The sequence below is a fragment of the Patagioenas fasciata genome, unplaced genomic scaffold, assembly GCF_037038585.1.
Source record: "Patagioenas fasciata isolate bPatFas1 unplaced genomic scaffold, bPatFas1.hap1 Unplaced_5, whole genome shotgun sequence".
NCBI lineage: Eukaryota > Metazoa > Chordata > Aves > Columbiformes > Columbidae > Patagioenas > Patagioenas fasciata.
Window position 1 is genome coordinate 199,230 of NW_027288767.1, and position 70,947 is coordinate 270,176.

General features: G+C 59.8%; 2 protein-coding genes across 2 annotated transcripts; one reads left to right on the forward strand and one right to left on the reverse strand.

Moving 5' to 3' along the window:
- The first annotated feature begins 18,954 nt into the window (after window positions 1-18,954).
- Window positions 18,955-24,858, forward strand: LOC139826868 (uncharacterized). The gene is made up of 4 exons (XM_071803261.1): window positions 18,955-18,960; window positions 19,033-19,302; window positions 23,815-23,879; window positions 24,013-24,858. Exons 1-4 carry the CDS (start codon window positions 18,955-18,957, stop codon window positions 24,320-24,322), a joined length of 651 nt encoding a protein of 216 aa, XP_071659362.1. The 3' UTR covers window positions 24,323-24,858.
- On the reverse strand, window positions 24,859-34,434 carry LOC136115924 (uncharacterized). Its single transcript, XM_071803262.1, has 12 exons — window positions 34,352-34,434; window positions 33,867-33,996; window positions 32,543-33,448; window positions 32,324-32,466; window positions 30,928-31,046; window positions 30,702-30,721; window positions 30,523-30,658; window positions 28,701-28,776; window positions 28,456-28,544; window positions 28,133-28,264; window positions 27,631-27,752; window positions 24,859-27,477 (listed from the first exon to the last, which is right to left on the reverse strand). Exons 3-12 carry the CDS (start codon window positions 32,701-32,703, stop codon window positions 25,377-25,379), a joined length of 3,099 nt encoding a protein of 1,032 aa, XP_071659363.1. The 5' UTR covers window positions 32,704-33,448; window positions 33,867-33,996; window positions 34,352-34,434; the 3' UTR covers window positions 24,859-25,376.
- Window positions 34,435-70,947: the final 36,513 nt, after the last annotated feature.

A 70,947-nucleotide genomic window follows, 5' to 3' on the forward strand; every position in this document is an offset into this window, starting at 1 on the left:
ACCCGGCCGCCAAAGGACTTGCTTCTCAAGGCCCAAGATGGTATTTCGGGCTGTAGCAGGAGGTACGGCAGATGTTTCCAACCATCCAGTGGTTGCTTCCACCACTGTAAGTACATAACGCTTACCTTGACGTGTTTGTGGAAGTGTAATATAATCAATCTGCCAACCTTCCCCCAACACCCTGCAATCCCAAACCCTGCACCCCCAATTCTGGCGCTAAACCCTGCACCCCCAAAACCCTGCACCACTGAACCTTGCACCCCAAAACCCTGCTCCCCCAATCCTCCCCCCAAATACTCTGCACCCCAAAACCCTATACCCAAAACCCTGCACCCCACAAGTTGCACCCTGAAATCCCTGCACCCCCAAATCCTCCAAGCCCCAAGTCCTGCACCCCCAGGTGCTGAACACCTGAACCCCTCACCCCAGACCCCTCACCCCAAAACCCTGCACCCCAGTACCCCAGACCACCAAATCTTGCACCTCCAAATCCTGCCCCCTTTAGCCCTGCACTTCAAACCCTGCACCCCAAATCCTGCAACCAAACCCTGTACCCCAAATCCTGCAACCAGCCCTTGTACCCCTAAATCCTTGACCTCCACATCCCGAATCCCCAAAAGCAGCAACCCCAAAACCCTGCACCCCCAATCTCTGCACCTCCAAATAATTTTCTTTCAAATCCCACACCCAAAGCTCGTACACCCCAAGATTTTGCACCCCCACACACTGCACCCCAGATCCTGCACCCCCGAATCCTCCAGCCCCATGTCCCAAACCCCGAAACCCTGCAGCCTCAAATCTTGCATCCCCAAAACCCCAGCACCCCAAACTGTTCTCCCCCAAATCCTGCAAACCACAAATCCTGCACCTCCTGCACCCCAAAATTCAACACCTCCAAATCTTAAACCCTTAAACCCTGCATCCCCCAAATCCTTCCCCCCAACACAGAGCACCCCAAACCCTGCACCCCCAGTTCCTGCAGCCCCTAACTCTGCACCCCAAACGCTGCACCCTCAGATCCTGTGTCCCCCTAAATCTTCCACCTCCAAACCCTGCACCCCAACATCCGGCTGCCTTAAACCCTGAACCCCCATGTCCTGCACAGCCAAGCCCTACACCCCAAGATCCTTTCCTCCCGAACTCTGTACCCCTAGGTCCTGAACCTCAAAATCCTTCCACCCCCCCACCCCGCACCCTCAAACCCTGCACCAACATCCCTGCACCTGCAAATCCTTCCCCCCAACACCCTGCACCCCAAAATTCTACACCTCCAAATCCTAAACCCTTAAACCTGACCCTCCAAATCCTTCCCCCCAACACAGTGCCCCCCAAACCCTGCACCCCAGATCCTGCAGCCCCTAACTCTGCACCCCAAACGCTGCACCCTCAGATCCTGCGTCCCCCAACCCTGCACCCCAAGTCCTTTACCCCAAAATTCCCAAACCTGCAAACACAAATCCTGCACCCCCGGGTCCTGAACATGCGAACCCTGCACCCCAAAGCCTCAGCCTGAAGCCCTGCGCCCCCAAATCCTGCAGTACACAACCCTTCACCCCAAACCTCTTCAACCCAAGATACTGAAACCCTAAGCCCTGCCCCCCCAAACCTACATCCCCAAATCCTGCACCCCCAGGTCCTGAACACCCAAAATCTGCACCCCCAAATCCCTGAACTCCAAAAACCTGCACCCCCAATTCTGCCTCCCCAAGACCTCAACCCCCAAACCCTGCACCACTAAACCCTGCACCCCCAAACCCTGTACCCCAAATCCTGCCCCCCACAAGTTGCACCCTAAAAACCTGCACCCCAAATCCTGTCCTACCCAACCCTTCACCCCAAACCCCTTCACCCCAAGATCCTGCTGACCTAAACCCTGCACCCCAAAATCATCCCTCCCAACCCTGCCCCCCAAACCCTGTCCCCCTAAAGCCTGACCCCGAAACCCTGCTCCCCAAAACCCTGCTACCCCCAATCTTGCACCCCCAGATCCTGCTGCTCCAAACCCTGCACCCCCAAATCCTCCAGCCCCACGTACCGAACTCCCAAACCCTGCATCCCACAACCCTGCACCCCACAACCCCTTCACCCCCAAATCCTGCACCCCCAACCCTACCCCCTAAACTTTCCACCCCCAAATCCTGCCCTACCAAGCCCTCCACCCCAAACCCCTGCACCCCAAGATCCTGCACCCTGAAATCCCTGCACCCCCAAATCCTCCAACCCTCAGGTCCTGCACCCCCAGGTGCTGAACACCTGAACCCCTCACCCCAGACCCCTCACCCCAAATCCCTGCACCCCAAATCCTGCCTCTAAACGCTGAACTACAAGGTTCTGTACCCCAACAGCCTGCTCACCCAGATCCTGCACCCCAGAACCCTGCACCCCCATATTCTGATCCCTACAGCCTGCACCCCCAGCTCCTGCACCCCCAAAACCTGTACCCCTAAATCCTGCACCCTTCAACCCTGCAGCCCACAACGCTGCACCCCCAACCTCTGCAGCCCCAGTTCCTTAACGTGTGAAACCTGCACCCCCAAGTCCTGCACCTCAAAACCTTACACCCGGAATCCTGCCCCCCAAACCATGCACCCCAAAATCAAGGCCCCTCAAACTTGCACTCAAAAGTCCGCACCAAGAAACCCTCCCCGCCCAGTTCCTAAAGACATGGAACCTGCACCCCCAAATCCCGCACCCCAAAACCCTGCAGCCCAGTACCCCAGACCACCAAATCTTGCACCTCCAAATCCTGCCCCCTTTAGCCCTGCACTTCAAACCCTGCACCCCAAATCCTGCAACCAACCCTGTACCCCAAATCCTGCAACCAGCCCTTGTACCCCTAAATCCTTGACCTCCACATCCCGAATCTCCAAACGCAGCAACCCCAAAACCCTACACCCCCAATCCCTGCACCCCCAAATCATTGTCCTTCAAATCCCACACCCAACGCTCGTACACCCCAAGATCTTGCACCCCCACACACTGCACCCCAAATCCTGCACCCCCAAATCCTCCAGCCCCATGTCCCAAACCCCCAAACCCTGCACCCTCAAGTCTTGCACCCTAATTCTGCCTCCCCAAGACCTGCACCCCCAAACCCTGCACCACTAAACCCTGCACCCCCAAACCCTGTACCCCAAATCCTGACCCCCACAAGTTGCACCCTAAAAACCTGCACCCCAAATCCTGTCCTACCCAACCCTTCACACCAAACCCCTTCACCCCAAGATCCTGCTGACCTAAACCCTGCACCCCAAAATCATCCCTACCAACCCTGCCCCCCAAACCCTGTCCCCCTAAAGCCTGACCCCAAAACCCTGCTCCCCAAAACCCTGCTACCCCCAATCTTGCACCCCCAGATCCTGCTGCTCCAAACCCTGCACCCCCAAATCCTCCAGCCCCACGTACCGAACTCCCAAACCCTGCATCCCACAACCCTGCACCCCACAACCCCTTCACCCCCAAATCCTGCACCCCCAACCCTACCCCCTAAACTTTCCACCCCCAAATCCTGCCCTACCAAGCCCTCCACCCCAAACCCCTGCACCCCAAGATCCTGCACCCTAAACTCTGCACCCCCATATCCTCCTTCCCCAAACCCTGCACCCCAAAACACTGCACTCCAAACCACTGCACCCCTAAACCCTGAACCCCCAAATCCTGCACCCCTGGAACCTGCAACCCCAGACCCTGTAGCCCCAAATCAGGCCCCCCAAAATCCTGCTGCCCCAGCCTTGCACCCCCAAATCCTGCACCACCTAATCCTCCAACCCCCTAACACAACCCCCTAACCCCTTTGTCCCCAGGGCCCATTGTGACATCCCAGGACCCCCCATTGTCCCCAGGGCCCATTGTGACACCATGGGGAACCCCCTTGTCACTGGGGACCCATTGTGACACCATGGGGAGCTCCCCTTCTCCTCAGGGCCCATTGTGCCATCCTGGGGACCCCCATTATCCCCAGAGCTCACTGTGGCACCATGGGGACACCCTTTGTCACTGTGGCCCATTGTGACATCCAAGGACCTCCCATTGTCCCCAGGGCCCATTGCTACATCCTGGGGACCCCCTTGTCCCCAGGACCCATTGTGACACCATGGGGAGCCGCCCTTGTCCTCAGGGCCCATTGTGAACATCCTGGGGACCCTCCATTGTCCCCAGGGCCCATTCTGACATCCTGGGGAGCCCCTTTGTCCCCAGGGCCCATTGTGACGTCCCAGAACCCCCCATTGTCCCCAGGGCTCATTGTGACATCCTGGGGACCCCCTTGTCCCCAGGACCCATCGTGGCACCGTGGGGACCCCCCTTGTCACTGGGGACCCATTGTGACACCATGGGGACCTCCCGTTGTCCTCAGGGCCCATTGAGAAATCCTGGGGACCCCCTTTATCACTGGGGACCCATTGTGACAGCCCAGGACCCCCCATTGTCCCAAGGGCCCACTGTGACATCCTGGGGATCCCCCTTTATCCTCAGGGCCCATTGTGACACCCTGGGGACCCCATTAGCCCCCAGGGCCCATTGTGACATCCGGAGGACCTCCCTTTGTCCCCAGGGCTCATTGTGGCACTATGGGGACGCCCTTTGTCACTGGGGCACATTGTGATATCCTGGGACCCCACTTTGTCCCCAGGGCCCATTGTGACATCCTGGGCACCCCCTTGTCCCCAGGACCCATTTTGACATCCCAGGATCCCTTAATGTCCCCAGGACCCATTGTGAAACCATGGGGACCCTCTTGTCACTGGGGCCCATTGTGACACCATAGGGAACCCCCCCCTTGTCCTCAGGGCCCATCGTGACATCCTGGGGACATCTCTTGTCCCCAGGGCCCATTGTGACATCCTGGGGACCCCTCCTTCTCCCCAGGGCCCATTGTGACGTCCCAGGACCCCCCATTGTCCCCAGGGCCCATTGTGACACCATGGGGACCCCCGCCTTGTACTCAGGAGCCATTGTGACATCCTGGGCACCCCACATTGTCCCCAGGGCCCATTGTGACATACTGGGGACCCTCCTTTGTCCCCAGGGCCCATTGTGACTCCGTGGGGACTCCGCTTGTCCCCAGGGCCCATTGTCACATTCAGGGGACCCCTTTTTATCCCCTGGGCCAATTGTGACGTCCCAGGACACCCCGTTGTCCCCAGGGCCCATTGTGACATCCCAGGACCCCACTTTGTCCCCAGGGCCCGTTGTGGCACTGTGGGGATCCCCCTTGTCCCCAGGGCCCATTGTGACATCCCGGGGACCCCCTTAGTCCCCAGGGCCCATTATGACAGGGTGGGGACTCCACTTGTCCCCAGGGCCCATTGTGACAGCATGGGGTCCCCCCCTTGTCCCCAGGGCCCATAGCAGCTCCATAGGAACCCTACTTGTCACTGGGGACCCATTGTGACACCGTGGGGGTCCCCCCTTTGTCCCCAGTGTCCATTGTGACATCCCAGGACCCCCCTTTGTCTCTAGGGCCCATTGTGGCACCATGGGGACCCCCCATTGTCCCCAGGGTCCATTGTGACATCCTGGGGACCCCCTTTGAACCCAGGGCCCATCGCGACACCATGGGGCCCCCCTTGTCACTGGGGATCCATTTTGACACCATGGGGACCCCCCCTTTTCCTCAAGGTCCATTGTGACATCCTGGGCACCCCTCATTGTCCCCAGGGCCCACTTTGATATCCTGGGGACCCCCTTGTCCCCATGGGCTATCATGGCACCGTGGGGAACCCACCCTGTCCCCAGGGCCCATTGTGACACCGTGGGGACCCCCTTTGTCTCTAGGGCCCATTGGACGTCCCAGGACTCCCCGTTGTCCCCAGGGCCCACTGTGACATCTTGGGACCCCCCTTTGTCACTGGGGCCCATTCTGACACCATGGGGACCCCCTTTGTACCCAGGGCCCATTGTGACATCCTGGGGACCCCCCCTTGTCCCCAGGGTCCATTGTGACATCCCAAGACCCCCCTTGTCCCCAGTGCCCATTATGACATCCCAGGACCCCACTTTTTCCCCAGGGCCCATTGTGCCACCATGGGGACCCCCTTTGTCACTGGTGCCCATTGTGACATCCCAGGAACGCCCTTGTCCTCAGAGCCCATCGTGACATCCCAAAACCCCCCATTGTCTCCAGGGCCCATTGTGACACCATGGGGACGCCACTTGTTCCCAGGACCCATTGTGGCATTCTAGGGACTCCGTTTGTCCCCATGGCCCATGGTGAAACTGTCAGGATACCCCAGGTCCCCAGGGCCCACTGTGACCTCCTGGGGAGACCCCATTGTTCCCAAGGCCCATTGTGGCACCATGGGGACCCCCTTTGTCACTGGTGCCCATTGTGACATCCCAGGACCCCCCTTGTACTCAGAGCCCATCGTGACATCCCAAAACCCCCCATTGTCTCCAGGGCCCATTGTGACATTCAGGGGACACGCCTTTGTCCGCAGGGCCCATTGTGACACCGTCGAAATACCCCATGTCCCCAGGGCCCATTGTGACATCCTGGGGACCCCCCTTGTCCCCAGAGCCCATTGTGACATCCTGGGGAGCCCCCTTTGTCCCCAGGGGCCATTGTGACATCCCAGGACCCCCCATTGTCCCCAGGGCCCATTGTGACATCCTGGGGACCCACTTTGTCCCCAGGGCCCATTGTGGCACCATGTGGACCCCCTTTGTCTCCAGGGCCCCTTGTGACATCACAGGATGCCTCTCTGTCCCCAGGGCCCATTGTGACACTGTGGGGACCTCCCTTGTCCCCAGGGCCCATTGTGACATTCAGGGGACACCCCTTGTCCCCAGGGCCCATCGTGGTACCATGGGGACCCCCTTTGTCACTGGGGCCCACTGTGGCATCCCAGGACCCCACTTTGTCCCCAGGGCCCATTGTGACACCATGTGGACGCCCTTGTCCCCAGGGCCCATCATGGCACTGTGGGGACCCTCCTTGTCCCCAGGGCCCATTGGGACATCCTGGGGACCCCCGTTGTCCCCAGGGCCCATTGTGGCACCATGGGGACCCTCTTTGTCACTGGGGCCCATTGTGACATCCCAGGACCCCCCGTGGTCCCCAGGGCCCATTGTGACATCCTGGGGACCCCTTTGTCCCAAGACCCCATTGTGACATCCTGTGGACCCCCCCATTGTCCCAAGGGCCCATTGTGACACCATAGGGATCCCCTTTGTCCCCAGGGCCCATTGCGATGTCCCAGGACCCCCCGTTGTCCCCAGGGCCCATTGTGACATTTTGGGGACCCCCCCTTGTCGCCAGAGCCCACTGTGACATCCTGGGGACCCCGTTTTTTCCCAGGACCCACTGTGGCACCATGGGGACCTCCTTTGTCCCCAGGGCTCATTGTGACACCGTGGGGACTCCCTTTGTCCACAGGACCCATTGTGACATCCTGGGGACCCCCTTGTCCCCAGGGCCCATCGTTGCACCGAGGGGATCCCCTCTTTGTCCCCAGGGACAATTGTGACACTGTGGGGACCCCCTTTGTCCCCAGGGCCCATTGTGACATCCTGGGGATCCTATTGTCCCCAGGTCCCGTCCTGGCACTGTGGGGACCCCCTTTGTCCCCAGGGCCCACTGTGACATTCAAGGGAACCCCCTTGTCCCCAGGGCCCATTGTGACCTTCAAGGGAGCCCCCATCGTCCCCAGGGCCCGTTATGACGTCCCAGGACGCCACTTTGTCCCCAGGGCCCATTGTAGACACCATGGGGACCACATTTGTCCCCAGAACCCATTGTGACATCCCAGGACCCCCTTTGTCCCCAGGGCTCATTGTGACATCCTGGGCACCCCGTTTGTCTCCAGGGCCCGTTGTGACACCATGGGGACCCCACTTGTTCCCAGGACCCATTGTGGCATTCTGGGGACTCCCTTTGTCCCCATGACCCATGGTGACACCATGGGGACCCGATTTGTCACTGGGGCCCATTGTGACATCCCAGGACCGCCCAATTGTCCCCAGGGCCCACTGAGACATCCTGGGGACCCCCGCTTTCTCCCCAGATCGCATTGTCACATGCTTGGGACCCTCATTATCCGCAGAACTCATTGTGGCTCCATGGGGACACCCTTTGTCACTGGGGCCCACTGTGACATCCCAGGACCCCCCATTGTCCCCAGGGCCCATTGTGACATCCTGGGGTCCCCCTTTTGTCCCCTGGGCCCATTGTGACACTGTGGGGACCTCCTTTGTTCCCAGGGCCAATTATCACATCCTGGCGACCCCCTTTGTCCCCAGGACCCATTGTGACATCCTGGGAACCCCCTCGTCTCCAGTGCCCACTGTGACATCCCAGGACTCCACTTTGTCCCCAGGTCCAACTGTGACACCGTAGGGACCCTCTTTGTCCCCAGGACCCATTGTGACAGAGTGGGGAACCCCGTTGTCCCCAGGGTCCATTGTGACTTCCCAAGATCCCCCTTGTCCCCAGTGCCCATTATGACATCCCAGGACCCCACTTTGTCCCCAGGGCCCATTGTGACACCATGGGGACCCCGCCTTGTCCCCAGGGCCCATAGTGGCACCATGGGGACCCCCCTTGTTACTGGGGAACCATTGTGACACCATGGGCCCCCCGCTTTGTCCCCAGTGCCTATTGTGACATCCCAGGACCCATCTTTGTCCCCAGGGCCCATTGTGGCACCATGGGGACCACCTTTGTCCCCAGGGCCCATTGTGACATCCCAGGACCTCCCATTGTCCCCAGGGCCAATTGTGACATCCTGGGGACCCCCCTTTGTCCCCAGATCCCATTGTGACATGCTGGGGACCCCCATTATCTCCAGAGCTCATTGTGGCACCATGGGGACACCCTGTGTCACTGGGGCCCACTGTGACATCCCAGTGTCCCCCTTGTCCCCAGGGCCCATTGTGACACTGTGGGGACCCCCCTTGTCCCCAGGGCCCATTGTGACATCCTGGGGACCCCCCCTTGTCCACAGGGCCCATTGTGACATTTTGGGACTCCACTTTGTCCCCAGTGCTCATTGTGAAATTCTGGGGACCCCCCTTGTCCTCAGGGCCCATTGTGACAGCCGAGGACCTTACTTTGTCCCCAGGGTCCTTTGTGTCATCCGGAGGACCCCCTCGTCTCCAGTGCCCATTGTGACATCCCAGGACTCCACTTTGTCCCCAGGTCCAACTGTGACACCGTAGGGACTCTCTTTGTCCCCAGGGCACATTGTGACAGAGTGTGGAACCCCCTTGTCCACAGGGCCTATTGTGACATCCTGGGGACCCTCTTTGACCCCAGTGCCCATTGTGACATCCTGGGGACCCCCTTGTCCCCAGGGCCCATCGTGGCACCATGGGGATCCTCCTTGTCCCCAGTGCCCATTGTGACACCGTGGGGACCCCCCCTTTGTCCCCAGGGCCCATTGTGACAGGGTTGGACACCCCTTCTCCCCAGAGCCCATTGTGATATCCTGGGGAGCCCCCTTTGTCCCCAGGGCCCATTGTGTCATCCCAGGACACCCCATTGTCCCCAGAGCCCATTGTGACATCCTGGGGACCCCCTGTTTGTCTCCAGTGCCCATTGTGACGTCCTTGGGACCCCCCTTGTCCCCAGGGCCTATTGTGACATCCTGGGGACCCCCCCTTATCTCCAGGGCCCATTGTGACATCCCAGGACCCCCTATTTTTCCCAGGGCCCATTGTGAAATCCTGGGGACCCCTTCTTTGTCCCCAGGGCCCATTGTGACACCCTGCGGACCCCCTTGTCCCCAGGGTCCATCGTGGCACCGTTGGGACCCCCCCTTTGTCTCCATTCCCCGTTGTGACATCTTTGGGACCCCTCTTGTCACCAGAGCCCATTGTGACATCCTGGGGACCCCCTCTGTCTCCAGGGTTCATTGTGACACCGTAGGGACCCCACTTGTCGTCAGAGCCCATTGTGATATTCAGGAGACCCGTCTTTGTTCCCAGGGCCTATTGTGACATCCTGGGGACCCCTCTTTGTCCCCAGGGACCATTGTAACATCCCAGAACCCCCCCTTGTCCCCAGGGCCAATTGTGACATCCCAGGACCTCCCATTGTCCCCAGGGCCATTGTGACATTTCAGGACGCCACTTTGTCCCCAGTGCTCATTGTGAAATTTTGGGGACCCCCCTTGTACTCAGGGCCCATTGTGACAGCCGAGGACCTTATCTTGTCCCCAGGGCCCATAGTGGCACCGTGGAGATCCCTCTTGTCACTTGAGCCCATTGTGACACCATGGGGACCCCTGCTTTGTCCCCAGAGCACATTGTGACATCCCAGGACCCCCCATTTTCCCCAGAGCCCATTGTGACATCCTGGGGACCCCTCTTTGTCCCCAGGGCCCATTGAGATGTCCTAGGACCCCCCTTTGTCCCCAGGGCCCATTGTAAGACCATGGAGACCCCATTTGTCACTGGGGCCCATTTTGACATGCCAGGACCCCGCTTTGTTCCCAGAGCCCGTTGTGATATCCTGGGGACCCCTTTTGTCCCAAGGGCCCATTGTGGCACCATGGGGACCCCTTTGTCCCCAGGGCCCATTGTGACGTCTCAGGATCCCCCGTTATCCCCTGGGCCCATTGTGACATTCTGAGGACCCCAAATGTCCCCAGGGCCCATTGTGACATTCTGGGGACCCCCTTTGTCCCCAGGGCCCATTGTGGCACCATGGGGATCCCCTTTGTCACTGGGCCCCATTGTGACATCCCAGGACCCCAATTTGTCTCCAGGGCCCATTGTGACATCCTGGGGACTCCGTTGTCCCCAGGGCCCATCATGGCACCGAGGGGACTTCCCCCTTTGTCCACTGGGACCATTTTGACACCGTGGGGACCCCCTTTGTCCCCAGGGCCCATTGTGACATCCTGGGGACCACCCTTTGTTCCCAGGGCCGACTGTGACATTCAAGGGACCCCCCCTTGTCTCCAGGGCCCATTGTGACGTCCCAGGACCCCCCATTGTCCCCAGGGCCCATTGTGACATCCTGGGGACCTCTTTTGTCCCCTGGGCCCATTGTGACACTGTGGGGACCTCCTTTGTCCCCAGAGCCCATTGTGACATCCTCGGGACAACCTTTGTCCCCAAGGCCCATCGTGACAGGGTGGGGACCCCCTTTGTCCCAAGGGCTCATTGTGATGTCCCAGGATCCCCATTGTCCCCAGAGCCCATTGTGGTGTCCTGGGGACCCCCTTTGTCACTGGGGCTCATTGTGACATCCCAGGACCCCGCCTGGTCCCAAGGGCCCATGGTGTCATCCTGGGCACCCCCTTTGTCCCAAGACCCAATTGTGACATCCTGGGGACCACCCATTGTCCCAAGGGCCCATTGTGACACCATGGGGATCCCCTTGTCCCCAGGGCCCATTGTGATATCCCAGGACACCCCTTTGTCCCCAGGGCCCATTGTGACATCCTGGGGACCACCCTTTGTCTCCAGGGCCCACTGTGACATTCAAGGGCCCCCCCCTTGTCCCCAGGGCCCATTGTGATGTCCCAGGACCCCTCATTGTCCCCAGGGCCCATTGTGACATCCTGGGCACCCCCTTTGTCCCCAGGACTCACTGTGGCACCATGGGGACCCCCTTTGTCACTAGGGCCCATTGTGGTACCATGGGGACCCCCTTTGTCACTGGGGCCCATTGTGACATCCCAGGACCCCCTGTTGTCCCCAGGGCCCATTGTGACATCCTGGAAACCCCCCTTGTCCCCATGGCCCATCGTGGCACCAAGGGGACACCCGCTTTGTCCCCAGGGACCATTGTGACACCGTGGGGACCCCCTCTGTCCCCAGGGCCCATTGTGACATCCTGGGGACCCTCTTGTCCCTAAGGCCCGTCGTGGCACCGTGGGGACCCCCTTTGTCCCCAGGGCCCATTGTGACATCCCAGGACCCCACTTTGTCCCCAGGGCCCACTGTGACATTCAAGGGAATCCCCCTTGTCCCCAGGGCCCATTGTGACGTCCCAGGAACCCTCATTGTCTGCAGGGCCCATTGTGACATTCTGGGCACCCCCTTTGTACCCAGGACTCACTCTGGCACCATAGGGACCCCCTTTGTCACTGGGGCCCATTGTGACATCCCAGGACCCCGCCTGGTCCCAAGGGCCCATGGCGTCATCCTGGGCACCCCCTTTGTCCCAAGACCCAATTGTGACATCCTGGGGACCACCCATTGTCCCAAGGGCCCATTGTGACACCATGGGGATCCCCTTGTCCCCAGGGCCCATTGTGATATCCCAGGACGCCCCTTTGACCCCAGGGCCCATTGTGACATCCTGGGGACCCCCTTTGTCCCCAGAGCCCATTGTGACATTCTGGGCACCCCAAATGTCCCCAGGGCCCATTGTGACATTCTGGGGAGCCCCTTTGTCCCCAGGGCCCAATGTGGCACCATGAGGACCCCCTTTGTCACTGGGGCTCATTGTGACATCCCAGGACCCCAATTTGTCCCCAGGGCCCATTCTGACATCCCGGGGACCCCCCTTGTCCCCATGGCCCATCGTGGCACCGAGGGGACCCCGCCTTTGTCCCCAGGGACCATTGTGACATCTTAGGGACCCTATTGTTCCTGGGGCCCATTGTGACGTCCCAGGAACCCTCGTTGTCTGCAGGGCCCATTGTGACATTCTGGGCACCCCCTTTGTCCCCAGGACTCACTGTGGCACCATAGGGACCCCCTTTGTCACTGGGGCCCATTGTGACATCCCAGGACTCCACTTTGTCCCGAGGGCCCATTGTAGACACCATGGGGACCACATTTGTCCCTGGGGCCCATTGTGACATCCCAGGACCCCCCATTGTTCCCAGGGTCCATTGTGACATTTTGGGGACCCCGTTTGTCTCCAGGGCCCGTTGTGACACCATGGGGACCCCCCCTATGTTCCCAGTGCCCATTGTGACATTCTGGGGACCCCCTTTGTCCCCAGGGCCCATTGTGACACCATGGGGACCCCACTTGTTCCCAGGACCCATTGTGGCATTCTGGGGACTCCCTTTGTCCCCATGGCCCATGGTGACACCATGGGGACCCCATTTGTCACTGGGGCCCATTGTGACATCCCAGGACCCCCCATTGTCCCCAGGGCCCATTGTGACATTCAGGGGACACCCCTTTGTCCCGAGGGCCCATTGTGACACCGTCAGGTTACTCATGTCCCCAGGGCCCGTTGTGACCTCCTGGGGAGACCCCATTGTCCCCAAGGCCCATTGTGGCACCATGGGGACCCCCTTTGTCACTGGTGCCCATTGTGGCATCCCAGGAACCCCCTTGTCCTCAGAGCCCATCGTGACATCCCAAAACCCCCCATTGTCTCCAGGGCCCATTGTGACATCCTGGGGACCCCCCTTTGTCCCCAGGGCCCATTGCGACACCATGCGGACGCCACTTGTTCCCAGGACCCATTGTGGCATTCTAGGGACTCCGTTTGTCCCCATGGCCCATGGTGAAACCGTCAGGATACCCCAGGTCCCCAGGGCCCATTGTGACCTCCTGGGGAGACCCCATTGTTCCCAAGGCCCATTGTGGCACCATGGGGACCTCCTTTGTCCCCAGGGCCCATTGTGACATCCCAGGACCCCACTTAGTCCCCAGGGCCCATTGTGGCACCATGTGGACCCCCTTTGTCTCCAGGGCCCCTTGTGACATCACAGGACGCCTCTTTGTCCCCAGGGCCCATTGTGACACTGTGGGGACCTCCCTTGTCCCCAGGGCCCATTGTGACATTCAGGGGACACCCCTTGTCCGCAGGGCCCATCGTGGCACCATGGGGACCCCCTTTGTCACTGGGGCCCACTGTGGCATCCCAGGACCCCACTTTGTCCCCAGGACCCATTGTGACACCATGTGGACACCCTTGTCCGCAGGGCCCATCGTGGCACTGTGGGGACCCTCCTTGTCCCCAGGGACCATTGTGACATCCTGGGGACCCCCTTTGTCCCCAGGGTCCATTGTGGCACCATGGGGACCCTCTTTGTCACTGGGGCCCATTGTGACATTCCAGGACCCCCCGTGGTCCCCAGGGCCCATTGTGACATCCTGGGGACCCTCTTTGTCCCAAGACCCCATTGTGACATCCTGTGGACCCCCCCATTGTCCCAAGGGCCCATTGTGACACCATAGGGATCCCCTTTGTCCCCAGGGCCCATTGCGACATCCCAGGACCCCCCGTTGTCCCCAGGGCCCATTGTGACATTTTGGGGACCCCCCCTTGTCGCCAGGGCCCATTGCGACATCTTGGGGACCCCGTTTTTTCCCAGGACCCACTGTGGCACCATGGGGACCTCCTTTGTCCCCAGGGCCCATTGTGATATCCGAGGGACCCCCTTGTCCCCAGGGCCCATAGTGTCACCTTGGGGACCACTCTTGTCACTTGGGCCCATTGTGACACCATGGGGACCCACTATGTGCCCAGGGCCCATTGTGACATTCTAGGACTCCCCATTTTCCCCAGAGCCCATTGTGACATCCTGGGGATCCCCCTTTGTCCCCTGGGTCCATTGTAATGTCCCAGGACCCCCTTGTCCCCAGTGTTCATTGTGAAATCCTGGGGATTCCCTTTGTCCCGAGGGCCCATTGTGGCACCATGGGACCGCCTTTGTCACTGGGGACCATTGTGACATTCCAGGATTCCACTTTGTCCCCAGGGCCCGTTCTGACACCGTGGGGACCCCCATTGTCCCCAGGGCCCATTGTGACATCCTGGGGATCACCCTTTGTCCCAAGGGCCCATTGTGACGGGGTGGGGACCTTTTTTGTCTCCAGGGCCCATTGTGACATCTTGGGTACCCCCTTGTCCCCAGTGTCCATTGTGACATCCTGGGGACCCCCAATTGTCCCAGGGCCCATTGTGACATTCCAGGACCCCCCTTGTCTCCAGGGCTCATTGTGACATCACAGGACGCCCCTTTGTCCCCAGGGCCCGTTGTGACACAGTGGGGACCCCCCTGTCCCCAGGGCCCATTGTGCCATCCTGGGGACTCTCTTTGTCCCCAGGGCCCATTGTGATATCCTGGCGACCCCCGCTTTGTCCCCAGGGCCCATTGTGAACATCCTGGGGACCCCCTTTGTCCCCAGGGCCCATTGTGACATCCCTGGACCCCCCATTGTCCCCAGGGCGCATTGTGACATTCAGGGGACCCCCCTTTGGCCCCCGGGGCCCATTGTGATATCGTGGGGACCGTCTTTGTCCCCAGGGCCCATTGTGACACCATCAAGACCCCTCTTTGTCCCCAGGGCCTATTGTGACATACTGGGGACCCCCCCTTGTCTCCAGGGCCCATTGTGACGTCCGAGGACCCCCCCTTGTCCCCAGGGTCCATTGTGACACCGTGGGGACCCCGCTTGTCCTCAGGGCCCATTGTGACATTCAGGGGACCTCTCTTTGTCCCCAGGGCCTATTGTGACATCCTGGGGAACCCCCTTGTCTCCAGTCCCATTGTGATGTCCCAGGACCCCCCATTTTCCTTAGGGCCCATTGTGAAATCCGGGGGAACCCCCCCTTTCTCCTCAGGGCCCATTGTGACGTCCTGGGGACCCCCCTTTGTCCCCAGGGCCCATTGTGACGTTCAGGGGAACCACCTCTGTCCCCAGGGCCTATTGTGACATCCTGGGACACCCCCTTTGTCCCCAGGGCTCATTGTGACGTCCCAGGACCCCCCATTGTTCCCAGGGCCCATTATGAAATCCTGGGGACCCCCCCTTTGTCCCCAGGGCCCATCGTGGCACCATGGGGATCCCACCTTTGTCCCCAGGGCCCATTGTGACAGGGTGGGACCCCCCTTGTTCCCAGGGCCCATTGTGACATCCTGAGGATCCCCCATTGTCCCCAGGGCCCATTGTGACATTCTTAGGATGCCCTTTGTCCCCAGGGCCCATTGTGATATCCCAGGACCCCCCCTTGTCCCCAGGGCCCATTGTGACATCCTGGGGACCCCCTTTGTCTGCAGAGCCCATTGTGACATCCTGGGGAGCCCCCTTTGTCCCCAGGGCCCATTGTTATGTCCAAGGACCCCCCGTTGTCCCCAGGGCCCATTGTGACATCCTGAGGATGCCCTTTGTCCCCAGAGCCTATTGTGACATCCTGGGGACCCCTCTTTGTCCCCAGGGCCCATTGTGACAGGGTGGGACCCCCCTTGTCCCCAGAGCCCATTGTGACATCCTGGGGACCCCTTTGTCACCAGAGCCCATTGTGATATCCTAGGGACCCCCGCTTTGTCCCCAGGGCCCATTGTGACATTCAGGGGACCCCCCTTTATCCCCAGGGCCCATTGTGACATCCTTGGGACCTCATTTGTCCGCAAGGCCCATTGTTGTACCATGGGGACCCCCTTTGTCCCCACGGCCCATTGTGACAGCGATGACAGCGGTGTCAGTGATCAGGACACGGAACCACGGGCGCAGCTCCATGCGGTGCTTTATTCCAGCGCTGGGAAACCCGGGGTTCGCACCCAGAGCTTCCAACAGCTGATTCAGACTCCACCTTATTTATACAAGTTGGTCACATACATATTCCTTATGACCCCTGACAACCATGAGCACATCCCACACCTATTCTAACACAAACTGTCTGTCTAAGAGATGTTAAGCAACAGTCGCATGTTTATCAGTTATTTCTAAGGTACCAACTTGAAAAGAATATATCATAAATGTATGTCAACCTTAAGAATAAGGCTTGGTTGCAGCTACCTGCTTTAGAAGAATATATCATAAATGTATGTCAACCTTAAGAATAAAGCTTGGTTACAGCTACCTGCTTTAGAAGAATATATCATAAATGTATGTCAACCTTAAGAATAAGGCTTGGTTACAGCTACCTGCTTTAGAAGAATATATCATAACTGTATGTCAACCTTAAGAATAAGGCTTGGTTACAGCTACCTTTAAAAGAATATATCGTAAATCTACGTCAACTTTAAGAATAAGGTTTGGTTACTGTCTTAAAGTTAATCCAACCGTAACAGATCAGTGATACCCAGGGATCCAACCGTAACAGATCAGTGACACCCAGGGATCCAACCGTAACAGATCAGTGATACCCAGGGATCCAACCGTAACAGATCAGTGATACCCAGGGATCCAACTGTAACAGATCAGTGACACCCAGGGATCCAACCGTAACAGATCAGTGACACCCAGGGATCCAACCGTAACAGATCAGTGATACCCAGGGATCCAACTGTAACAGATCAGTGACACCCAGGGATCCAACCGTAACAGATCAGTGATACCCAGGGATCCAACCGTAACAGATCAGTGACACCCAGGGATCCAACCGTAACAGATCAGTGACACCCAGGGATCCAACCGTAACAGATCAGTGATACCCAGGGATCCAACCGTAACAGATCAGTGATACCCAGGGATCCAACTGTAACAGGTCAGTGATACCCAGGGATCCAACCGTAACAGATCAGTGATACCCAGGGATCCAACCGTAACAGGTCAGTGATACCCAGGGATCCAACCGTAACAGATCAGTGATACCCAGGGATCCAACTGTAACAGGTCAGTGATACCCAGGGATCCAACCGTAACAGATCAGTGATACCCAGGGATCCAACCGTAACAGGTCAGTGATACCCAGGGATCCAACCGTAACAGATCAGTGATACCCAGGGATCCAACCGTAACAGATCAGTGATACCCAGGGATCCAGCTGTAACAGGTCAGTGATACCCAGGGATCCAACCGTAACAGGTCAGTGATACCCAGGGATCCAGCTGTAACAGATCAGTGATACCCAGGGATCCAACCGTAACAGATCAGTGATACCCAGGGATCCAACCGTAACAGGTCAGTGATACCCAGGGATCCAACCGTAACAGATCAGTGATACCCAGGGATCCAACCGTAACAGGTCAGTGATACCCAGGGATCCAACCGTAACAGATCAGTGATACCCAGGGATCCAACCGTAACAGGTCAGTGATACCCAGGGATCCAACCGTAACAGATCAGTGATACCCAGGGATCCAACCGTAACAGGTCAGTGATACCCAGGGATCCAACCGTAACAGATCAGTGATACCCAGGGATCCAACCGTAACAGGTCAGTGATACCCAGGGATCCAACCGTAACAGATCAGTGATACCCAGGGATCCAACCGTAACAGATCAGTGATACCCAGGGATCCAACCGTAACAGGTCAGTGATACCCAGGGATCCAGCTGTAACAGGTCAGTGATACCCAGGGATCCAACCGTAACAGGTCAGTGATACCCAGGGATCCAGCTGTAACAGGTCAGTGATACCCAGGGATCCAACTGTAACAGATCAGTGGTACCCAGGGCAGAGCCAGCCAAGGCCCATCCCATACCTGTTCCAGAAGGGAACACCTTGTAAAACCGATCCCGTCACTAACACCTGCGGCTGAACTTCATCAAATGCCGAGATCAGAAGTTTCACGGCACCAGCTGCAACCTTGAGGAGACGAGATCGCCAAGATTTCCAGCAAAAAGGGGGCGCCAGGCCGGGTTCAACCGCCTTGGCCGCTTGGGTCCCACCAGTTCCTCACAATGAGCCAAAGGGGCAAAGCCCACTGTGAGGAGGCTGAGGAGCCTTCATCCAAAGACCCCAAGGACCCCTCCTCAAATGCACCCAGTGCCACTGCGCAGGAGAACAGGGGGCTCAGGGCTGTGGAAACGGTTCTGAGATCACCTCATGGACATGCACAGTTCTGGGGTCATTATGAACACTTACTGTAATTAACACACTTCCTGTTGTTAAAGGTGTGCGTGTTGGGCCGAGCGAATCTCCCGCGCACCCAGCGCTGTTTCGCTTGTGCTCTCATGAACCCGCGTTTAAACAACACAATTAAAGAATTGGATTAAACAGCAGCGAGAGCCCGCAACGGACGACGGCGCCACCGCGGGGCTGCGCGGGGGCTGCACTGCGCAGGCGCGGAGCCGTGTCGGGAAGGGGAGGGACTTCCCGCTGGAAGCGGCACAGCCAATGGGCATCAGGAGGCCGCCTCCAGGCCAATGGCGGCTCGGGACGGGTGCTGAGGGACGGTGACGAGCCGGCTGTGTGGCCAATGGGGGTGCCGGGGGCGTGGCCAGGCAGCCCGCCCCGGGAGCAGCGGCCCGGCCGTGGCGGTTCGTCCCCTCCTGCCGCCGGAGCGCCGCTGCCACGGGCGGGTCCTGCGGCTGCAGCGGCTGCGGGGGCGGGCGGGGGGCCCGGGGCTGCGGCCCCGCTGGCCGGGGCCGGGCGGTCGCCGTGTTGCCCCCGGGCGGCAGTGGGGGGGGCCCGCTGGTCGCCCCCGCAGTTCCGCGGTTGAAAATCCTCCTCACACCGCGCTGGGACCGCGATCGCCGCCAGTTCCGTCCTGGGTGAGCGGCGGGGACGGATTTGGTTGGTGCGGGGGTTGTGGGGGGCGCGGGGCGGGTCTGGGGGTGCAGGGGAGCTGTGGGGGTTGGGGTGCAGCCGGCAGGAGGGACCAGGTTTGGGGGGCCCTGGGTCCCTTTGCGGGGGAGGGGAGGCCCTGCTGACCCTGCCTCCCCCAGCAAATCCCCCTGCGGGGCTCCCCCCGCCCCCCCGATCGGTCCCCGCCCCCCGCGACTCCCTCAAGTCCCCCTGAACCTCAATGCCCCTTTTTGACCCCAAAACAGCCCCAAATGTGCCCCCCAATGTCCCTTTAACACACCCTCCCCCCAGCCCCCCCGCACCAAGGCCTCCAGTGTATAAATTAAATGTGTAACATTAAACGCGACATTTGAACGTTAACTAAAAAACAACGAATGTTGAAGTTTCGTTGAGGTTTTTGTTGAATTTTGGTTTCACGGAAGGGAGCGTTGTTGGAAATTTACTGGGATTAATGTTTTGCTTTAAAAACTTTTTGTATCTCAAAAGTGACCTGAACAGTTTGATAAAGAACATTTCAAATTAAATTAATTTCCCATTAAATTTCTTGGGATTAAACGTCCGTCAGAGGCAGTGGTGCTTAAACCCCACTTCGTTGGTCCCTCTCCGCATTAAAAATCCATCATTAAACAGTTAAATATTTCCCGTAATTAAACCCCTGTGATCTACATTCTGTAGTTTAAAAATGCGGTGACTGAGCGGTTGAACAGCCGATATCGCTCTGAGCGCGTGGCTCAATCTCTTGATTTCGGGCTCAGCTCAGTTCATCCCCACCAACCCCGTCGCCGTTCATGGGAACGTACCCGGGTGGATGGAGGGGGCGGGCGGTGGGTGTGGGCTCCCTGGGCTTCAGCAAAGCCTCTGACACCGTCTGCACAGCATCCGCACAGCTGAGCTGGGGAGGGGTGCTCTGGGCAGTGGGGAGTGGGGGGTGCAAACTGGCTGAGAGGGAGAAGCCAGAGAGTGGTGGTCAATGGGCAGAGTCCGGTTGAGGCCTGGATCCAGTGCAGGGCCTCAGGGGCCAATATTATTCAATATATTCGTTAACGATTCGGATGAGGGAATTGAGTGACTGTCAGCGAGTTTGCTGGGGACACCAAGCTGGGAGGAGTGGGTGACCCTGGAAGCTGTGCTGCCATCAGAGACCTGGACAGGCTGAGAGCTGGGGGGGGATAACCTGGTGAGATTTAACAAGGGGAAGTGCAGAGTGCTGCACCTGGGCAGGAACAACCCCAGGGTCAGTATAGGCTGGGAATGAGCTGTTAGAGAGCAGGGTAGGGAAAGGGAGCTGGGGTCCTGGGGACAGCAGGGTGAGCATGAGCCAGCACTGGGCCCTTGGGGCCAGGAAGCCAATGGGACCTGGGGTGGGTTAGAAGGGGGTGGTCAGTAGGTCAGAGAGGTTCTCCTGCCCCTCTGCTCTGCCCTGGGGAGACCACACCTGGAATATTGTGTCCAGTTGTGGCCCCTCAGTTCCAGAAGGACAGGGAACTGCTGGAGAGAGTCCAGCGCAGCCACCAAGATGCTGAAGGGAGTGGAGCATCTCCCGTGTGGGGAAAGGCTGAGGGAGCTGGGCTCTTTAGTTTGGAGAAGAGGAGACTGAGGGGTGACCTCATTAATATTTATAAATATATAAAGGGTGAGTGCCAGGAGGATGGAGCCGGGCTCTTCTCGGTGGCAAACAATGATAGGACGAGGGGCAATGGGATCAAGCTGGAACACAAGAGGTTCCACTTAAATTTGAGAAAGAACTTCTTCCCAGTGAGGGTGGCAGAGCCCGGCCCAGGCTGCCCAGGGGGCTGTGGGGTCTCCTTCCCTGCAGACGTTCAAACCCCCTGGACATGTTCCTGTGCGACCTCTCCTGGGTGTTCCTGCTCCGGGGGGATTGCACTGGATGAGCTTTCGAGGTCCCTTCCAGTCCCAAACACACCGTGATACTGTGATACTGTGATTTCTGTGCTAAATCCTTTCCTTTCCCCCCGTGCCAGTGGGGGGGACCCAGAGGACCCACCCAGGCCCCCCCAGGTTTGTGGGAGCAGCACTGGGGAGGGGGTGCTTTTTCCCCCAGCTACGAATATAGAGACAATTTGTACAAAAGCTCTAAAGTGGGGGGACGGCAACTCAGGGACCCCCAAACCACCACAGGGGGATCCACATCACCCCATGCGCCCCATCACTTTTGGGGTGTCAGAGCCCCCCCCCATGCAGCTGCCCCTCGGGGGTCCTGGGTGGGTTGTGAGGTCCCTGGGGGCTGGAGGGGAGAAAGGGGGAAACCTGGGTTTGGGGGGGGGTCCCAGGGGTTCTTGCGAGTGGGTCTGGGGGGGTCTCAGTGGTTTCTGGGATCCCTGGGGGGTCCCTGAGATCAAAAAGAATTTGGAGGCTGGCAGGGAACTTTGTGAGGGGAAGATTGAAACATCCCTTTTCCCTCTGTTTCACAGCCCCAGCTTCTCTTCTCTGCCCTTCCTCCTCTGCCCTTCCTCCTCTGCCCTTCCTCCTCTGCCCTTCCTCCTCTGCCCTTCCTCCTCTGCCCTTCCTCCTCTCCCCTTCCTCCTCTCCCCTTCCTCCTCTCCCCTTCCTCCTCTGCCCTTCCTCCTCTCCCCTTCCTCCTCTCCCCTTCCTCCTCTCCCCTTCCTCCTCTCCCCTTCCTCCTCTCCCCTTCCTCCTCTCCCCTTCCCTCAGAACCCCATTCTGGTTTGGGATGAAGGGACCTCTGGAGATCATCCAGTCCAACCCCCCTGCTCCCGCGGGGTCCCAGAGCAGATCACACAGGATCCCAGGGGTCTGAATGTCTCACAGAAGGAGACTCCACACCCGCTCTGGGCAGCCTGGGCCGCGCTCTGGCACCTCCCAGCAAGCAAGTTTCTCCTTCCGTTCAGATGGAGCCTCCTGGGTTTCAGTCTGTGCCCGATGCCCCTCACCCCGGCGCTGGGCACCACTGAACAGAGTCTGCTCCATCCTGACACCCACCTGAGATATTGATCCCATTGATCACATCCCTCTCAGCTTCTCTTCTCCAGCTCAACAGCCCCAGCTCTCTCAGTCTCTCCTGATCAGAATGATGCTCCAGACCCCTCAGCATCTCTGTGTCCCTCCACTGGACTCCCTCCAGTAACTCCTTGTCCTTCTTCAACTGGGGAGCCCAGAACTGGACCCAGAACTGCAGATGCAGCTTCCCCAGGGTGGAGCAGAGGGGGAGGATTCACCTCTCTCACCTGCTGCTCACACTCTTCTTAATAAATATCCCCCAGGTACCCTCGGCCTCGTGACCACAAGGACACATTGGTGACTTGTGGCCAACCTGATGTCACCCAGAACTCCCAAGTCCTTCTCGCAGAGCTGCTTTCCAGCGGGTCCACCCCCAAACCGTGCTGGTACTGGACCCCTGCTGCCCCAGGAGGGGCCGGTATCGCCCCGGTATCGCGATGGGTGGCACCAACAGCCCTGGTATTGCGATGGGTGGCACCAACGGCCCCGGTATCGCGATGGGTGGCACCGACAGCCCCGGAATCGCGATGGGTGGCACCGACAGCCCCGGTATCGCAATGGGTGGCACCGACAGCCCGGTATCGCGATGGGTGGCACCGACAGCCCGGTATCGCGATGGGTGGCACCAACGGCCCCGGTATCGCGATGGGTGGCACCGACGGCCCCGGTATCGCAATAGCGAGCACTGATGGTCCTGGTATTGCGACAGGTGGCAACAACAGCGCTGGTATCGTCACAACAGCAGTGACGACGGCCCCGGTATCGCGATGGGTGGCACCGACGGCCCCGGTATCGCGATGGGTGGCACCGACGGCCCCGGTATCGCGATAGGTGGCACCGACGGCCCCGGTATCGCGATGGGTGGCACCGACGGCCCCGGTATCGCGATGGGTGGCACCGACGGCCCCGGTATCGCGATGGGTGGCACCGACGGCCCCGGTATCGCGATGGGTGGCACCGACGGCCCCGGTATCGCGATGGGTGGCACCGACGGCCCCGGTATCGCGATGGGTGGCACCGACGGCCCCGGTATCGCGATGGGTGGCACCGACGGCCCCGGTATCGTGATGGGTGGCACCGACAGCCCCGGTATCGCGATGGGTGCCACCAACAGCCCCGGTATCGCGATGGGTGGCACCAACAGCGCCCTAACGTGGTGCTCATCAATAAGAAGGGAGGGAAGGGGGTTGCAGGGCAGCCATCGCTCGGGGTCTGCGGGATCTCCCTGTGCTTGTGGGAGCCCACGAGTCTTTGCATCACGCCTTGCGTTTTATTCTCTCTTCCTCTTTCAATTACTTATCTCACTTGTGTTTTTTTATCTTAGCCCATGAGTTTTCTTACTTTTGCTCCTCATATTCTTCATTCCCATCCTACTGAGGGGTGCGTGGGGCTGCTCTGCCAGCCCCGGCTGCCCCACCGCAGCTCCCCAGGCCCTCACGTCTCCCATCCCAGCAACAGCAGTGGCCGCGGCACTGATTTCTTTCCTCTCCCTTTTGCAGCCTCCTTGCGCTCGTCCTCTCCACGCCGATCTCTCCTGGCTTCCTCCAGCTGCTGTGTCCTCTGGGTAAGTGCAGCTCGACCCCTCCCAAGATGCTCTCGAGTTGGCTGGGGTTTCTAAAACAGAGGGAAAAGGGATGTCTCACTTTTCCTCAGGCAGTTTCCTCCCAGACCCCTTTTACCCCCTGCGCTCTCCACAGACCCCAGTTACCGTTTCTGTTCGATGGGGAACATCTCACTGTGCTGTGCATGGCCAAGACGATGAGGACTCTGGACAGGAAATCCCTTCCAAGCGCAGCTTTCCTCTCACCGTTGGGCAGCGACAACAGCCCCGGTATCGCGACAGCAGCACCGACGGCCCCGGTATCGCGACAGCAGCACCGACGGCCCCAGTATCGCGACAGCAGCACCGACGGCCCCGGTATCGCGACAGCGGCACCGACAGCCCCGGTATCGCGACGGGCAGCAGTGATGGAGCTGGTATTGCGACGGCAGCACCGACGGCCCTGATATTGTGATGGGCAGTGACAGGGGCCCTGGTATCGTGATGGGCAGAACCAACAGCTCCAGTATCGTGATGGGCAGCACTGACGGTCCCGGTATTGCGACGGCAGCACCGACAGCACCGGTATCGCGATGGGTGGCACCAACAGCCCCGGTATCGCGAAGGGCGGCACCGACGGCCCCGGTATCGCAATAGCAAGCACTGATGGTCCTGGTATCACGACAGGTGGCAACAACAGCGCTGGTATCGTCACAACAGCAGTGACGACGGCCCCAGTATCGTGATGGGCAGCAATGATGGTCCTGGTAGCGCGATGGGTGGCACCGACGGCCCTGGTATCGCGATGGGTGGCACTGACGGCCCTGGTATCGCAATGGGTGGCACTGATGGCCCCGGTATCGTGATGGGCAGCGACAATGGCCCCGGTATCGCGATGGGTGGCACCGACGGCCCCGGTATCGCGATGGGTGGCACCAACAGCCCCGGTATCGTGACAGCAATAAATCTCAAGACCTCCCAAAATAAATCCCCCTTCCATCCCTCCTGGTGTGACAAGACCCTTAATTAACTTTTCATTAATCAAACAACTCAACCCCCCCGTTGTCACAAATCGCTGCATTAACGAACTTCAACTCATTCCAGAACCCAGTTTATTAAGCAAAGCAGAAAGCGCGTTAAATAGAAAGAAAAACACCAAAACCCCTGTTTCTCGGCTCAGATCGGTGCGCTTTACGGCACCATTTTGCCACCATTTCCCTTTCCGGTTCTTCCCACCGCGAGCAGCCGCTGCCCGTTGATCTCACAGCGGCGTTTTTTCCCAATCTCGCAGGATTTCAGCCCAATTCCGGCCCCGTTCCGTGCGCCCCCTGGTGCCGGAGATGACGATCGGGCGCCAGCTCTTCCCATCAAACCCGATGCCGAGAAACCAAACCCCCCGCGGTCGCTTCTTCAAACACGCGCAGATTCACCCCTTTTCTCCCCAAAAACCCCCTCTGGATGCGCCGTCCGGTGGGAAAGCCGACGGTGGTTTCGGCGCGGGGGTTTCCTGAGGGCGCAAACCTACCCCGGGCGCTGCTCCGGCGCCGCGATCCCCATTTCGGCTGGTTCCTCCATTTTAAGGCGCTTCGGGGGCGGCTCGGTCCCGGCTTGCGGCTCCGGCATCGCCATTTCGGTTGGTTTCTCCTCTATTTTCATGCATTTTGGTGGTGGCTCGGTCTCAGCCGGCGGTTCCGGCGTCACAATCGCCATTTCGGTTGGTTTCTCAATTTCCAAGTGCTTCAGGGGCGGCTCGGTCCCGGCCCGTGGCTCTGGTGCCGCAATCACCGTTTCGGCTGGTTCCTCCTCAATTTTCAGGTATTTTGGTGGTGGCTCGGTCCCGTCCTGCAGCTCCGGTGCCGCAATCCCCATTTCGGCTGGTTCCTCCTCAATTTTCAGGCGCTTTGGGGGCGGCTCCATCCCAGCTTGCAGCTCCGACTCCGGCATCGCCATTTCACCTGGTTTCTTGATTTCAAAGCATTTTGGGGGCGGCTTGGTCCCCACCTGCAGCTCCAGTGCCACAATCACCATTTCAGCTGCTTTCTCCTCAATTTTAACGCATTTTGGGGGCGGCTCGGTCCCGGCCGGTGGCTCTGGTGCTGGCACCACAATCTCCATTTTAGCTGGTTTCTCCTCAATATTCAGGCACTTTGGTGGTGGCTCAGTCCCGGCCTGAGGCTCTGGCTCCGGCATCTCCATTTCAGCTGCTTTCTCCTCAATCTTCACACACGTTGGGGGCGGCTCGGTCCCGGCCTCCGGCTCTGGCTCCGCAATCGCCTTTTCAGCTGCTTTTTCCTCCATTTCCAGGCAATTTGGAGGCGGCTCGGTCCCGGCCTGCAGCTCCCGCACCGGCATCGCCATTTCGCCTGTTTTTTCCTCAATTTGAAAGCATTTTGGGGGCGGCTCGGTCCCCACCTGCGGCTCCGGTGCCACAATCACCATTTCCGCTGGTTTTCCCTCAATTTTCAGGCACTTTTCGGGCGGCTCGGTCCCGGCCTGTGGCTCTGGCACCGCAATCTCCATTTCGGCTGCTTTCTCCTCAATTTTCAAACACTTTGGCGGTGGCTCAGTCCCGGCCTGCAGCTCCAGTGCTGCAATCTCCATTTCAGCTGCTTTCTCCTCAATTCTTAAGCGCTTCAGGGGTGGCTCAGTCCCGGCCTCCGGCTCCGGCATCGCCATTTCCGCTGGTTTCTCTTCAATTTTAAAGCGCTTCAGGGTGGGCTCGGTCTCAGCCTGCGGCTCCGGCGCTGGCGCCGCAATCACCGTTTCAGCTGGTTTGTCCTCAATTTGCAGGTATTTTGGTGGTGGCTCAGTGTCAGCCTGCAGCTCCGGTCCCGCAATCACCATTTTGTCTCGTTTCTCCTCAATTTCCAAGCATCTTGGAGGCGGCTCAGTCCCGGCCTGCGGCTCCAGAACCGGCGCAGCAATCGCCATTTCAGCTGGTTTCTCCTCAATTTCCAGGCCCTTTGGGGGTGGCTCAGTGCCATCCTGCAGCTCTGGTCCCACAATCACCATTTTGGCTGGTTTGCCCTCAATTTTGAAGCACTTTAGGGGCAGCTTGGTCTCAGCCTGCGGCTCCAGCGCCACAGTCACCATTTCAGCTGGTTTCTCTTCAATTTTCACACATTTCAGGGGTGGCTCAGTCCCGGTCTGCGGCTCCAGCGCTGCAATCACCATTTCAGCTGGTTTCTCCTCGATATTCAGGCCCTTTGGGGGTGGCTCGGTGCCATCCTGCAGCTCCGGTCCCGCATTCACCATTTCGGCTGGTTTGTCCTCAATCTTCAAGCATTTTTGGGGCGGCTCGGTCCCCACCTGCGGTTCTGGCACCGCAATCTCCATTACGGCTGGTTTGTCCTCAATTTCCAAGGATCTTGGGGGCGGCTCGGTGCCATCCTGCAGCTCCGGTCCCGCAATCGCCATTTCAGCTGGTTTCTCCTCAATCTTCAAGCACTTTATGGGCAGCTCGGTCCCGGCCTGCGGCTCCAGAACCAGCGCAGCAATCACCATTTCGGCTGGTTTGTCCTCAATTTCCAAGCCCTTTGGGGTCAGCTCGGTCCCCGCCTGCAGCTCCCGCGCCCGGTGCCACCTCATGTGTGCGTTCTTGCCCCGCATCGTGGCAAACGCCCTGGAAACGGGGCGGAAAACCCAGGTTTTAGTGCTTTTTGGCTTCACCCTCTCTGGGTGCGTTTTGGCGCGGGTCCGGCGCCGTTTCTCAGCTCCGCGCCGGGTGGCTTTAACACCTTTTAACCTCTTTATCCCCAAATAAGCAACAACTCACCTGCCGCACTCCGTGCATGGAAAGGACTCCCCGGCGCCCTCATTTTGGGCCATTTGCTGCTTCATTTTGGCCCTTTCCTCGGGCGAGGGACGGGGCTTCTTCTTCGGGGGCTGGAAAGTGGCCTGGAAAGCAGAGATTCCCCTCATTCCCCCCTTTCACCAAAGGTCGAGAGCGCTGAGAATAAACCAGCTTGGAAACAAGACCCTATGGAACAGCCCATAGAGACAACTCAGCCAGGTGAGGCTAAAAGAGCCAAAACCGGCTCTTTTTGTGACACAAACCACCGCTTTTTGGCAGGGAATGCACAGCAATTCCCTTCGGCGGCGAAGCCAAAACCACAGAATATCCCCCAAACCATTCAAACCCCACCAGGATCGTTAATACCTGGAATCACTGCAATCAACCTGCAGCCAATCGAGCCCATTTCGGGCCCAAAAAGCCGCTTTTTTGGCCTCAAGGCGGTTTTCCTGCAGCGCAAATTCTGTGTAAACGCGTTTTCTACCTTCTCCTCGGCCTTTTCCTTGTTTCTCTTGGCTTTTTTGCCCGTCCCTTTTGCTCGGTAGGACTTGAGTTTGGTCGTTTTCTTCCAGATGTAGTAATATTCAACACACTGGGCCACAGTCTTAGTCTGGACCTAAGCGAGGGGATAGGGGCGGTTTAGGATGGAAACGCCGCGGTAAATCACATTTACGCCTCGTTTTGTCTCATTCCGGTGCCTTTTTTGCAGCGTTAAGCAGCAAAATGACATTTGGAGAATGGGAGTTCGATGCGTGACTCAAAAACGCGGCTTTTTGGGTTAAAACCCGATGATTTTGGGGGATTTACCTTCTTGTGGATGCGATAAAAGTCCTTCTTGTGGGTGGCAAAAGCACGGTGGAAAAGCTGCTGCTCCAATGGCGTCCACGTGTCCGAGCCTGCGGGGCAATGAGCGGGTTCGTTATGGGGAACGCAATTAGCAAACGGGGCGGGGGGGTCGTTATCGGCAGCCCAAGATGTTTAAATCGGCGTGGAAAGGGTATCGTGGTGTCTGTTTGTGTCCTGGGGGGGAATGGGCCCCGTTCCTCGTTTACCTGCGTAATGATAATTGGCCAGAGGGTCCGATTCGGACTTGGGGGGCCCCCCCGAAAGCAGCATCTCCAGCGCCTTCTGCAAGAGGAAGAGGCTCGGGGTTCGCCTTCCATTCGGAGCAGGACGCCCCAAGTTGTGATTTTGGGGGTTTTGGGGTGATATCGGGGGGTTTTGGGGAGATATCGGGGGGCTTGGGGAGATATCGGGGGGTTTTGGGGCGATATCAGGAGGTTTGGGGGTGATATCAGGGGGTTTTGGGGAGATATCGGGGGGTTTGGGGTGATATCGGGGGGTTTTGGGGAGATATCAGGAGGATTTGGGGTGATATCGGGGGGTTTTGGGGAGATATCAGGAGGTTTTGGAGTGATATCGGGGGGTTTGGCGGTGATATCGGGGGGTTTTGGGGTGATATCAAGGGGTTTTGGGGAGATATCAGGGGGTTTTGGGGTGATATCGAGGGGTTTTGGGGTGATATTGAGGGGTTTTGGGGAGATATCAGGGGGTGTGGGGTGATATCGAGGGGTTCTGGGGTGATATCAGGGGATTTGAGGAGATATCAGGGGGTTTTGGGGTGATATTGGGGGGTCTGGGGTGATATCGAGGTGTTTTGGGGAGATATCGGGGTGTTTTGGGGAGACATCGGGGGGTTTTGGGGTGATATCGGGGTTTGGGGGTGATATCGGGGGGTTTTGGGGTAACATTGAGGGGCTTTGGGGAGATATCAGGGGGTTTTGAAGAGATATCGAGGGGTTTTGGGGAGATATCAGGGGGTTTTGGGGTGATATCGAGGGGTTTTGGGGAGATATCGAGGGGTTTTGTGGTGATATCGGGATTTGGGGAGATATCAGGGGGTTTTGGGGTGATATCAAGGTGTTTTGGGGAGATATCAGGGTGTTTTGGGGAGATATCAGGGGGTTTTGGGGTGATATCAAGGTGTTTTGGGGAGATATCGGGGTGTTTTGGGGAGATATCAGGGGATTTTGGGGTGATATGAGGGGGTTTTGGGGTGATATCGGGGTTTTGGGGTGATACCGGGGGGTTTTGGGGTGATATCGGGGGCATGGGGGTGATATTGGGGCTTTTGGGGGTGATATCGGGTGGCTTGGGGGTGATATTGGGGGGTTCTGGGGTGATATCAGGGGGTTTGGGGAGATATCGGGAGATTTTGAGGTGATATCGGGGGGTTTTGGGGAGATACTGGGGGGGTTTGGAGTGATATCGGGGGGTTTTGGGGAGATATCATAGGGTTTTGGGGTGATATCGGGGGGTTCTGGGGTGATATCAAGGGGTTCTGGGGTGATATCAAGGGGATTTGGGCAGATGCCAAGTTGTTTTGGGGAGATATCGGGGTGTTTTGGGAAGATATCAGGGGGTTTTGGGGTGATATCGGGGGGTTTTGGGGTGATATCGGGGGGTTTTGGGGTGATATCGGGGGGCTTTGGGGAGATATCGGGGGTTTTGGGGAGATATCGGGGGGTTTTGGGGTGATATCAATGGGATTTGGGGAGATATCAGGGGGTTTTGGGGTGATATCGGGGGGTTTGGGGTGATATCGGGGACATGGGGGTGATACTGGGGCTTTTGGGGATGATATCGGTGGGTTTGGGGTGATATTAGGGGGTTCTGGGCTGGTATCAAGGGGTTTTGGGGAGATATCAGGAGGTTTTGGGGTGATATCAGGGGGGTTTGGGGAGATATCGGGGGTTTTGGGGAGATATCGGGGGTATGGGGGTGATATCGGGGGGCTTTGGGGGTGATATCGGGGGGTTTGGGGGTGATATCAGGGGGTTTGGGGTGATATCGGGTGGTTTTGGGGTCACTCACCATCAGGTCGCCGCGCGCCGCGTGCAGGCAGTGCAGGGCCAGCTCCAGGTTGGGGACGGCGCCGGGGACGGCGCTGGAGCTCCCAGGGACAGCACTGGAGCTCCCGAGGATGGCGCTGGAGCTCCCGGGGATGGCACTGGAGCTCCCAGGGACGGCACTGGAGCTCCCGGGGACGGCACTGGAGCTCCCGGGGATGGCACTGGAGCTCCCAGGGATGGCACTGGAGCTCCCGGGGATGGCACTGGAGCTCCCGGGGACAGCACTGGAGCTCCCAGGAACAGCACTGGAGCTCCCGAAGATGGCGCTGGAGTTTCCAGGGATGGCACTGGAGCTCCCGAGGATGGCACTGGAGCTCCCGAGGATGGCACTGGAGCTCCCGAGGATGGCACTGGAGCTCCCAGGGACGGCACTGGAGCTCCCGAGGATGGCGTTGGAGCTCCTGGGGATGGCGCTGGAGCTCCCGGGGACGGTGCTGGAGCTCCCGGGGATGGTGCTGGAGCTTGCCATGGACAGCAGGGTCAACACTGCAACCGACACGGGGTGGGGGAAACGGGGTGATGGGACATGGGGATGTTGGGGTTCGGGGGGGAAATGGGGTGATATGAGGTGGGGATGTTGGGGTTTGGGGGGGAAAGGGGGATGTGACATGGGGGTGTTGGGGTTTGGGGAAAGGGGGATGTGACATGGGGGTGTTGGGGTTTGGGGAAAGGGGGATGTGACATGGGGGTGTTGGGGTTTGGGGAAAGGGGGATGTGACATGGGGATGTTGGGGTTTGGGGAAAGGGGGATGTGACATGGGGGTGTTGGGGGAAAGGGGGATGTGACATGGGGGTGTTGGGGTTTGGGGAAAGGGGGATGTGACATGGGGGTGTTGGGGGAAAGGGGGATGTGACATGGGGGTGTTGGGGTTTGGGGGTGGAAATATGGGATCCAACAAGGAAAAGCTGGGGTTTGTCAAGGAAAAGCGTGATACGACAATGGGTACGATTCAAGGAAAAGTTGGAGTTGGTCAAGAAAAGATGCGATATGATAAAGGAAATGTTGGGGTTTGTCAAGAAAAGGTGCGATAGGACAAGGAAAAGTTGGGTTTTGTTGAGAAAAGACGCGATAGGACAAGGAAAAGTTGGGTTTATGTCAAGAAAAGACAATAGGACAAGGAAAAGTTGGCTTTTGTCACGAAAAGACACAATAGGTCAAGGAAAAGTTGGAGTTGGTCAAGATAAGAACCAATAGGACAAGGAAAAGTTGGGTGTATGTCAAGAAAAGACGCGATAGGACAACAGAAACGTTGGGTTCTGTCAAGAAAAGACGTGATAAGACAAGGAAAAGTTGGGTTTTGTTGAGAAAAGATGCGATAGGACAAGGAAAAGTTGGGTTTTGTTGAGAAAAGACGTGATAGGACAATGGAAACGTCAGGGTTGGTCAAGAAAAGGTGCGATACAACAATGGGTACGATACGAGAAGGAAAAGTTGGGTTTATGTCAAGAAAAGACGCGCTACAACAAGGAAAAGTTGGGTTTTATCAAGAAAAGTGTGATAGGACAAAGGAAACGTCGGGGTTGGTCAAGAAAAGGTGCGACATGATAATGGGTACGATACGAGAAGGAAAAGTTGGGTTTTGGGGACAAAAGGTGCGATACGGGACAGCGGAAAACGAGCCAACCAGGTGGAGCGGAGAGCAAGAAACACACGGAAAAACGTCACTATTTCTACCCAAAAGGCAGCGTTGGGAGCCCCAAGAGCAGCGACGACCCCCCCGGGGCCCAGGTGGGGTGGGCCAGGCACCCAATGCGTGCGATACCTGGGTCGGGCGCCTGCGGGTCGGTGTCCATGTCCCCCCAGGGCTTCCAGACCAGCTCCGCGCGCTCCTCGTCCTGCTGCGCCTGCGCTGGGTCGCGCAGGGCCGGCAGCTCCGCCTGGAAGCCGCTCCCCACGTTGATCTGCCTGGAGAGGGGACGGGAGGCGGTGACGGGGACCGCGGCGGCGCGGCGGGGGGGACGGGGGCGTTCTGAGCGCTCACGGCATCATCGTGCTCCGATCGGCACCGAAACCGCGCGGTTCGGCCGAAAACCACAGGGATTCGCTCCAAGACGCGGCAGAGTGGGAGAGACGCCCTGCGAGGGCTCGGAACAACAAAGCGTTGCCGGGGTTCCGCCGCGACATCAGCGCCGCCGGTGACATCAGCGCCTCGTGTTCCGTTCGGAATGGACGTCAATGGGTCCTGGCGGGCCAAACGAGGGGCAGGAAAAGCGCGACGCACCCGTTTTGCGCCCGTTTTTGGTGGTTTGGGGACTCACGGCCGGATGCTGATTTTGGGGGCGTCCTTCACCAGGCACAATCCCAAGTCGCCGTCCATTCTGCCTGCGGGATATTGAGAAATAAGGGGGGAAAAGCAAGGCTCAGGATCAAAATCATCGTGCCGAGACCGTTCCTCGGCATCACAACCACAAATTGTCCCAATTCCCATCGTTTTGGTGAAATCGGTCGCTGATGGATCATCCCAATGGGGTTTTGCAGTCGATCGCAGCACTCGGGTGGTTTTTACACCCGATATCACAGCGAAACGCTGGGGGGTTGTTTCCATCCCATATTCCACAAAAGCACCCATTTTGGGGGTTTTTGGGGAGCACGAGCTCTGCGTTTGTCACCACAAACCAGCGAGGGGACGCCGAACCCAAACCGGGTTCACCGGGCGGTTTTACACCGGGATCGCTCGGCCCGGGTTGAGATAAACCCCCCGTAAACCACAACCATAAAGCGGGGTGTTCCCCCCAAAGCGCTACGTGGGGACATCCGCATCGCACTGAATTAACCCCGCGGGGCGGCCGAAAGCGCTTCAATCCCGGTGTCGGGATCACGAGGGGTTTTGGCCTCCGTCGCCTTTTTGCTGCGAGATCTTCCCATCCGGAGACGCATTTTCGGTGATCTGGGCAACATCGAACGAGAAAAGGGTTAAAGGTGGAAAACGCACAAAATCACACGGGCGTTTATCTGCTTTTCCTCCTTTTTTGGCTCAAAAGCAAGCGGCGAACCCCAAAATGAGGGGTCTGGGGACCCTCCAGTCCTGCTGATGCTTCCTCCCTTTCACCCAACTCGAGGCGATCGCCGGGTTCCGTATTTCGGATCAATAACCCAGCGGGAGCCTGGAGCCTCCCAGAGCCCGTCCCTGGGGTAGTGGCCGCCGAGCGCGTCCCCATAGCGTTATTTGGGTGTAATTTGGGGGGTTTTGGGGCACGTAGCACCCTTGGTTCAGCCAGGGACACACACACGGGTGCTCCGGGAAGCGACTCCGGCGCCGCCGGTTGCCGAATCATCGCACAACCATCCAAGTACTCCTCACCCACCTCGTTCCTTGTCACTGGAACCAACACCGGGATCACCAGGGGGGTTTTCAGACAGCGTCGGGGGTTCGGAGGCGCCGTTTCCATCTCCCAACGATGGTTTCGCGGTGTTTGCATCGCCCGCGTCGCGCACCTGAGCACAAACGGAACCGGGAGCGTCGGTGGCGCTGGAGGATATCAAAGCGCTTTGCAAACTGCTCTTCCCAATTATTTCTCCGTTATATAACGAGGATAATAAAACCCGCTACGCTAAACACGACCCAAACCGGGCGGGAGCGCGCAACGCGAATCTTTACACCGCAGCGATTCCCTATTTCTCGTTTTCTCACCCCGTCGTCTCCACTCAATCGGCAGCGACGTTCACAAATCATCCAGTTACGCACAATTTGGTAACGACCCCCGCAAAGGGCTTCGACGGCACCGCCGTCCCCCCCGCCGCCTTCGCTCAGATCCCCGCTCAATGAGCAGCACCCATGGGTGCCCGTTACCTGCCCCCTCTCGGCGTCCACCGACCACCCGTGGTTCCGGCACATGGAGACGCCGCCATCCTCAACCGGAGCAGCCGCCAAGCGGCTAAAGTGACAAAAATCAGGATAAATAGGTAAAAAAATCAACATGATAAAGCCGCGGCGCTTTTAGAACAGATGGCGTAGTTGGCACTGAAGCTCCAGGCAGGTGGAGCTTGCCCGGTGGAATCAATCGGCGTTCGGTCTCAAAGGTTTCAACCCAAAAGGGTTAAATAGCAAGGATTAATAAATACTGACCCTCATTAATAATTACTGATTGTCATTAATAAATAGTGACCGTCACTAATAAATACTGATCGTTATTAATAAATACTGACCATCATTAATAAATACTGATCATCATTAATAAATACTCACAATCATTAATCGATACTGATTGTCATTAATAAATACTGACTGTTATTAATAAATACTGATCATCATTAATAAATACTCGCCATCATTAATCAATACTGATCATCATTAATAGTGACGGTCATTAATAAATACTGATCGTCATTAATAAATACTAACCATTATTAATAAATGCCGATCACCATTAACAAATACTGATCATCATTAATAAATAATAATCATCCTTAATAAATACCATCATTAATCAATACTGATTGTCATTAAGAAATACTGACCGCCATTAATAAATACTGGCCGTTATTAATAAATACTGGTGGTTATTAATAAATACTAATTGTCATTAATAAATACTAACCATCATTAATAAATACTGGTTGTTATTAATAAATACTGATCACTATTAATAAATTATGACCATCATTAGTAAATACTGATCATTAGTAACCAGGCTCAGGTTGGGCTCCAGGTTGGGCTCAAGGCTCAGATTGGGCTCCAGGTTGGGCTCCAGGCTCAGGTTGGGCTCCAGGTCAGGCTCAAGGCTCAGGATGGGCTCCAGGTTCAGGTTGGGCTCCAGGTTGGGCTCCAGGCTCAGGTCGGGCTCCAGGCTCAGGTTGGGCTCCAGGTCGGGCTCCAGGCTCAGACTGGGCTCCAGGTCGGGCTCCAGCGCTTCCCCGCAGAGCAGCCCGGGGCTCTGGGCAAAGCCACGCAGCTCGTCGCCCAAGGGAAACAGGTCCATGGTCACCGGGCTCCAAACACCCCGGAGCAAAAACCAGAGCGGCCCCAGGACACCCGGGCTCCCAAAGAGCCTGGAAAAGGGACACAAAGAGTTAAATTGGGGGGAGTGAAGTGGCTGCTGATGCTGAGAAACCCCCGGGGGTTCGGGGCTGGGGGGAAAGGGGGGATCTGTATGAAAACTGCTCTGGGGAAAAGGGGGGAAGGGGTTGGGCTGCACGGGAATGGGAGGAGGGACGGGAAAACGGGAGAGGGAAACGGGGAAGAGGGAAAAGGGGGGAAAGGGGGAAAAAGGGGGGAAAGAGGGAAAAGGGGGAAAAAGGGAAAAGGGGGGAAAAGGGGGGAAAGAGGGAAAAGGGGGAAAAAGGGAAAAGAGGGGAAAAGGGGGGAAAGAGGGAAAAGGGGGGAAAGAGGGAAAAGGGGGGAAAGAGGGAAAAGGGGGAAAAAGCAAGGAAAGAGGGAAAAGGGGGAAAAAGGGGGGAAAGAGGGAAAAAGGGGGGAAAGAGGGAAAAAGAGGGAAAAAGCGAGGAAAGAGGGAAAAGAGGGAAAAAGGGGGGAAAGAGGGAAAAATAGGGAAAAAGCGAGGAAAGAGGGAAAGGGGGGGAAAAGGGAAGAAACAGGGATAAAGGGGGAAAAGAGGGATAAGATGGAAAGAGGGGGGAAGAGGGAAAGGGGGGAAAGAAGGGAAAAGAGGGAAGAGGGAAAAGGGGAGAAAAGGGGGGAAAGAGGAAAAAGGGGGAAAAGGGGGGAAAAGGGAAAAAGGGGGAAGAGGGGGAAGAGGGGGAAGAGGGGGAAGAGGGGGGGAAGAGGAAAAAGAGGGAAAAAGGGGGCAAAGAGGGATAAAGGGGAAAGAGGGAAAAGAGGGAAAAAGGGGGGAAGAGGGAAAAGGGCGGAAAGAGGGAAAAGAGGGATAAAGGGGGAAAGAGGGAAAAGGGAGAAAAGGGGGGGAAGAAGGAAAAAGGGAGAAAAAGGGGGAAAAGAGGGGGAAGAGGGAAAAAGGGGGGAAAGGGAGAAAAAGGGGGGAAACAGGGATAAAGGGGGAAAGAGGGAAAAGAGGGAAAAAGGGGGGGAAAAGGGGGAAGAGGGAAAAGGGGGGAAAGAGGGAAAAGAGGGAAAAACGGCGGAAAGAGGGAAAAGAGGGAAAAAGGGGGGGAAGGGAAAAAGGGGGGAAAGAGGGATAAAGGGGGAAAGAGGGAAAAGAGGGAAAAGGGGGATGAAAGAGAGAAAAAGTCTGTGGGGGGATTGATGGCGGATCCGCCCCAGCCCCGGGGTCTCTCCTGGAGGGGAGGGACGGGCGGGCTCCAGCGGGGGTGCTGAGGAGATGAGGGGACACGAGGGGACCCGAGGGACACGAGGGGACGATGAAGGGACCCGAGGGACGCGAGGGGACACGATGGGACATGAAGGGACACGAGGGACCCGAGGGGACGCGATGGGACATGAAGAGACGCGATGGGACATGAAGAGACACGAGGGACCCGAGGGGAGGCGATCTCCTCACCCGGTGTTTCCCGCCCCGGCGCTTCCCGCCCGCCGGCGCCGCGGCCACGCCCCCTCGCCGCCGGCCACGCCCCCTCGCCGGCGTCACGTCCGGGAGTGTGTGGCGGGAAAAGGCGGGAGGGAGGAGAGGGAGGCGCCGCCGTTTTGGTGGAGGTTGTGAGGGGAGCTGGGGGTCGGCGGGAGGGGCATTGGGGGTCGGTGTGGGGGGAGGAATTGGGGTCGGTGTGAGGGGCATTGGGGGGCCGGGGGGGGACATTGGGGGTCGGTGTGAGGGGGGGATTTGGGGGGCAGTGTGGGGGTGGGGATTTGGGGTCGGTGTGAGGGGGGAATTGGGGGGCGGTGTGGGGGAGGAACTGGGGGTCGGTGTGAGCGGGACATTGGGGGTCGGTGTGGGGAGGAATTGGGGATCGGTGGGGGGGGCTTGGGGGGTCGGTGTGAGGGGGAATTGGGGGTCGGTGGGGGGGGAAGTTGGGGGTTTGTGTGGGGAGGATTTGAGGGGTCAGTGTGGGGAGGATTTGGGGGTCGATGTGAGGGGCATTAGGGGTTGGTGTGGGGGGCAGGAACTGGGGGTCAGTGTGTGGGGGGCGTTGGGGGTCGGTGCGAGGGGGAATTAGGGTCCAGTGGGGGGGCACTGGGGGTCGGTGTTTGAGGGGGGAATTGGGGGGTCGGTGTGGGGGGGTCAGTGCAGGGGGGGCCTTGGGGGTCGGTGTGAGGGGGCATTGGGGGTCAGTCTGGGGAGGAATTGGGGGTCGGTTTGGAGGGGGGCATTGGGGATCAGTGTGGGGGGAATTGGGGGTCGGTGTGGGGGGGAATTGGGGTCTGGCGTGGGGGGGGACATTGGGGGTCAGTGTGGGGGGAATTGGGGCTCGGTGTGGGGGGAAAGTTGGGGCTCGTTCTGGGGAGGATTTGAGGGGTCAGTGTGGGGAGGATTTGGGGGTCAATGTGAGGGGCATTAGGGGTTGGTGTGGGGGGCGTTGGGGGTCGGTGCGAGGGGGAATTAGGGTCCCGGGGGGGGATTGGGGGTCGGTGTTTGAGGGGGGAACTGGGGGGTTGGTGTGCGGGGGCGGCCTTGGGGGTCGGTGTGAGGGGGCATTGGGGGTCAGTCTGGGGAGGAATTGGGGGTCGGGGGGGCATTTGGGGGTCGGTGGGGGGGAGCTGGGGGTCGGGGTTTGGGGGGAGCTGGGGGTCGGGTGGGGGGTGGATTGAGGGTCGGTGTGAAGGGAATGGGGGGCCATGAGGGGAACGGAGGCGCAGAAACAACTTTACAGCCTCCGGAGCCATGAACCTCCACACCCCGCAGGGCTCCAGAGCAGCTGCGTTCGTTTCGCCGTCGGGCGCAAGGGGAGCGATGGTTCCACCCCTCGTGCGCCGCTCCGAGCGGCAGGAGCTGCGTTTAAATACAGCGAGGTGCTCATGTCCCAGCGACCCCGGAGCGCCCGCGCACATCCATAACCTTTCCCGCTCATCACTGCTGTAGTCTCCGCCTGGACCCCCCCCGTTCGCCTGCGCGGCGCCACCTGGTGCTCTGGAGGAGGGGTCTTTGGATGAAGGCTCCTTCAGCTTCCTCAGGTTTGGCTCCTTGTGTTGAATGGACTGGGACCCAAGCTCCAGGTCGGTTGAACCCAGCCTGGCGCCCCCTTTTTGCTGTAAATCTCGGTTCTCTCGGCCCCTCGAGTTCACAGCTGGTGCCGTAAAACTCCTGATCCTGGCACTGCTGGGTTCTGGTTTCCTTACCATGAGTTCACCTAAAGCTCTGAACTGAGCACTCGTGTGGCTCAGCCCTAAAGTGTTGGCTCGTTAGTGGGCACCCAATTATGTTTTGTTAACCCTTAAAATGTTCGTGCCCTCTATCAGACCCAGGAGTTCGGGCGGGGATTCAATTCAGGAGGGACCCGGGAGTAACCCTAAGGACCCAGTAGTTGGGGGGTGTCAAGGGTTAAGATCGTGAAACCGTGGGGACCCCTAATGTCCCCAGGGGGCATTGTGACATCCTGGGGACCCTGCATTGTCCCCAGGGTGTTGTGACACCATGGGGACCCACTTTGTCCCCAGGGCCCATTGTGACGTCTCAGGATCCCCCATTGTCCCCAGGGCCCATTGTGACATTCTGGGGACCCCAAATGTCCCCAGGGCCCATTGTGACATTCTGGGGACCCCCTTTGTCCCCAGGGCCCATCGTGGCACCGAGGGGACCCCCCCCCCCTAGTCCCCAGGGCCCATTGTGGCACCATGGACACCCCCTTTGTCCCCAGGGCCCATTGTGACATCCCAGGACCCCACCTTGTGCCCAGGGTCCCTTCTGACAGGGTGGGGACCCCCCTTTCTCCCCAGGGCTCATTGTGACGTCCCAGGACCCCTCGTTGTCCCCAGTGCCCATTGTGACATCCTGGGGACCCCCCTTGTCCCCAGGGCCCATTGTGAAATCCGGGGAACCCCCTGGTCTCCAGGGCCCATAGTGGTACCGTGGGGACTCGTCCTGTCACTTGGGTCCATTGTGACACCATGGGGACCCCGCCTTTGTCCCCAGTACCCATTGTGACATCCTGGGGACCCCTTTGTCCCCGGGGCCCATTGTGACCCCCCTTTGTCCCCAAGGCCCATTGTGACACCGTGGGGACCCCACTTCTTTCCAGGACCCATTGTGGCATTCTGGGGACTTCCTTTGTCCCCAGGGCCCATTGTGACATCCTGGAGACCCCCTTTATCCCCAGAGCTCGTTATCGCACCATGGGGACCCCCTTTGTCACTGGGGCCCATTGTGACATCCCAGGACCCCCCATTGTCCCCAGGGCCCATTGTGACACCGTGGGGACCCCCCTTGTCCCCAGGGCCCATTGTGACGTCCCAGGACCCCACTTTGTCCCCAGTGCTCATTGTGAAATTCTGGGGACCCCCCCTTGTCCTCAGGGCTCATTGTGACAGCCGAGGACCTTACTTTGTCCCCAGGGCCCATTGTGACATCCCAGGACCCCCCACTGTCTCCAGTGCCCATTGTGACATCATGGGGACCACCCTTTTTCCCCAGGGCTCATTGAGACGTCCCAGGACCCCTCGTTGTCCCCAGGCCCCATCGTGACATCCTGGGGACCCCCCTTGTCTCCAGGGCCCATAGTGGCACTGTGGGGACTCATCACTTGGGCCCATTGTGACATCCTGGAGACCCCCCTTTATCCCCAGGGCCCATTGTGACACCGTGGAGACCCCATTTGTCACTGGGGCCCATTGTGACATCCCAGGACACCCCATTGTCCCCAGGGCCCACTGAGACATCCCGGCGACCACCCTTTGTCCCCAGGGCCCATTATGCACATTCAGGGGACACCCCTTTGTCCCCAAGGCCCATTGTGACATCCTGGGGAGACCCCATTGTCCCCAAGGCCCATTGTGGCACCATGGGGACCCCCTTTGTCCCCAGTGCCCATTGTGACATCTTAGGACCCCACTTTGTCCCCAGGGCCCATTGTGACATCCTGGGGACCACCTGTGTCCCCAGGGCCCATTGTGACATCCCAGGAGCCACCGTTGTCCCCAGGGCCCATTGTGACATCCTGGGGACCCCCTTGTCCCCAGTGTCCATTGTGGCATCCTGGGACCCCCGTTGTCCCCAGGGCCCATTGTGGCACCATGTGGACCCCCTTTTTCCCGAGGGCCCATTATAACGTCCCAGGACCCCCCATTGTCCCCTGGGCCCATTGTGACATCCTGGGGTCCCCCTTTTGTCCCCTGGGCCCATTGTGACACTGTGGGGATCTCCTTTGTCCCCAGGGACCATTGTGACACTGTGGGGACCCCCTTTGTCCCCAGGGCCCATTGTGACATCCTGGGGAATCCCTTTGTCTCCAGGGCCCATTGTGACGTCCCAGGACCCTGCTTTGTCCCCGGGGCCCATTGTGACATCCTGGGGAACTGCTTTGTCCCCAGGACCCATTGTGACGTCCCAGGACCCCCCCTTGTCCCCAGGGCTCATTGTGATGTCCCAGGATCCCCATTGTCCCCAGAGCCCATTGTGATGTCCTGGGAACCCCCTTTGACCCCAGGGTCCATTGTGACACCATGGGGACCCCCTCTTGTCCCCAGGGCCCATCGTGGCACCGTGGGGACCCCCTTGTCACTGGGGACCCATTGTGACACTATGGGGACCCCCCTTTGTGCCCAGGGCCCATTGTAACATCCTGGGGACCCCCTTGCCTCCAGGGCCCCTTGTGACATCAAAGGATCACCCTTTGTCCCCAGGACCCATTGTGACATCCCAGGACCCCACTTACTCCCCAGGGCCCATTGTGGCACCATGAGGACCCCCTTTGTCACTGGTGCCCATTGTGACATCCCAGGACCCCCCATTGTCTGCAGAGCCCATTGTGACACTATAGGGACCCCCCTTGTCACTGAGGACCCATTGTGACACCATGGGCACCTCCCCTTGTCGTCAGAGCCCATCGTGACATCCCAAAACCCCCAATTGTCTCCAGGGCCCATTGTGACATCCTGGGGACCTCCCTTTCTCCCCAGGGCCCATTGTGACGTTCCAGGAACCCCCATTGTCCTCAGGGCCCATTGTGACTTTCAGGGGACCCCCTTTGTCTTCAGGGCCCGTTGTGACACCATGGAGACCCCATTTGTCACTCGGGCCCATTGTGACATCCTAGGACCCCCCATTGTCCCCAAGGCCCATTGCGACATCCTGGGGACCCCCCTTTGTCCTCAGGGCCCACTGTGACATTCAGGGCACCCCTCTTTGTCCCCAGGGCCCATTCTGATACCATGGGGACGCCTTTGTCCCCAGGGCCCACTGTGACATCCTGGGGACGCCCTTTGTCCCCAGGGCCCATTTTGACACCATGTGCACCCCCCTTTGTGCCCAGGGCCGATTGTGACATCCTGGGGACCCTCTTTGTCCCCAGGGCCCATTGTGACATCCTGGGGACACCCCATTGTCTCCAGGGCCCATTGTGAACATCCTGGGGACCCCCTTGTCCCCAGGGCCCATCGTGGCACCGTGGGGACCCCCCGTTGTCCCCAGGGCCTATAGTGACACCGTGGGTACCCCCTTTGTCCCCAGTGCCCATTGTGACATCCTGGGGACCCCCCTTGTCCCCAGGGCTTATTGTGACATCCTGGGGACCGCCTTAGTCCCCAGGGCCCATTGTGACATCCCAGGACCCCAAGTTGTCCCCAGGGACCATTGTGACACCGTGGGGACCCCCTTTGTCCTCAGGGCCCGTTGTGAACATCCTGGGGACCCCCTTGTCCACACGACCCATCGTGGCACCGTGGGGACCCCCCGTTGTCCCCAGGGCCTATAGTGACACCGTGGGTACCCCCTTTATCCCATGAGCCCATTGTGACATCCTGGGGACCCCCTTGTCCCCAGGGCCCATTGTGACACCATGGGGATCGCCTTTGTCCCCGTGGCCCATTGTGACATCCCAGGACCCCGCGTTGTCCCCAGGGCCCATTCTGACATCCTGGGGACCCCCCTTCTCCCCAGGGCTTATTGTGACATCCTGGGGACCCCTTTGTCCCAGGGGCACATTGTGGCACCATGGGGACCCCCTTTATCCCCAGGGCCACTTGTGACATCCTGGGGACCCCCCTTGTCCCCAGTGCCCATTATGACATTCTGGGGACCCCCTTTGTCCCAGGGGCACATTGTGGCACCACGGGGACCCCCTTTGTCACCGGGGCCCATTGTGACATCCCAGGACCCCAAGTTGTCCCCAGGGCCCATTGTGACACCATGGGTACCCCCTTTGTCCCATGGGCCCATTGTGACATCCTGGGGACCCCCTTGTCGCCAGGGCCCATCATGGCACCGTGGGGACCCGCCTTTGTCCCCAGTGCCCATTGTGACATCCTGGGGACCCCCCTTGTCCCCATGGCTTATTGTGACACCCTGGGACCGCCTTTGTCCCCAGGGCCCATTGTGACGTCCCAGGACCCCCCATTGTTCCCAGGGACCATTGTGACATCCTGGGGACCCCCTTTGTCCCAAGACCCCATTGTGACATCCTGGGGACCCCGCCTTGTCCCCAAAGCCCATTGTGACATCCTGGGGACCCTCTTTGTCCCCAGGGCCCATTGTGGCACCATGGGGACACCCTTTGTCACTGGGGCCAGTTGTGACATGCCAGGACCCCACTTTGTCCCCAGGGCTTATTGTGATACCATGGGGACCCCCCTTGTCCCCAGGGCCCATTGTGACATTCAGGGGGACTCCTCTTTGTCCCCAGGGCCTATTGTGTCATCCTGGGGATCTCCCCTTGTCTCTAGGGCCCATTGTGAGACTGTGGAAGACCCCCTTTGTCCCCAAGTCCCATTGTGACGTCCCAGGACGCCTCGTTGTCCCCAGGACCCATTGTGACTCCATGGGAACCCCCCCTTGTCCCCAGGGCCCATTGTGACATCCTGGGACCCCCCTTTGTCCCCAGTGCTCATTGTGAAATCCTGGGGACCCACTTTGTCCCCAGGGCCCATTGTGGCACCATGGGGAGCGCCTTTGTCACTGGGGACCATTGTGACATTCCAGGATTTTACTTTGTCCCCGGGGCCCATTGTGACATCCTGGGGATCCCCCTTTGTCGCCAGGGCCCACTGTGACACCGTGGGCACCCTCTTTGTCCCATGGGCCCATTGTGACCTTCAAGGGACCCCCCATTGTCCCCAGGGCCCATTGTGACATCCTGGGTACCCCCTTTGTCCCCAAGACCCATTGTGACATCCTAGTACCCCCCGCAGTCCCCAGGGCCCATTGTGACATCCTGGGGATCCCTTTGGCCCCAGGGCCCATTGTGACAGGGCGGGGATCCCCCTTGTCCCCAGGGCCCATTGTGAAACCGTGGGGACCCTCTTGTCCCCAGGGCCCATTGTGGCACCGTGGAGACCCCCTCTTTGTCTCCAGTGCCCATTGTGACATCCTGGGGACCCCTTTGTCCCCAGGCACCATTGTGACAGGGTGGGACCCCCCTTGTACCCAGGGACCGTTGTGACATCCTGGGGACCCCCTTTGTCCCCAGGGCCTATTGTGACATCCTGGGGAGTCCCCTTTATCCCCAGGGCCCATTGTGACATCCTGGGGACCCCCTTTGTCCCTAGGGTTCATTGTGACATCCCAGGACCCCCATTGTCCCCAGGGCCCATTGTGAACAACCTGGGGACCCCCCTTTTTCCCCGAGCCCATTGTGGCGTCCCAGGATGCTTCGTTGTCCCCTGGGCCCATTGTGACATCCCGGGGACCCCTTTTGTCCCCAGGGACCATTGTGACACTGTGGGGATCTCCTTTGTCCCCAGGGACCATTGTGACACTGTGGGGACCCCCTTTGTCCCCAGGGCCCATTGTGACATCCTGGGGAATCCCTTTGTCTCCAGGGCCCATTGTGACGTCCCAGGACCCTGCTTTGTCCCCGGGGCCCATTGTGACATCCTGGGGAACCGCTTTGTCCCCAGGACCCATTGTGACGTCCCAGGACCCCCCTTGTCCCCAGGGCTCATTGTGATGTCCCAGGATCCCCATTGTCCCCAGAGCCCATTGTGATGTCCTGGGAACCCCCTTTGACCCCAGGGTCCATTGTGACACCATGGGGACCCCCTCTTGTCCCCAGGGCCCATCGTGGCACCGTGGGGACCCCCTTGTCACTGGGGACCCATTGTGACACTATGGGGACCCCCCTTTGTGCCCAGGGCCCATTGTAACATCCTGGGGACCCCCTTGCCTCCAGGGCCCCTTGTGACATCAAAGGATCACCCTTTGTCCCCAGGACCCATTGTGACATCCCAGGACCCCCCATTGTCTGCAGAGCCCATTGTGACACTATAGGGACCCCCCTTGTCACTGAGGACCCATTGTGACACCATGGGCACCTCCCCTTGTCGTCAGAGCCCATCGTGACATCCCAAAACCCCCAATTGTCTCCAGGGCCCATTGTGACATCCTGGGGACCTCCCTTTCTCCCCAGGGCCCATTGTGACGTTCCAGGAACTCCCATTGTCCTCAGGGCCCATTGTGACATTCAGGGGACCCCCTTTGTCTTCAGGGCCCATTGTGACACCATGGAGACCCCATTTGTCACTCGGGCCCATTGTGACATCCTAGGACCCCCCATTGTCCCCAAGGCCCATTGCGACATCCTGGGGACCCCCCTTTGTCCTCAGGGCCCATTGTGACATTCAGGGCACCCCTCTTTGTCCCCAGGGCCCATTCTGATACCATGGGGACCATTTTGTCCCCAGGGCCCACTGTGACATCCTGGGGACGCCCTTTGTCCCCAGGGCCCATTTTGACACCATGTGCACCCCCCTTTGTGCCCAGGGCCGATTGTGACATCCTGGGGACCCTCTTTGTCCCCAGGGCCCATTGTGACATCCTGGGGACACCCCATTGTCTCCAGGGCCCATTGTGAACATCCTGGGGACCCCCTTGTCCCCAGGGCCCATCGTGGCACCGTGGGGACCCCCCGTTGTCCCCAGGGCCTATAGTGACACCGTGGGTACCCCCTTTGTCCCCAGTGCCCATTGTGACATCCTGGGGACCCCCCTTGTCCCCAGGGCTTATTGTGACATCCTGGGGACCGCCTTAGTCCCCAGGGCCCATTGTGACACCGTGGGGACCCCCTTTGTCCTCAGGGCCCGTTGTGAACATCCTGGGGACCCCCTTGTCCACACGACCCATCGTGGCACCGTGGGGACCCCCCGTTGTCCCCAGGGCCTATAGTGACACCGTGGGTACCCCCTTTATCCCATGAGCCCATTGTGACATCCTGGGGACCCCCTTGTCCCCAGGGCCCATTGTGACACCATGGGGATCGCCTTTGTCCCCGTGGCCCATTGTGACATCCCAGGACCCCGCGTTGTCCCCAGGGCCCATTCTGACATCCTGGGGACCCCCCTTGTCCCCAGGGCTTATTGTGACATCCTGGGGACCCCTTTGTCCCAGGGGCACATTGTGGCACCATGGGGACCCCCTTTATCCCCAGGGCCACTTGTGACATCCTGGGGACCCCCCTTGTCCCCAGTGCCCATTATGACATTCTGGGGACCCCCTTTGTCCCAGGGGCACATTGTGGCACCACGGGGACCCCCTTTGTCACCGGGGCCCATTGTGACATCCCAGGACCCCAAGTTGTCCCCAGGGCCCATTGTGACACCATGGGTACCCCCTTTGTCCCATGGGCCCATTGTGACATCCTGGGGACCCCCTTGTCGCCAGGGCCCATCATGGCACCGTGGGGACCCCCCTTTGTCCCCAGTGCCCATTGTGACATCCTGGGGACCCCCCTTGTCCCCATGGCTTATTGTGACACCCTGGGACCGCCTTTGTCCCCAGGGCCCATTGTGACGTCCCAGGACCCCCCATTGTCCCCAGGGACCATTGTGACATCCTGGGGACCCCCTTTGTCCCAAGACCCCATTGTGACATCCTGGGGACCCCGCCTTGTCCCCAAAGCCCATTGTGACATCCTGGGGACCCTCTTTGTCCCCAGGGCCCATTGTGGCACCATGTGGACACCCTTTGTCACTGGGGCCAGTTGTGACATCCCAGGACCCCACTTTGTCCCCAGGGCTTATTGTGATACCATGGGGACCCCCCTTGTCCCCAGGGCCCATTGTGACATTCAGGGGGACTCCTCTTTGTCCCCAGGGCCTATTGTGTCATCCTGGGGATCTCCCCTTGTCTCTAGGGCCCATTGTGAGACTGTGGAAGACCCCCTTTGTCCCCAAGTCCCATTGTGACGTCCCAGGACGCCTCGTTGTCCCCAGGACCCATTGTGACTCCATGGGAACCCCCCCTTGTCCCCAGGGCCCATTGTGACATCCTGGGACCCCCCTTTGTCCCCAGTGCTCATTGTGAAATCCTGGGGACCCACTTTGTCCCCAGGGCCCATTGTGGCACCATGGGGAGCGCCTTTGTCACTGGGGACCATTGTGACATTCCAGGATTTTACTTTGTCCCCGGGGCCCATTGTGACATCCTGGGGATCCCCCTTTGTCGCCAGGGCCCACTGTGACACCGTGGGCACCCTCTTTGTCCCATGGGCCCATTGTGACCTTCAAGGGACCCCCCATTGTCCCCAGGGCCCATTGTGACATCCTGGGTACCCCCTTCGTCCCCAAGACCCATTGTGACATCCTAGTACCCCCCGCAGTCCCCAGGGCCCATTGTGACATCCTGGGGATCCCTTTGGCCCCAGGGCCCATTGTGACAGGGCGGGGATCCCCCTTGTCCCCAGGGCCCATTGTGAAACCGTGGGGACCCTCTTGTCCCCAGGGCCCATTGTGGCACCGTGGAGACCCCCCCTTTGTCTCCAGTGCCCATTGTGACATCCTGGGGACCCCCTTTGTCCCCAGTGCTCATTGTGACAGGGTGGGACGCCCCTTGTACCCAGGGCCCGTTGTGACATCCTGGGGAGTCCCCTTTATCCCCAGGGCCCATTGTGACATCCTGGGGACCCCCTTTGTCCCTAGGGTTCATTGTGACATCCCAGGACCCCCATTGTCCCCAGGGCCCATTGTGAACAACCTGGGGACCCCCCTTTTTCCCCGGGCCCATTGTGGCGTCCCAGGATGCTTCGTTGTCCCCTGGGCCCATTGTGACATCCCGGGGACCCCTTTTGTCCCCAGGGTCCATTGTGACATCCTGGGGCCTCCCTTTGTCCCCAGGGCCCATTGTGACATCGCAGGAGCCCCCATTGTCCCAAGGGCACATTGTTACATCCTGGGGACCCCCTTGTCCCCAGGGCCCATCGTGGCACCGTGGGGACCCCCCCTTTGTCTCCAGTGCCCATTGTGACATCCTTGGGACCCCCCTTGTCCCCAGGACCCGTTGTGACATCTTGGGGACCCCTATGTCACCAGAGCCCATTGTGATATCCTGGGGAGCCCCCTTTGTCCCCAGGGCCCATTGTGCACATCCTGTGGACCCCTCTTTGTCCCCAGGGCCCATTGTGATATCCTGGGGAGCCCTCTTTTTCCCCAGGGCCTATTGTGACATCCTGGGGACCCCCTTTGTCCCCCGGGCCCATTGTGACATCCTGAAGACCCCCTTTGTCCCCAGGGCCTATTGTGACATGCCAGGACCCCCCCTTTTCTCCAGGGCCCATTGTGACGTCCCAGGACCCCCTATTGTCCCCAGAGCCCATTGTGACATCCCAGGACCCCCCATTGTCCCCAGGCCCCATTATACACATCCTGGGGTCCCCCTTTATCCCCAGGGCCATTGTGACACCATGGGGACCCCCTTTGTCCCCAGGGCCCATTGTGACGTCCCAGGATGCCCCATTGTCCCCTGGGCCCATTGTGAAATCATGGGGACCCCCTTTGTCCCCAGGGCCTATTGTGACATCCCAGGACCCCCCATTGTCCCCAGGGCCCATTGTGACACCGTGGAGACCCTCCTTGTCCTCAGGGCCCATTATGACATTCAGGGGACTCCTCTTTGTCCCCAGGGACTATTGTGACATCCTGGGGACGCCCCTTTACTCCAGGGCCCATTGTGACACCGTGGAGACCCCATTTGTCACTGGGGCCCATTGTGACATCCCAGGACACCCCATTGTCCCCAGGGCCCACTGAGACATCCCGGCGACCACCCTTTGTCCCCAGGGCCCATTATGCACATTCAGGGGACACCCCTTTGTCCCCAAGGCCCATTGTGACATCCTGGGGAGACCCCATTGTCCCCAAGGCCCATTGTGGCACCATGGGGACCCCCTTTGTCCCCAGTGCCCATTGTGACATCTTAGGACCCCACTTTGTCCCCAGGGCCCATTGTGACATCCTGGGGACCACCTGTGTCCCCAGGGCCCATTGTGACATCCCAGGAGCCACCGTTGTCCCCAGGGCCCATTGTGACATCCTGGGGACCCCCTTGTCCCCAGTGTCCATTGTGGCATCCTGGGACCCCCGTTGTCCCCAGGGCCCATTGTGGCACCATGTGGACCCCCTTTTTCCCGAGGGCCCATTATAACGTCCCAGGACCCCCCATTGTCCCCTGGGCCCATTGTGACATCCTGGGGTCCCCCTTTTGTCCCCTGGGCCCATTGTGACACTGTGGGGATCTCCTTTGTCCCCAGGGACCATTGTGACACTGTGGGGACCCCCTTTGTCCCCAGGGCCCATTGTGACATCCTGGGGAATCCCTTTGTCTCCAGGGCCCATTGTGACGTCCCAGGACCCTGCTTTGTCCCCGGGGCCCATTGTGACATCCTGGGGAACCGCTTTGTCCCCAGGACCCATTGTGACGTCCCAGGACCCCCCCTTGTCCCCAGGGCTCATTGTGATGTCCCAGGATCCCCATTGTCCCCAGAGCCCATTGTGATGTCCTGGGAACCCCCTTTGACCCCAGGGTCCATTGTGACACCATGGGGACCCCCTCTTGTCCCCAGGGCCCATCGTGGCACCGTGGGGACCCCCTTGTCACTGGGGACCCATTGTGACACTATGGGGACCCCCTTTGTGCCCAGGGCCCATTGTAACATCCTGGGGACCCCCTTGCCTCCAGGGCCCCTTGTGACATCAAAGGATCACCCTTTGTCCCCAGGACCCATTGTGACATCCCAGGACCCCACTTACTCCCCAGGGCCCATTGTGGCACCATGAGGACCCCCTTTGTCACTGGTGCCCATTGTGACATCCCAGGACCCCCCATTGTCTGCAGAGCCCATTGTGACACTATAGGGACCCCCCTTGTCACTGAGGACCCATTGTGACACCATGGGCACCTCCCCTTGTCGTCAGAGCCCATCGTGACATCCCAAAACCCCCAATTGTCTCCAGGGCCCATTGTGACATCCTGGGGACCTCCCTTTCTCCCCAGGGCCCATTGTGACGTTCCAGGAACCCCCATTGTCCTCAGGGCCCATTGTGACTTTCAGGGGACCCCCTTTGTCTTCAGGGCCCGTTGTGACACCATGGAGACCCCATTTGTCACTCGGGCCCATTGTGACATCCTAGGACCCCCCATTGTCCCCAAGGCCCATTGCGACATCCTGGGGACCCCCCTTTGTCCTTAGGGCCCATTGTGACATTCAGGGCACCCCTCTTTGTCCCCAGGGCCCATTCTGATACCATGGGGACCACTTTGTCCCCAGGGCCCACTGTGACATCCTGGGGACGCCCTTTGTCCCCAGGGCCCATTTTGACACCATGTGCACCCCCCTTTGTGCCCAGGGCCGATTGTGACATCCTGGGGACCCTCTTTGTCCCCAGGGCCCATTGTGACATCCTGGGGACACCCCATTGTCTCCAGGGCCCATTGTGAACATCCTGGGGACCCCCTTGTCCCCAGGGCCCATCGTGGCACCATGGGGACCCCCCGTTGTCCCCAGGGCCTATAGTGACACCGTGGGTACCCCCTTTGTCCCCAGTGCCCATTGTGACATCCTGGGGACCCCCCTTGTCCCCAGGGCTTATTGTGACATCCTGGGGACCGCCTTTGTCCCCAGGGCCCATTGTGACATCCCAGGACCCCAAGTTGTCCCCAGGGACCATTGTGACACCGTGGGGACCCCCTTTGTCCTCAGGGCCCGTTGTGAACATCCTGGGGACCCCCTTGTCCACACGACCCATCGTGGCACCGTGGGGACCCCCCGTTGTCCCCAGGGCCTATAGTGACACCGTGGGTACCCCCTTTATCCCATGAACCCATTGTGACATCCTGGGGACCCCCTTGTCCCCAGGGCCCATTGTGACACCATGGGGATCGCCTTTGTCCCCGTGGCCCATTGTGACATCCCAGGACCCCGCGTTGTCCCCAGGGCCCATTCTGACATCCTGGGGACCCCCCTTGTCCCCAGGGCTTATTGTGACATCCTGGGGACCCCTTTGTCCCAGGGGCACATTGTGGCACCATGGGGACCCCCTTTATCCCCAGGGCCACTTGTGACATCCTGGGGACCCCCCTTGTCCCCAGTGCCCATTATGACATTCTGGGGACCCCCTTTGTCCCAGGGGCACATTGTGGCACCACGGGGACCCCCTTTGTCACCGGGGCCCATTGTGACATCCCAGGACCCCAAGTTGTCCCCAAGTTGTCCCCAGCGCCCATTGTGACACCATGGGTACCCCCTTTGTCCCATGGGCCCATTGTGACATCCTGGGGACCCCCTTGTCGCCAGGGCCTATCATGGCACCGTGGGGACCCCCCTTTGTCCCCAGTGCCCATTGTGACATCCTGGGGACCCCCCTTGTCCCCATGGCTTATTGTGACACCCTGGGACCGCCTTTGTCCCCAGGGCCCATTGTGACGTCCCAGGACCCCCCATTGTCCCCAGGGACCATTGTGACATCCTGGGGACCCCCTTTGTCCCAAGACCCCATTGTGACATCCTGGGGACCCCGCCTTGTCCCCAAAGCCCATTGTGACATCCTGGGGACCCTCTTTGTCCCCAGGGCCCATTGTGGCACCATGGGGACACCCTTTGTCACTGGGGCCAGTTGTGACATCCCAGGACCCCACTTTGTCCCCAGGGCTTATTGTGATACCATGGGGACCCCCCTTGTCCCCAGGGCCCATTGTGACATTCAGGGGGACTCCTCTTTGTCCCCAGGGCCTATTGTGTCATCCTGGGGATCTCCCCTTGTCTCTAGGGCCCATTGTGAGACTGTGGAAGACCCCCTTTGTCCCCAAGTCCCATTGTGACGTCCCAGGACGCCTCGTTGTCCCCAGGACCCATTGTGACTCCATGGGAACCCCCCCTTGTCCCCAGGGCCCATTGTGACATCCTGGGACCCCCCTTTGTCCCCAGTGCTCATTGTGAAATCCTGGGGACCCACTTTGTCCCCAGGGCCCATTGTGGCACCATGGGGAGCGCCTTTGTCACTGGGGACCATTGTGACATTCCAGGATTTTACTTTGTCCCCGGGGCCCATTGTGACATCCTGGGGATCCCCCTTTGTTGCCAGGGCCCACTGTGACACCGTGGGCACCCTCTTTGTCCCATGGGCCCATTGTGACCTTCAAGGGACCCCCCATTGTCCCCAGGGCCCATTGTGACATCCTGGGTACCCCCTTTGTCCCCAAGACCCATTGTGACATCCTAGTACCCCCCGCAGTCCCCAGGGCCCATTGTGACATCCTGGGGATCCCTTTGGCCCCAGGGCCCATTGTGACAGGGCGGGGATCCCCCTTGTCCCCAGGGCCCATTGTGAAACCGTGGGGACCCTCTTGTCCCCAGGGCCCATTGTGGCACCGTGGAGACCCCCCCTTTGTCTCCAGTGCCCATTGTGACATCCTGGGGACCCCCTTTGTCCCCAGTGCTCATTGTGACAGGGTGGGACCCCCCTTGTACCCAGGGCCCGTTGTGACATCCTGGGGACCCCCTTTGTCCCCAGGGCCTATTGTGACATCCTGGGGAGTCCCCTTTATCCCCAGGGCCCATTGTGACATCCTGGGGACCCCCTTTGTCCCTAGGGTTCATTGTGACATCCCAGGACCCCCATTGTCCCCAGGGCCCATTGTGAACAACCTGGGGACCCCCCTTTTTCCCCGGGCCCATTGTGGCGTCCCAGGATGCTTCGTTGTCCCCTGGGCCCATTGTGACATCCCGGGGACCCCTTTTGTCCCCAGGGTCCATTGTGACATCCTGGGGCCTCCCTTTGTCCCCAGGGCCCATTGTGACATCGCAGGAGCCCCCATTGTCCCAAGGGCACATTGTTACATCCTGGGGACCCCCTTGTCCCCAGGGCCCATCGTGGCACCGTGGGGACCCCCCCTTTGTCTCCAGTGCCCATTGTGACATCCTTGGGACCCCCCTTGTCCCCAGGACCCGTTGTGACATCTTGGGGACCCCTATGTCACCAGAGCCCATTGTGATATCCTGGGGAGCCCCCTTTGTCCCCAGGGCCCATTGTGCACATCCTGTGGACCCCTCTTTGTCCCCAGGGCCCATTGTGATATCCTGGGGAGCCCTCTTTTTCCCCAGGGCCTATTGTGACATCCTGGGGACCCCCTTTGTCCCCCGGGCCCATTGTGACATCCTGAAGACCCCCTTTGTCCCCAGGGCCTATTGTGACATGCCAGGACCCCCCCTTTTCTCCAGGGCCCATTGTGACGTCCCAGGACCCCCTATTGTCCCCAGAGCCCATTGTGACATCCCAGGACCCCCCATTGTCCCCAGGCCCCATTATACACATCCTGGGGTCCCCCTTTATCCCCAGGGCCATTGTGACACCATGGGGACCCCCTTTGTCCCCAGGGCCCATTGTGACGTCCCAGGATGCCCCATTGTCCCCTGGGCCCATTGTGAAATCATGGGGACCCCCTTTGTCCCCAGGGCCTATTGTGACATCCCAGGACCCCCCATTGTCCCCAGGGCCCATTGTGACACCGTGGAGACCCTCCTTGTCCTCAGGGCCCATTATGACATTCAGGGGACTCCTCTTTGTCCCCAGGGACTATTGTGACATCCTGGGGACGCCCCTTTACTCCAGGGCCCATTGTGACACCGTGGAGACCCCATTTGTCACTGGGGCCCATTGTGACATCCCAGGACACCCCATTGTCCCCAGGGCCCACTGAGACATCCCGGCGACCACCCTTTGTCCCCAGGGCCCATTATGCACATTCAGGGGACACCCCTTTGTCCCCAAGGCCCATTGTGACATCCTGGGGAGACCCCATTGTCCCCAAGGCCCATTGTGGCACCATGGGGACCCCCTTTGTCCCCAGTGCCCATTGTGACATCTTAGGACCCCACTTTGTCCCCAGGGCCCATTGTGACATCCTGGGGACCACCTGTGTCCCCAGGGCCCATTGTGACATCCCAGGAGCCACCGTTGTCCCCAGGGCCCATTGTGACATCCTGGGGACCCCCTTGTCCCCAGTGTCCATTGTGGCATCCTGGGACCCCCGTTGTCCCCAGGGCCCATTGTGGCACCATGTGGACCCCCTTTTTCCCGAGGGCCCATTATAACGTCCCAGGACCCCCCATTGTCCCCTGGGCCCATTGTGACATCCTGGGGTCCCCCTTTTGTCCCCTGGGCCCATTGTGACACTGTGGGGATCTCCTTTGTCCCCAGGGACCATTGTGACACTGTGGGGACCCCCTTTGTCCCCAGGGCCCATTGTGACATCCTGGGGAATCCCTTTGTCTCCAGGGCCCATTGTGACGTCCCAGGACCCTGCTTTGTCCCCGGGGCCCATTGTGACATCCTGGGGAACCGCTTTGTCCCCAGGACCCATTGTGACGTCCCAGGACCCCCCCTTGTCCCCAGGGCTCATTGTGATGTCCCAGGATCCCCATTGTCCCCAGAGCCCATTGTGATGTCCTGGGAACCCCCTTTGACCCCAGGGTCCATTGTGACACCATGGGGACCCCCTCTTGTCCCCAGGGCCCATCGTGGCACCGTGGGGACCCCCTTGTCACTGGGGACCCATTGTGACACTATGGGGACCCCCTTTGTGCCCAGGGCCCATTGTAACATCCTGGGGACCCCCTTGCCTCCAGGGCCCCTTGTGACATCAAAGGATCACCCTTTGTCCCCAGGACCCATTGTGACATCCCAGGACCCCACTTACTCCCCAGGGCCCATTGTGGCACCATGAGGACCCCCTTTGTCACTGGTGCCCATTGTGACATCCCAGGACCCCCCATTGTCTGCAGAGCCCATTGTGACACTATAGGGACCCCCCTTGTCACTGAGGACCCATTGTGACACCATGGGCACCTCCCCTTGTCGTCAGAGCCCATCGTGACATCCCAAAACCCCCAATTGTCTCCAGGGCCCATTGTGACATCCTGGGGACCTCCCTTTCTCCCCAGGGCCCATTGTGACGTTCCAGGAACCCCCATTGTCCTCAGGGCCCATTGTGACTTTCAGGGGACCCCCTTTGTCTTCAGGGCCCGTTGTGACACCATGGAGACCCCATTTGTCACTCGGGCCCATTGTGACATCCTAGGACCCCCCATTGTCCCCAAGGCCCATTGCGACATCCTGGGGACCCCCCTTGTCCCCATGGCTTATTGTGACACCCTGGGACCGCCTTTGTCCCCAGGGCCCATTGTGACGTCCCAGGACCCCCCATTGTCCCCAGGGACCATTGTGACATCCTGGGGACCCCCTTTGTCCCAAGACCCCATTGTGACATCCTGGGGACCCCGCCTTGTCCCCAAAGCCCATTGTGACATCCTGGGGACCCTCTTTGTCCCCAGGGCCCATTGTGGCACCATGTGGACACCCTTTGTCACTGGGGCCAGTTGTGACATCCCAGGACCCCACTTTGTCCCCAGGGCTTATTGTGATACCATGGGGACCCCCCTTGTCCCCAGGGCCCATTGTGACATTCAGGGGGACTCCTCTTTGTCCCCAGGGCCTATTGTGTCATCCTGGGGATCTCCCCTTGTCTCTAGGGCCCATTGTGAGACTGTGGAAGACCCCCTTTGTCCCCAAGTCCCATTGTGACGTCCCAGGACGCCTCGTTGTCCCCAGGACCCATTGTGACTCCATGGGAACCCCCCCTTGTCCCCAGGGCCCATTGTGACATCCTGGGGATCCCCCTTGTCCCCAGGGCCCATTGTGAAACCGTGGGGACCCTCTTGTCCCCAGGGCCCATTGTGGCACCGTGGAGACCCCCCCTTTGTCTCCAGTGCCCATTGTGACATCCTGGGGACCCCCTTTGTCCCCAGTGCTCATTGTGACAGGGTGGGACCCCCCTTGTACCCAGGGCCCGTTGTGACATCCTGGGGACCCCCTTTGTCCCCAGGGCCTATTGTGACATCCTGGGGACCCCCTTTGTCCCTAGGGTTCATTGTGACATCCCAGGACCCCCATTGTCCCCAGGGCCCATTGTGAACAACCTGGGGACCCCCCTTTTTCCCCGGGCCCATTGTGGCGTCCCAGGATGCTTCGTTGTCCCCTGGGCCCATTGTGACATCCCGGGGACCCCTTTTGTCCCCAGGGTCCATTGTGACATCCTGGGGCCTCCCTTTGTCCCCAGGGCCCATTGTGACATCGCAGGAGCCCCCATTGTCCCAAGGGCACATTGTTACATCCTGGGGACCCCCTTGTCCCCAGGGCCCATCGTGGCACCGTGGGGACCCCCCCTTTGTCTCCAGTGCCCATTGTGACATCCTTGGGACCCCCCTTGTCCCCAGGACCCGTTGTGACATCTTGGGGACCCCTATGTCACCAGAGCCCATTGTGATATCCTGGGGAGCCCCCTTTGTCCCCAGGGCCCATTGTGCACATCCTGTGGACCCCTCTTTGTCCCCAGGGCCCATTGTGATATCCTGGGGAGCCCTCTTTTTCCCCAGGGCCTATTGTGACATCCTGGGGACCCCCTTTGTCCCCCGGGCCCATTGTGACATCCTGAAGACCCCCTTTGTCCCCAGGGCCTATTGTGACATGCCAGGACCCCCCCTTTTCTCCAGGGCCCATTGTGACGTCCCAGGACCCCCTATTGTCCCCAGAGCCCATTGTGACATCCCAGGACCCCCCATTGTCCCCAGGCCCCATTATACACATCCTGGGGTCCCCCTTTATCCCCAGGGCCATTGTGACACCATGGGGACCCCCTTTGTCCCCAGGGCCCATTGTGACGTCCCAGGATGCCCCATTGTCCCCTGGGCCCATTGTGAAATCATGGGGACCCCCTTTGTCCCCAGGGCCTATTGTGACATCCCAGGACCCCCCATTGTCCCCAGGGCCCATTGTGACACCGTGGAGACCCTCCTTGTCCTCAGGGCCCATTATGACATTCAGGGGACTCCTCTTTGTCCCCAGGGACTATTGTGACATCCTGGGGACGCCCCTTTACTCCAGGGCCCATTGTGACACCGTGGAGACCCCATTTGTCACTGGGGCCCATTGTGACATCCCAGGACACCCCATTGTCCCCAGGGCCCACTGAGACATCCCGGCGACCACCCTTTGTCCCCAGGGCCCATTATGCACATTCAGGGGACACCCCTTTGTCCCCAAGGCCCATTGTGACATCCTGGGGAGACCCCATTGTCCCCAAGGCCCATTGTGGCACCATGGGGACCCCCTTTGTCCCCAGTGCCCATTGTGACATCTTAGGACCCCACTTTGTCCCCAGGGCCCATTGTGACATCCTGGGGACCACCTGTGTCCCCAGGGCCCATTGTGACATCCCAGGAGCCACCGTTGTCCCCAGGGCCCATTGTGACATCCTGGGGACCCCCTTGTCCCCAGTGTCCATTGTGGCATCCTGGGACCCCCGTTGTCCCCAGGGCCCATTGTGGCACCATGTGGACCCCCTTTTTCCCGAGGGCCCATTATAACGTCCCAGGACCCCCCATTGTCCCCTGGGCCCATTGTGACATCCTGGGGTCCCCCTTTTGTCCCCTGGGCCCATTGTGACACTGTGGGGATCTCCTTTGTCCCCAGGGACCATTGTGACACTGTGGGGACCCCCTTTGTCCCCAGGGCCCATTGTGACATCCTGGGGAATCCCTTTGTCTCCAGGGCCCATTGTGACGTCCCAGGACCCTGCTTTGTCCCCGGGGCCCATTGTGACATCCTGGGGAACCGCTTTGTCCCCAGGACCCATTGTGACGTCCCAGGACCCCCCCTTGTCCCCAGGGCTCATTGTGATGTCCCAGGATCCCCATTGTCCCCAGAGCCCATTGTGATGTCCTGGGAACCCCCTTTGACCCCAGGGTCCATTGTGACACCATGGGGACCCCCTCTTGTCCCCAGGGCCCATCGTGGCACCGTGGGGACCCCCTTGTCACTGGGGACCCATTGTGACACTATGGGGACCCCCTTTGTGCCCAGGGCCCATTGTAACATCCTGGGGACCCCCTTGCCTCCAGGGCCCCTTGTGACATCAAAGGATCACCCTTTGTCCCCAGGACCCATTGTGACATCCCAGGACCCCACTTACTCCCCAGGGCCCATTGTGGCACCATGAGGACCCCCTTTGTCACTGGTGCCCATTGTGACATCCCAGGACCCCCCATTGTCTGCAGAGCCCATTGTGACACTATAGGGACCCCCCTTGTCACTGAGGACCCATTGTGACACCATGGGCACCTCCCCTTGTCGTCAGAGCCCATCGTGACATCCCAAAACCCCCAATTGTCTCCAGGGCCCATTGTGACATCCTGGGGACCTCCCTTTCTCCCCAGGGCCCATTGTGACGTTCCAGGAACCCCCATTGTCCTCAGGGCCCATTGTGACTTTCAGGGGACCCCCTTTGTCTTCAGGGCCCGTTGTGACACCATGGAGACCCCATTTGTCACTCGGGCCCATTGTGACATCCTAAGACCCCCCATTGTCCCCAAGGCCCATTGCGACATCCTGGGGACCCCCCTTTGTCCTTAGGGCCCATTGTGACATTCAGGGCACCCCTCTTTGTCCCCAGGGCCCATTCTGATACCATGGGGACCACTTTGTCCCCAGGGCCCACTGTGACATCCTGGGGACGCCCTTTGTCCCCAGGGCCCATTTTGACACCATGTGCACCCCCCTTTGTGCCCAGGGCCGATTGTGACATCCTGGGGACCCTCTTTGTCCCCAGGGCCCATTGTGACATCCTGGGGACACCCCATTGTCTCCAGGGCCCATTGTGAACATCCTGGGGACCCCCTTGTCCCCAGGGCCCATCGTGGCACCATGGGGACCCCCCGTTGTCCCCAGGGCCTATAGTGACACCGTGGGTACCCCCTTTGTCCCCAGTGCCCATTGTGACATCCTGGGGACCCCCCTTGTCCCCAGGGCTTATTGTGACATCCTGGGGACCGCCTTTGTCCCCAGGGCCCATTGTGACATCCCAGGACCCCAAGTTGTCCCCAGGGACCATTGTGACACCGTGGGGACCCCCTTTGTCCTCAGGGCCCGTTGTGAACATCCTGGGGACCCCCTTGTCCACACGACCCATCGTGGCACCGTGGGGACCCCCCGTTGTCCCCAGGGCCTATAGTGACACCGTGGGTACCCCCTTTATCCCATGAGCCCATTGTGACATCCTGGGGACCCCCTTGTCCCCAGGGCCCATTGTGACACCATGGGGATCGCCTTTGTCCCCGTGGCCCATTGTGACATCCCAGGACCCCGCGTTGTCCCCAGGGCCCATTCTGACATCCTGGGGACCCCCCTTGTCCCCAGGGCTTATTGTGACATCCTGGGGACCCCTTTGTCCCAGGGGCACATTGTGGCACCATGGGGACCCCCTTTATCCCCAGGGCCACTTGTGACATCCTGGGGACCCCCCTTGTCCCCAGTGCCCATTATGACATTCTGGGGACCCCCTTTGTCCCAGGGGCACATTGTGGCACCACGGGGACCCCCTTTGTCACCGGGGCCCATTGTGACATCCCAGGACCCCAAGTTGTCCCCAAGTTGTCCCCAGCGCCCATTGTGACACCATGGGTACCCCCTTTGTCCCATGGGCCCATTGTGACATCCTGGGGACCCCCTTGTCGCCAGGGCCCATCATGGCACCGTGGGGACCCCCCTTTGTCCCCAGTGCCCATTGTGACATCCTGGGGACCCCCCTTGTCCCCATGGCTTATTGTGACACCCTGGGACCGCCTTTGTCCCCAGGGGCCATTGTGACGTCCCAGGACCCCCCATTGTCCCCAAAGCCCATTGTGACATCCTGGGGACCCTCTTTGTCCCCAGGGCCCATTGTGGCACCATGGGGACACCCTTTGTCACTGGGGCCAGTTGTGACATCCCAGGACCCCACTTTGTCCCCAGGGCTTATTGTGATACCATGGGGACCCCCCTTGTCCCCAGGGCCCATTGTGACATTCAGGGGGACTCCTCTTTGTCCCCAGGGCCTATTGTGTCATCCTGGGGATCTCCCCTTGTCTCTAGGGCCCATTGTGAGACTGTGGAAGACCCCCTTTGTCCCCAAGTCCCATTGTGACGTCCCAGGACGCCTCGTTGTCCCCAGGACCCATTGTGACTCCATGGGAACCCCCCCTTGTCCCCAGGGCCCATTGTGACATCCTGGGGATCCCCCTTGTCCCCAGGGCCCATTGTGAAACCGTGGGGACCCTCTTGTCCCCAGGGCCCATTGTGGCACCGTGGAGACCCCCCCTTTGTCTCCAGTGCCCATTGTGACATCCTGGGGACCCCCTTTGTCCCCAGTGCTCATTGTGACAGGGTGGGACCCCCCTTGTACCCAGGGCCCGTTGTGACATCCTGGGGACCCCCTTTGTCCCCAGGGCCTATTGTGACATCCTGGGGACCCCCTTTGTCCCTAGGGTTCATTGTGACATCCCAGGACCCCCATTGTCCCCAGGGCCCATTGTGAACAACCTGGGGACCCCCCTTTTTCCCCGGGCCCATTGTGGCGTCCCAGGATGCTTCGTTGTCCCCTGGGCCCATTGTGACATCCCGGGGACCCCTTTTGTCCCCAGGGTCCATTGTGACATCCTGGGGCCTCCCTTTGTCCCCAGGGCCCATTGTGACATCGCAGGAGCCCCCATTGTCCCAAGGGCACATTGTTACATCCTGGGGACCCCCTTGTCCCCAGGGCCCATCGTGGCACCGTGGGGACCCCCCCTTTGTCTCCAGTGCCCATTGTGACATCCTTGGGACCCCCCTTGTCCCCAGGACCCGTTGTGACATCTTGGGGACCCCTATGTCACCAGAGCCCATTGTGATATCCTGGGGAGCCCCCTTTGTCCCCAGGGCCCATTGTGCACATCCTGTGGACCCCTCTTTGTCCCCAGGGCCCATTGTGATATCCTGGGGAGCCCTCTTTTTCCCCAGGGCCTATTGTGACATCCTGGGGACCCCCTTTGTCCCCCGGGCCCATTGTGACATCCTGAAGACCCCCTTTGTCCCCAGGGCCTATTGTGACATGCCAGGACCCCCCCTTTTCTCCAGGGCCCATTGTGACGTCCCAGGACCCCCTATTGTCCCCAGAGCCCATTGTGACATCCCAGGACCCCCCATTGTCCCCAGGCCCCATTATACACATCCTGGGGTCCCCCTTTATCTCCAGGGCCATTGTGACACCATGGGGACCCCCTTTGTCCCCAGGGCCCATTGTGACGTCCCAGGATGCCCCATTGTCCCCTGGGCCCATTGTGAAATCATGGGGACCCCCTTTGTCCCCAGGGCCTATTGTGACATCCCAGGACCCCCCATTGTCCCCAGGGCCCATTGTGACACCGTGGAGACCCTCCTTGTCCTCAGGGCCCATTATGACATTCAGGGGACTCCTCTTTGTCCCCAGGGACTATTGTGACATCCTGGGGACCCCCCTTTACTCCAGGGCCCATTGTGACACCGTGGAGACCCCATTTGTCACTGGGGCCCATTGTGACATCCCAGGACACCCCATTGTCCCCAGGGCCCACTGAGACATCCCGGCGACCACCCTTTGTCCCCAGGGCCCATTATGCACATTCAGGGGACACCCCTTTGTCCCCAAGGCCCATTGTGACATCCTGGGGAGACCCCATTGTCCCCAAGGCCCATTGTGGCACCATGGGGACCCCCTTTGTCCCCAGTGCCCATTGTGACATCTTAGGACCCCACTTTGTCCCCAGGGCCCATTGTGACATCCTGGGGACCACCTGTGTCCCCAGGGCCCATTGTGACATCCCAGGAGCCACCGTTGTCCCCAGGGCCCATTGTGACATCCTGGGGACCCCCTTGTCCCCAGTGTCCATTGTGGCATCCTGGGACCCCCGTTGTCCCCAGGGCCCATTGTGGCACCATGTGGACCCCCTTTTTCCCGAGGGCCCATTATAACGTCCCAGGACCCCCCATTGTCCCCTGGGCCCATTGTGACATCCTGGGGTCCCCCTTTTGTCCCCTGGGCCCATTGTGACACTGTGGGGATCTCCTTTGTCCCCAGGGACCATTGTGACACTGTGGGGACCCCCTTTGTCCCCAGGGCCCATTGTGACATCCTGGGGAATCCCTTTGTCTCCAGGGCCCATTGTGACGTCCCAGGACCCTGCTTTGTCCCCGGGGCCCATTGTGACATCCTGGGGAACCGCTTTGTCCCCAGGACCCATTGTGACGTCCCAGGACCCCCCCTTGTCCCCAGGGCTCATTGTGATGTCCCAGGATCCCCATTGTCCCCAGAGCCCATTGTGATGTCCTGGGAACCCCCTTTGACCCCAGGGTCCATTGTGACACCATGGGGACCCCCTCTTGTCCCCAGGGCCCATCGTGGCACCGTGGGGACCCCCTTGTCACTGGGGACCCATTGTGACACTATGGGGACCCCCTTTGTGCCCAGGGCCCATTGTAACATCCTGGGGACCCCCTTGCCTCCAGGGCCCCTTGTGACATCAAAGGATCACCCTTTGTCCCCAGGACCCATTGTGACATCCCAGGACCCCACTTACTCCCCAGGGCCCATTGTGGCACCATGAGGACCCCCTTTGTCACTGGTGCCCATTGTGACATCCCAGGACCCCCCATTGTCTGCAGAGCCCATTGTGACACTATAGGGACCCCCCTTGTCACTGAGGACCCATTGTGACACCATGGGCACCTCCCCTTGTCGTCAGAGCCCATCGTGACATCCCAAAACCCCCAATTGTCTCCAGGGCCCATTGTGACATCCTGGGGACCTCCCTTTCTCCCCAGGGCCCATTGTGACGTTCCAGGAACCCCCATTGTCCTCAGGGCCCATTGTGACTTTCAGGGGACCCCCTTTGTCTTCAGGGCCCGTTGTGACACCATGGAGACCCCATTTGTCACTCGGGCCCATTGTGACATCCTAGGACCCCCCATTGTCCCCAAGGCCCATTGCGACATCCTGGGGACCCCCCTTTGTCCTTAGGGCCCATTGTGACATTCAGGGCACCCCTCTTTGTCCCCAGGGCCCATTCTGATACCATGGGGACCACTTTGTCCCCAGGGCCCACTGTGACATCCTGGGGACGCCCTTTGTCCCCAGGGCCCATTTTGACACCATGTGCACCCCCCTTTGTGCCCAGGGCCGATTGTGACATCCTGGGGACCCTCTTTGTCCCCAGGGCCCATTGTGACATCCTGGGGACACCCCATTGTCTCCAGGGCCCATTGTGAACATCCTGGGGACCCCCTTGTCCCCAGGGCCCATCGTGGCACCATGGGGACCCCCCGTTGTCCCCAGGGCCTATAGTGACACCGTGGGTACCCCCTTTGTCCCCAGTGCCCATTGTGACATCCTGGGGACCCCCCTTGTCCCCAGGGCTTATTGTGACATCCTGGGGACCGCCTTTGTCCCCAGGGCCCATTGTGACATCCCAGGACCCCAAGTTGTCCCCAGGGACCATTGTGACACCGTGGGGACCCCCTTTGTCCTCAGGGCCCGTTGTGAACATCCTGGGGACCCCCTTGTCCACACGACCCATCGTGGCACCGTGGGGACCCCCCGTTGTCCCCAGGGCCTATAGTGACACCGTGGGTACCCCCTTTATCCCATGATCCCATTGTGACATCCTGGGGACCCCCTTGTCCCCAGGGCCCATTGTGACACCATGGGGATCGCCTTTGTCCCCGTGGCCCATTGTGACATCCCAGGACCCCGCGTTGTCCCCAGGGCCCATTCTGACATCCTGGGGACCCCCCGTGTCCCCAGGGCTTATTGTGACATCCTGGGGACCCCTTTGTCCCAGGGGCACATTGTGGCACCATGGGGACCCCCTTTATCCCCAGGGCCACTTGTGACATCCTGGGGACCCCCCTTGTCCCCAGTGCCCATTATGACATTCTGGGGACCCCCTTTGTCCCAGGGGCACATTGTGGCACCACGGGGACCCCCTTTGTCACCGGGGCCCATTGTGACATCCCAGGACCCCAAGTTGTCCCCAAGTTGTCCCCAGCGCCCATTGTGACACCATGGGTACCCCCTTTGTCCCATGGGCCCATTGTGACATCCTGGGGACCCCCTTGTCGCCAGGGCCCATCATGGCACCGTGGGGACCCCCCTTTGTCCCCAGTGCCCATTGTGACATCCTGGGGACCCCCCTTGTCCCCATGGCTTATTGTGACACCCTGGGACCGCCTTTGTCCCCAGGGCCCATTGTGACGTCCCAGGACCCCCCATTGTCCCCAGGGACCATTGTGACATCCTGGGGACCCCCTTTGTCCCAAGACCCCATTGTGACATCCTGGGGACCCCGCCTTGTCCCCAAAGCCCATTGTGACATCCTGGGGACCCTCTTTGTCCCCAGGGCCCATTGTGGCACCATGGGGACACCCTTTGTCACTGGGGCCAGTTGTGACATCCCAGGACCCCACTTTGTCCCCAGGGCTTATTGTGATACCATGGGGACCCCCCTTGTCCCCAGGGCCCATTGTGACATTCAGGGGGACTCCTCTTTGTCCCCAGGGCCTATTGTGTCATCCTGGGGATCTCCCCTTGTCTCTAGGGCCCATTGTGAGACTGTGGAAGACCCCCTTTGTCCCCAAGTCCCATTGTGACGTCCCAGGACGCCTCGTTGTCCCCAGGACCCATTGTGACTCCATGGGAACCCCCCCTTGTCCCCAGGGCCCATTGTGACATCCTGGGACCCCCCTTTGTCCCCAGTGCTCATTGTGAAATCCTGGGGACCCACTTTGTCCCCAGGGCCCATTGTGGCACCATGGGGAGCGCCTTTGTCACTGGGGACCATTGTGACATTCCAGGATTTTACTTTGTCCCCGGGGCCCATTGTGACATCCTGGGGATCCCCCTTTGTCGCCAGGGCCCACTGTGACACCGTGGGCACCCTCTTTGTCCCATGGGCCCATTGTGACCTTCAAGGGACCCCCCATTGTCCCCAGGGCCCATTGTGACATCCTGGGTACCCCCTTTGTCCCCAAGACCCATTGTGACATCCTAGTACCCCCCGCAGTCCCCAGGGCCCATTGTGACATCCTGGGGATCCCTTTGGCCCCAGGGCCCATTGTGACAGGGCGGGGATCCCCCTTGTCCCCAGGGCCCATTGTGAAACCGTGGGGACCCTCTTGTCCCCAGGGCCCATTGTGGCACCGTGGAGACCCCCCCTTTGTCTCCAGTGCCCATTGTGACATCCTGGGGACCCCCTTTGTCCCCAGTGCTCATTGTGACAGGGTGGGACCCCCCTTGTACCCAGGGCCCGTTGTGACATCCTGGGGACCCCCTTTGTCCCCAGGGCCTATTGTGACATCCTGGGGAGTCCCCTTTATCCCCAGGGCCCATTGTGACATCCTGGGGACCCCCTTTGTCCCTAGGGTTCATTGTGACATCCCAGGACCCCCATTGTCCCCAGGGCCCATTGTGAACAACCTGGGGACCCCCCTTTTTCCCCGGGCCCATTGTGGCGTCCCAGGATGCTTCGTTGTCCCCTGGGCCCATTGTGACATCCCGGGGACCCCTTTTGTCCCCAGGGTCCATTGTGACATCCTGGGGCCTCCCTTTGTCCCCAGGGCCCATTGTGACATCGCAGGAGCCCCCATTGTCCCAAGGGCACATTGTTACATCCTGGGGACCCCCTTGTCCCCAGGGCCCATCGTGGCACCGTGGGGACCCCCCCTTTGTCTCCAGTGCCCATTGTGACATCCTTGGGACCCCCCTTGTCCCCAGGACCCGTTGTGACATCTTGGGGACCCCTATGTCACCAGAGCCCATTGTGATATCCTGGGGAGCCCCCTTTGTCCCCAGGGCCCATTGTGCACATCCTGTGGACCCCTCTTTTTCCCCAGGGCCTATTGTGACATCCTGGGGACCCCCTTTGTCCCCCGGGCCCATTGTGACATCCTGAAGACCCCCTTTGTCCCCAGGGCCTATTGTGACCACCCAGGACCCCCCATTGTCCCCAGGGCCCATTGTGACACCGTGGAGACCCTCCTTGTCCTCAGGGCCCATTATGACATTCAGGGGACTCCTCTTTGTCCCCAGGGCCTATTGTGACATCCTGGGGACCCCCCTTTACTCCAGGGCCCATTGTGACGTCCCAGGACCCCCTATTGTTCCCAGGGCCCATTGTGACATTCTGGGGACCCCAAATGTCCTCAGGGCCTATTGTGACATCCTGGGGAGCACCCTTTATCCCCAGGGCCCATTGTGACATCCTGGGGACCCCCTTTGTCCCTAGTGTTCACTGTGACATCCCAGGACCCCTCGTTGTCCCCAGTGCCCATTGTGACATCCTGGGGACCCCCCTTGTCCCCAGGGCCCATTGTGAAATCCGGGGAACCCCCTGGTCTCCAGGGCCCATAGTGGTACCGTGGGGACTCGTCCTGTCACTTGGGTCCATTGTGACACCATGGGGACCCCGCCTTTGTCCCCAGTACCCATTGTGACATCCTGGGGACCCCTTTGTCCCCGGGGCCCATTGTGACATCCTGGGGACCCCCCTTTGTCCCCAAGGCCCATTGTGACACCGTGGGGACCCCACTTCTTTCCAGGACCCATTGTGGCATTCTGGGGACTTCCTTTGTCCCCAGGGCCCATTGTGACATCCTGGAGACCCCCTTTATCCCCAGAGCTCGTTGTCGCACCATGGGGACCCCCTTTGTCACTGGGGCCCATTGTGACATCCCAGGACCCCCCATTGTCCCCAGGGCCCATTGTGACACCGTGGGGACCCCGCCTTTTCCCCAGGGCCCATTGTGACGTTTCAGGACCCCCTTTGTCCCCAGGGCCCACTGTGGCACCATGGGGACCCCCTTTGTCCTCTGGGCCCATTGTGACATTCCAGGACCCCACTTTGTCCCCAGGGCCCATTGTGACACCGTGGGGACCCCCCTTGTCCCCAGGGCCCATTGTGACAATTAAGGGACCCCCTATGTCCCCAGGGCCCATTTTGACATCCCAGGACCCCACTTTGTCCCCAGTGCTCATTGTGAAATTCTGGGGACCCCCCTTGTCCTCAGGGCTCATTGTGACAGCCGAGGACCTTACTTTGTCCCCAGGGCCCATTGTGACATCCCATGACCCCCCACTGTCTCCAGTGCCCATTGTGACATCATGGGGACCACCCTTTTTCCCCAGGGCTCATTGTGACATCCCAGGACCCCTCGTTGTCCCCAGGCCCCATCGTGACATCCTGGGGACCCCCCTTGTCCCCAGGGCCCATTGTGACATCCGTGGGACCCCCTTGTCTCCAGGGCCCATAGTGGCACTGTGGGGACTCATCACTTGGGCCCATTGTGACATCCTGGAGACCCCATTTGTCACTGGGGCCCATTGTGACATCCCAGGACACCCCACTGTCCCCAGGGCCCACTGAGACATCCTGGCGACCACCCTTTGTCCCCAGGGCCCATTATGCACATTCAGGGGACACCCCTTTGTCCCGAAGGCCCATTGTGACATCCTGGGGAGACCCCATTGTCCTCAAGGCCCATTGTGGCACCATGGGGACCCCCTTTGTCCCCAGTGCCCATTGTGACATCTTAGGACCCCACTTTGTCCCCAGGGCCCATTGTGACATCCTGGGGACCACCTGTGTCCCCAGGGCCCATTGTGACATCCCAGGAGCCTCCTGTGTCCCTAGGGCCCATTGTGACATCCTGGGGACCCCCTTGTCCCCAGTGTCCATTGTGGCATCCTGGGACCCCCGTTGTCCCCAGGGCCCATTGTGGCACCATGTAGATCCCCTTTTTCCCGAGGGCCCATTATAACGTCCCAGGACCCCCCATTCTCCCCTGGGCCCATTGTGACATCCTGGGGTCCCCCTTTTGTCCCCTGGGCCCATTGTGACACTGTGGGGACCTCCTTTGTCCCCAGGGCCCATTGTGACACTGTGGGGACCCCCTTTGTCCCCAGGGCCCATTGTGACGTCCTGGGGAACCGCTTTGTCCTCAGGACCCATTGTGAGGTCCCAGGACCCCCACTTGTCCCCATGGCTCATGTCCCAGGATCCCCATTGTCCCCAGAGCCCATTGTGATGTCCTGGGAACCCCCTTTGACCCCAGGGTCCATTGTGACACCATGGGGACCCCCTCTTGTCCCCAGGGACCATCGTGGCACCGTGGGGACCCCCTTGTCACTGGGGACCCATTGTGACACTATGGGGACCCCCCTTTGTGCCCAGGGCCCATTGTAACATCCTGGGGACCCCCTTGCCTCCAGGGCCCCTTGTGACATCAAAGGATCACCCTTTGTCCCCAGGACCCATTGTGACATCCCAGGACCCCACTTACTCCCCAGGGCCCATTGTGGCACCATGAGGACCCCCTTTGTCACTGGTGCCCATTGTGACATCCCAGGACCCCCCATTGTCTGCAGAGCCCATTGTGACACTATAGGGACCCCCCTTGTCACTGAGGACCCATTGTGACACCATGGGCACCTCCCCTTGTCGTCAGAGCCCATCGTGACATCCCAAAACCCCCAATTGTCTCCAGGGCCCATTGTGACATCCTGGGGACCTCCCTTTCTCCCCAGGGCCCATTGTGACGTTCCAGGAACCCCCATTGTCCTCAGGGCCCATTGTGACATTCAGGGGACCCCCTTTGTCTTCAGGGCCCATTGTGACACCATGGAGACCCCATTTGTCACTCGGGCCCATTGTGACTCCTAGGACCCCCCATTGTCCCCAAGGCCCATTGCGACATCCTGGGGACCCTCCTTTGTCCTCAGGGCTTATTGTGACATCCTGGGGACCGCCTTTGTCCCCAGGGCCCATTGTGACATCCCAGGACCCCAAGTTGTCCCCAGGGACCATTGTGACACCGTGGGGACCCCCTTTGTCCTCAGGGCCCGTTGTGAACATCCTGGGGACCCCCTTGTCCACACGTCCCATCGTGGCACCGTGGGGACCCCCCGTTGTCCCCAGGGCCTATAGTGACACCGTGGGTACCCCCTTTATCCCATGAGCCCATTGTGACATCCTGGGGACCCCCTTGTCCCCAGGGCCCATTGTGACACCATGGGGATCGCCTTTGTCCCCGTGGCCCATTGTGACATCCCAGGACCCCGCATTGTCCCCAGGGCCCATTCTGACATCCCAGGACCCCCCGTTGTCCCCAGGGCCCATTGTGACACCATGGGTACCCCCTTTGTCCCATGGGCCCATTGTGACATCCTGGGGACCCCCTTGTCGCCAGGGCCCATCATGGCACCGTGGGGACCCCCCTTTGTCCCCAGTGCCCATTGTGACATCCTGGGGACCCCCCTTGTCCTCATAGCTTATTGTGGCACCCTGGGACCCCCTTTGTCCCCAGGGCCCATTGTGACGTCCCAGGACCCCCCATTGTCCGCAGGGACCATTGTGACATCCTGGGGACCCCCTTTGTCCCAAGACCCCATTGTGACATCCTGGGGACCCCGCCTTGTCCCCAAAGCCCATTGTGACATCCTGGGGACCCTCTTTGTCCCAGGGCCCATTGTGGCACCATGTGGACCCCCTTTGTCACTGGGGCCAATTGTGACATCCCAGGACCCCACTTTGTCCCCAGGGCTTATTGTGATACCATGGGGACCCCCCTTGTCCCCAGGGCCCATTGTGACATTCAGGGGGACTCCTCTTTGTCCCCAGGGCCTATTGTGTCATCCTGGGGATCTCCCCTTGTCTCTAGGGCCCATTGTGAGACTGTGGAAGACCCCCTTTGTCCCCAAGTCCCATTGTGACGTCCCAGGACGCCTCGTTGTCCCCAGGACCCATTGTGACTCCATGGGAACCCCCCCTTGTCCCCAGGGCCCATTGTGACATCCTGGGACCCCCCTTTGTCCCCAGTGCTCATTGTGAAATCCTGGGGACCCACTTTGTCCCCAGGGCCCATTGTGGCACCATGGGGAGCGCCTTTGTCACTGGGGACCATTGTGACATTCCAGGATTTTACTTTGTCCCCGGGGCCCATTGTGACATCCTGGGGATCCCCCTTTGTCGCCAGGGCCCACTGTGACACCGTGGGCACCCTCTTTGTCCCATGGGCCCATTGTGACCTTCAAGGGACCCCCCATTGTCCCCAGGGCCCATTGTGACATCCTGGGTACCCCCTTTGTCCCCAAGACCCATTGTGACATCCTAGTACCCCCCGCAGTCCCCAGGGTCCATTGTGACATCCTGGGGATCCCCGTTGTCCCCAGGGCCCATTGTGAAACCGTGGGGACCCTCTTGTCCCCAGGGCCCATCGTGGCACCGTGGAGACCCCCCCTTTGTCTCCAGTGCCCATTGTGACATCCTGGGGACCCCCTTTGTCCCCAGTGCTCATTGTGACAGGGTGGGACCCCCCTTGTACCCAGGGCCCGTTGTGACATCCTGGGGACCCCCTTTGTCCCCAGGGCCTATTGTGACATCCTGGGGAGTCCCCTTTATCCCCAGGGCCCATTGTGACATCCTGGGGACCCCCTTTGTCCCTAGGGTTCATTGTGACATCCCAGGACCCCCATTGTCCCCAGGGCCCATTGTGAACAACCTGGGGACCCCCCTTTTTCCCCGGGCCCATTGTGGCGTCCCAGGATGCTTCGTTGTCCCCTGGGCCCATTGTGACATCCCGGGGACCCCTTTTGTCCCCAGGGTCCATTGTGACTTCCTGGGGCCTCCCTTTGTCCCCAGGGCCCATTGTGACATCGCAGGAGCCCCCATTGTCCCAAGGGCACATTGTTACATCCTGGGGACCCCCTTGTCCCCAGGACCCGTTGTGACATCTTGGGGACCCCTATGTCACCAGAGCCCATTGTGATATCCTGGGGAGCCCCCTTTGTCCCCAGGGCCCATTGTGCACATCCTGTGGACCCCTCTTTTTCCCCAGGGCCTATTGTGACATCCTGGGGACCGCCTTTGTCCCCCGGGCTCATTGTGACATCCTGAAGACCCCCTTTGTCCCCAGGGCCTATTGTGACATGCCAGGACCCCCCCTTTTCTCCAGGGCCCATTGTGATGTCCCAGGACCCCCTATTGTCCCCAGAGCCCATTGTGACATCCCAGGACCCCCCATTGTCCCCAGGCCCCATTATACACATCCTGGGGTCCCCCTTTATCCCCAGGGCCATTGTGACACCATGGGGACCCACTTTGTCCCCAGGGCCCATTGTGACGTCCCAGGATGCCCCATTGTCCCCTGGTCCCATTGTCAAATCATGGGGACCCCCTTTATCCCCAGGGCCTGTTGTGACATCCCAGGACCCCCCATTGTCCCCA

Coding starts and splice junctions, on each gene's coding strand:
- LOC136115924 (XM_071803262.1), bottom strand. CDS start 32,703: ATGTCACCGGCGGCGCTGATGTCGCGGCGGAACCCCGGCAACGCTTTG. Junction 30,722..30,927: donor TCCTCGGGAGCTCCAGTGCC/GTCCCTGGGAGC, acceptor TGGGAGCTCCAG/TGCCATCCCCGGGAGCTCCA. Junction 30,659..30,701: donor TGCCATCCCCGGGAGCTCCA/GTGCCGTCCCCG, acceptor TGGGAGCTCCAG/TGCCATCCCCGGGAGCTCCA.
- LOC139826868 (XM_071803261.1), top strand. Junction 19,303..23,814: donor CGCCGCCAGTTCCGTCCTGG/GTGAGCGGCGGG, acceptor TCCCTTTTGCAG/CCTCCTTGCGCTCGTCCTCT. Junction 23,880..24,012: donor CCAGCTGCTGTGTCCTCTGG/GTAAGTGCAGCT, acceptor CGCTCTCCACAG/ACCCCAGTTACCGTTTCTGT.